A 51,535-nucleotide genomic window follows, 5' to 3' on the forward strand; every position below is an offset into this window, starting at 1 on the left:
CCTTGTGCCGGGCCCTGGGAAGGGATGATGCTGCTGCTGCTGCTGCTGCTGCCGACGCGTGATGTCATGAGGGTAATTAGCAGCCTTTGATGTGCCGGGACGCGGCCCCGAAATTGGCTCCGCGCTGGCGTTGGCTCGTCACGGGGCAGAGCTGAGCCAGCCCGGCTCGTGTCAGGCATTAATGAGCGTTTCTGAGGGGTTTATGAGGTCCTGGCAGCGAGGTGTTGTTTAACGTCCTGCTCCTGCTCCGTGTGCGGGTAAACACCGGGACGGGCCAGCTCAGCGCCTCCGGAGTGTCTTCATTAATCAGGAGTGTCTTCATTAATCAGGAGTGTCTTCATTAATCACCAGAGTGTCTTCGTTTATCACAGAAATGTCTTCATGTGTCAGCAGAGCAAAGCTGAGTTTCGGGGTGAGAACACGCTCTGATAAAAGTTTCTTTTTTTTTTCCCCCTTTTTCTCCAGCTCAGAGCGTCCCTTTAAAAATAATAAGCCCGGCTGGACGCTGTGGTTTTGTGTGATTAGTAAATACACCTCGTGTTTTTGTGTTGGAAAGGGGAGCAGAGTTATCAGGGAATAATTTGATGATTTTGATGTTGGAGGGGTTCGGGTGGGAAGGACCCTCAAGAACATCTCGTTCCACCCAAGGTGGGAGCTGGAATTGTCTCTGCAAAGTCCTGGCAGGAGGTTTGGAGCCCCCGAGGAATCCCTGGATGTGGGTCTGGGTGACCTGGGCACAGCTTGGAGCTCTTTTCCACCCTCAGGGATCCGGGAGGTTCTGATTTTGGTGTTTCATTTCCCTCAGGGATGGATTGGATCCCTCGTTTTTTGAACACTTCACCCACATCGGCGTCCTCAGGGCTCTCCCTCCTCCTGGGCTCGACTCCCACTCGATCCTTTTGTACTTATCTTTACAAAACCGGTGGGGTTTTTTGTGTTTCAGAGGAGCTGGAATGGGATCCTCCAGCCTTTTCTGAGCTGGCAAATCCAGCTGACACCGCTGTGTCCGACAAAACCCGGGCGCTGAGTTTTGGCCACGTGTCACCTTGTTGACTCATCACTTTTTATTTCCCTGTTAACAACGACACGGTGACAACATCAGGGCGCTAATGAGCCCCTGCGAGGCGTTGGGAAACACTTGAAGAAAGCCTTGACATGATTCTTGTCATGGGGTTAATGCTGGCGCTCGCAGAAATCCTCCCTGCAGCCACAGGAACCCCGAGCAGAGGGGAAACAAATCCCGGCGCTTGTTCCTCCCACGCCGCAGCGAAGATCCGGGCTTTTAATTATCAATAAATCTCCGAGATAAGACTCAACATTTCATCTTCAGCTGGTTAAAACCAGTAATTAGGCAATAATTCCGATGTTTTTCGACTTTGGGGGTGGACTGCTGGCCGGTTTAAGCTGAGGTGATGGCGGATGTTGCAATCCCTGTGGTTATCTTCCATTATTGTCCCACCCTTGGAAGTGTCCAAGGCCAGGATGGACAGGGACAGCACAAGGTGGAACTGGACCCTTGGAAGTCCCTTCCAACCCAAGGGAGAAGGCTTTGAGGCGAGGTTTAACAAAACGGAGCAGAAGTGGGAGAAATTTTTGGTTTTTTGAAGCGAACGGGAACCAGAACGGAGCGGCTGCTGGTGGTGGGAGTGTCCCTCCAGCTCACCCCGGTGCCATCCTCGGCATCTGCCCCTGACTCCACTCCTGGCCACCCCAGAACCTCCTCCTCCTCAGGTTTGGCAGGATGATAACCCCAACCTGCAGGAATTCATCAGCAGACAGAATTCCAGAGGCGTCTCCCACTCGCTGCTCCCAACGTGAGCTCCTGGTTGGAGAAGTGACTCCCTTGGAAAAAAAATGCCTGACGGGGCCTTGCCTGGGTCACACCCCGTTTATGGCCCTTCGTGCCCTTCCCCGAACCCAGTCATGATTTGGGGTTTTGAAAATATGTGGGATTTGTTTGTTTGTTTGTTTGTTTAAATGTCTTGCCTTCCTTTCTGTTTTATTGTTAAAATGTGTACTGGAATTATCTGGGTGCTCACTGTGGGGTTGGAAGAGGTGTCCCGACTTTTTTGGGTCTATAACTATAAAATTCAGATTTTTGCAGTGTGGCAGAGCATTGACCAGGCTTTTTTTATCAGTCTAAAGACCACAGAACGCAGATTGTTCACCTTTAATAAAATATTTCATTCAAGAACTCCGGTTTATCCCTCACTTTTCCAGCTCTTCCTGGGCTGAGTCGAGGATATTTTTTTCCCAGAAAAAAATGTCTGGTTCACCCCCCTGCCAAGGAGAAGCTCCAGCCCAAACCCCATAAACAATTTTGCCTTTGAGATGCAGAGACAAAGAATCCCCTCCCCGTAAAGCTGAAATTGCAGAGTGGGGAAGGCAGTAAAAGGACAGGTCATGCGGGAGGCACAAGGGACAAACCAGCAATTAGCAGGGGTGATTTATCTGAAACAATTGACACCCGTTAACAGAGCTGGATCTGGAAAAAGAATCGCGGTTAGTAATTGATTAGGAAGTTCTGGGCGTGGGTGATTCACCCGCTGGGCATTTTTGGGGCCGGGTATAAAAGCGGCTCGGCCTCACATCTTGCACGTTGTTTCTCTTGTCTCGCTCCCCTGGTGCTGTAGGTAAGTGAATTCCTGAATAACTCCTGAATAATTCCTGAATAACTCCTGTATAATTCCTGGATAACTCCCGAACTCCTCGATTCCTCCTCTAACCAAGTCTCCGAGGGCGTTTTTGGGATCACTCTGACATTTCTCCCGCTGGAAACCGCTGGATGTGGCTCCGCTCTGGTTCAGAGGGTGGGGATTGATGCTGGGTTGGACTCTGCGATCCTGGGGTTTTTTCCAACCTCAACGGCTCTGGGATTGTCTAAATGAATCCATTTGTGACTGTCCAGCCACCGGGAAATGCAGATATGGGTGAGATCTCAGCAATATCCCATGAAAACTCTTCCCACTCGTGCTCAGCACACAATTCAGGGATCTATTTCCCGTGCTGAGCCACGACAATTCTCCCTGTCCCTTGAGCCTCTTCGCAGCCTTTTCCTCTCACCTTTAACCGTGAAACCGACGCGAATTTGGGTTTATTTTGTTTTAGTTTAGTTTTATTTCGTTTTATTTTCTTTTCCTGCTCTTCCCTCGCCCCGCAGAGCCCCTCCAGGAGCCACCATGGTCCAGTCCCTGAGCCCCTGCACCGACGGCAGCGCCTCGCCCTGCGGCGTGGCCGTGCCCCAGCCCGTGGCCGACTCCTGCAACGAGCCCTGCGTCCGCCAGTGCCCGGACTCCACCGTGGTCATTTATCCTCCCCCGGTGGTGGTGACCATCCCCGGGCCCATCCTCAGCACCTTCCCCCAGCAGAGCGTGGTGGGCTCCGCCGGGGTCCCCGCAGTCGGAGCCGGGGTCGGAGGCAGCGCTGGAGCCGGGGCTGGAGCCGGTGTTGGAGGCACTTTCGGAGGCAGTTTCGGCGCTGCCAGAACCCCTGGAGCTTCCCAAGTTTGTGGTGGGGCCAGGTGGGCGCGGGGTTACCCCGTGGGGAGCTGCAGACCCTGCTGCTAAAGCGGCTCCGCGCCTGAGCTCCGGCGTTTAGGGCCACAATAAAAACATCTCTGGATGTTTGAATGCCACAGAAATCCATTTCCGTCCTTCTGTGATTTCCTTTTCTCTAAAGCTTTCCTCTCTTTCCTGAGCACTCTGCTCTCAGAGCTGCTCCTGATTCCCTGGGAGCTCGTCGGGATCTTTGTGGGTTTAGATTTAGATTTTTAGGGAAGAGATTCGGAGAGGATTCTTTCCTGTGAGGCCCTGGCACAGGGCGCCCAGAGAAGCTGTGGCTGCCCCTGGATCAAGTTTCCAAAGCCAGGTTGGATGGGTTTGGAGCACTCTGGAACGTGGAAGTCGTCCCTGCCCATGGCAGGGGTGGAACTGGATCATCCTCAAAACCCCACCCAAACCGTCCTGTGCTCCTGTGACTGTGGCAGCGCCGAGGATCTGCTCCGAGATCCACCCCAGATCCATTTTTAAGCTCCTTCCACGGCTCCTGATGGACAAAAGTGGTTCTGCAGCGCCCCGGCCCCTGCTCTGCTGCCCTGCTGAGTGACCAGGGCTGGGCGTCACCACAGGAGGAGCAACCCCAGACGTTCCCTGAGTCACCCCGGGCCCAACCACGGCCGCCCGTGGGCAATTTGTCACCCCCGTGCCGTGTCTCACCTGTTCCTTCCTCATTAAACCAGACCTTGCAGCAGGTTATTGGCGTGTCTCCGTGTGCTCCCCGTCCTTGTCCTGCTGCGCCAGCCTGGTCCTGTGGCCAGGAGGGCGAAATTCCCGAATTTTCTGGCCGAGCTCTGTGGGTGCATCACCTCTGTATGTTCCTTCCCCCACAGTTCCAGTCCCCGTGGAGATTTTTGCTCAGCATTGGGTTTCCTGGGTTTCCTCATGTCCTCAGGGATGGCACGGGGTTGGAAAAGCTCTCCAGGATGTCCAGGCTGTACCCGATCCCCGCCTGGAAACTCAGGACAACATCCACAAATTCCTTGGACACCTCCAGGGGTGGGAATCTAAACCTCCCCGAGCCCCTTCCAAGGATTTTTCCCTTTCCAGGAGGAATTTTTTCCCCAGATTTCCCAGCCTGAGCCTCCCCTGGCCCAGCTTGAGGCCGTTCCCTCTTGTCCTGGCCCCATTCCCTGGGATCAGATCCCAAATCCCCCCTGGAGGATCCCAAAATCCCCCTGGATTCCCCTTTTCTCCAGGCTGAGCCCCCCCAGCTCCCTCAGGATTCTCCAGTCCCTTTCCCAGCCCTGTTTCTATCCCTGACCACCTCATGGAATTGGGGATTTCTTTGGGAATAAACTGATAATAAACCTTTTCCCAAGCTCTCCTGGCTGTGTTTGAAATGTCCTGTGGCGTGTTGGGAACGGGGAGACGTGGGAATGTCGGGATTATTCCAGGCTAGCCACTCTTTTGGGGGAATTATTATCCTGGTGTGGAAGGAAAACAAAGTCGCCCAGGCGCTGTAATTAACGTGTAATTAACGTTGGCCAGCTCTGGAGCGGGTGATTAAACCAGATTCTCCTCGACCACACAATCCTCATGAAAGAGAAATCCCCCGAACCTCAAACCCCTTTATTGCTGGGATTGTTTGGGAACGAGCTGCAGTTTGTTGAGGCCTCTCAAGATGCTCTTTCGTGGCCTGAGTCGGGCCCTGCATTTACCACAAACCGGAAAACTCGCTGAAGTGATGGAATTCTGCCAGTGGGTTTCGATAGGATATTTCTGATGTGGTTTTTTTATCCATTTTAATATTAAAGCCCCGAGTGTGAAATGTCCTTTCAGAGGAACTAAAGATCTCGGGCGTCTCACTAAGAAGATTTAAGAGAGAAACATTTGCTGATATGCCTTAGGTTCATTATTGAGCCTGATTATTTGGCTTAATGACAATTATAATTAACAATACCCACCTAAATACGGTGAATTTTGAAATTCTTGTTTCTCTTGTTTTTTCCAACGCGGCTTTTTTCTTCCCCCTCACCCTGTATCATGTCCCACCTTCCCTTCTCCTAAAATGCTGCACTCTTTAACAAATAATTTGGAAATTAAATCCAGTCTGGGTGATAATTTGGGTGATAATTCTCATTTTGGGATGGGTTTGGTCTTTAGGGAGGATCCTGAGCCCGGCAGGGAATCTCTGGTGCTGGAGGCACCATCAGCCCCATGGTTGGCTCCCTGCGGGAACATTTAAATGGGTAATTTAAATGAATGGATAATTTAAATGAATGGATAATTTAAAAGTGAAGCCATCCTGGCAGCCCCAGAGCTGGAATGGAATTACAGGGGTTGCTTTTCAGTTATTTAAATTCAGGTTATTTAAATTGATTTAACAGGCTGGCTGGCTGTCGCCTGTTACGATGATATCGCAGAGAATTCCTCCCACAATCCAAATTTCCTGAGCTGTGGGGCAGGGAAGAATTCCTGGCTTTGGGATCTGCGTGGGGCCTCCAAGGAAGGTGTGGAGGAGCCAAAGGTCAGGAACTGGAGCGACAGGAAAGGGGGAAATGGGTTCAGGTTGCAGGAGGGGAAATTCAGGTTGGATTTCGGGGAGGAATTCTTCCATGGCACAGGATATTCCATGGATTCTCCATCCCTGGAAGCGTCCCAGGCCGGGCTGGAGGCACCTGGAAGGTGTTTGGGGCCTGGAATGGGGCCATCTTTCGGGTCTCTTCACCCATCCAGAAGAGGTGTAGGAAAAACTCAAAATATTCCTGAGATATCAGGACAGACCCATGGAAAAAAAAAAAAGAGATTTGATGCTTGGGAAGCCCTGGGAGGGATCTGGGCTGCAATTCCACCGTGATCTGGCTCTTCCTGGATTCTCCTGAGGAGCTGGGATGAACAGGTGAGGTATCCCAGTCCTGTTTGGTGACTCCTGGGAGCATCCCGGGTGAGGAATTTGGCACTCCGGCGTTTCCAGAAGGTTCACCTGCAGCAGGGGAGGAGATCCTGGAAGTGCCCCTGGATCCCCGGGCGCAGCTTTGGGGTTTTTTTTCTCTCTCAGGTGTCTTTAACCTCAAGTGTCACCAACCTCCCGCCCTGGACACCACCAGACCCTGCCTCCAACCCCTGGATTTTGTGATTTATGGCCCGAGGACACAAAAAACTCCAAATAATTCAGAAGGCAAATAATTCAGGTTGTAGCCCTGGTTTCCTGCCTGAGAGGTTTCGGTTTTTCTGAAATTCTTTTCCCGGGGAATTTTCTGTGGACGAGAGGAGTGTTTTTGTAAATTGTAACTTTGTTTTTCATTCCTTTTCCCTAGGAGGGATTTTCTTCTTGACGTCCCTCTGCTCTGACCGATGCGGTTGAAGAGGTTTTGTCTTTGTTCCACCAATCCCATTGGTCTGTGTAAAATAGGGAGACACATCCCAAAGATAAAAGAGTCATTTTCAGCCTCCTGAAGTCAAAGTCTTCGTGTCATTGTAGTGTACAGCAGCATCACATATTTCATAGGAAAAGAAAGTGCTTTATTGTCTAATTTTTACTGCCTTTTATAAGGTGTTCCCATACAGACTGAACAGGATTGGTGAAGAGGAACGACGCCTCTATAATATCATTGATTAAACTACAAAAACACCAGCTGGACGAAGATTGTTTTGGGAAAGGAGAGTTGTTCGCCAAGATCGTTTCAAGGAAAAAAAAAAAAAAAGCTTTCCTGAGAAATTTTTTTCCTTGGGAAAACGTCAGCAGCTGCTCAGCAAGCAGGCTGAAAAATCCCTCAGGCCCACCCGCACCCCAAGCACAAACCCCAGCTTTGCAAAAAATCCTCCTCCTGGAGAAATATCTGGGTAAAACCCAAGGTCAGGGGTGAGCTCAGGTCTTTCCTTCTGGGAGGGGAAGTGAGTCAGGGCGGGAGGAGTTGAGATGGAGACGTGGTGACAGTCCCTGATATCCCGAGTCTGGGCTGCCCTGGCCTTGCAGGGCTCCCCGGGGGTCTCTTTGGGGTGCAGGGTGAGCCCAGACGAAAGGAAACGTCTGAGCGGAGTCATTCTAATGGAAATGAGACACGGGCGAGGAACAATCTGGCCGGGATACAAAAGGGCAAGCGAAGAGTTCTTGATGGTGGGTGACGTTTTTCCCCTGGTGGAAATGGGGGAGTTTTCCGGCCCAAATGTGTTTCCTCGTCGTGTTCGCTGTCAGGTGAGGCAAACCCCAAATTTCTCGGGGTAGAAATCCCAAAATTCTCGGGGAAGAAATCCCCCAAACCCCCAAAATCCTTGGGAGAGAAATCCCCAAAAAATCCCAAAATTCTTGGGAGAGAAACCCCCCCAAAAATCCCAAAATTCTTGGGAGAGAAACCCCCCCAAAAAATCCCAAAATTCTTGGGAGAGAAACCCCCAAAAATCCCAAAATTATTGGGAGAGAAATCCCCAAAAATCCCAAAGAAAAGGAGATTTAACCCCAGGTTTCCAAATTTACCCACACAGCCCAGGAGCCCGGGGAGCCCCTCGATGTTCCCATAGCCCTGGTTCCGTGCCTGAGATGTTTTTGGTTTCCTGAAATCCTTTTTCCAGGGGATTTTCTGTAAGAAAATACATGTTTTTGTAAACCGTACCTTTGTTTTCATTCCTTTTCCCTAGGAGGGACTTTCGTCTTGATGTCGCTCTGGTCTGACCAATGTGATTGAAGAGGTTTTGCCTTCATTTCACCAATTGAATTGGTCTGTATAAAATAATATAAAAGGGAGACACGTCCCAAAAATAAAGAATTTTCAGCCTTCCGAGGGTCGGAGTCTTTATGTCGTTGTGGTCCCAAAAAATGTCCCCACTGGGGTTGGCATGGGTGACCCCACGATGTCCCCACAGGGCTGGAAGAAATTCCTGATGTTCCTAAAGGATGTGGGCACATCCTGGCCCTGCTCCTGGTGAAAATTGGACCTGGAGCAGAAATTGGGGCTCCCCAGGTTGTCCCAAAATCTGTCATTGCCCGTCACAAAACCCCTTGCAAGAATTCATCCCTTGTTGACTCGTGGAGCCCGGAACACACGCCCAGAAACGAAATTTATGGGCAGAGCAAAGGCTCCGACTCGGCCCCTCCTGCGCATCGGTTTCAGCCTCTTAATTAAGTTATTTATTTTTGTAATCTCCTCAATCCCAAAACAACCTTGCTGCTGCTTTTTTTTTTTTTTCCCCCTCCCTCCGTCAACTTCTGGAAAGTGCTGACTAAATGTATGAGGGCTTTGCCAGCTGGGAGCTAAGATTTCCCCACCCCCAGAAATCAGAGAAATGTAATAAATGAAAGAAAAAATCTAATAAATATGACCCAGAACTGAAAATTACTTTATTACTACAAAATCGTGGTAGCAAAATTGCAGTTTTCAGCACTCTAAAGCCCAATATTAACAAAACACAGGAAAGAAGAGCAAAAAAGCTTTGAGTGGAGTAATTCCTTGAGAATTTTGTGTTTGCTGCTGGCTCAGAAACGACAAGAAATTCCTTACAGAATGTCTGTACCTGCACACAGACACAGGTTATATGTTACATAAATATATATATGGGCACAGCAGTACCTATTAAAGAAGTAAATAAATAAATAAGTGTACATATTTAATATATATTCATGTTTGTATCCATACATGCATTTGCATTTATATTTATATTTGGATACATTTCTAGTTACAGTTACAGTTATATTTTATTTTTATTTATATTATATTTGTATCTATACTTATGCTTATATTTATATATATTATAAAAATAATTATATTTATATTATAAAGAAATATTTGTATTATAAAGAAATATTTATATACATATGTATGTGTATGTGTATAGGTATGTAAATATTAATATTAATGCTAATGTAAATATTAATATTTATATAGATATATTTATATTTATATAGAAATCTTTATATTTCTATTGTATTATAAATAAATACTTGAAGAAACATACGCACAGGAGAGTAGAGTCAGCACTAACCTCCGTTTCACCAAGAGAAGTCGAGACAATGACTTTTGGAACTCGGGGGTCCATTTTTCCCCTCCAAAGTGTCTCACCCGACTCTCTTCCTCCAACTTACGTCGCTGGACCCAACAATTCCCATTTTCATATTTTCCACGTCCGGCGTCGCCGCGCCGACGTCAAACCCTCCAGAATTTCTTTAATCTTAAAGCAAGGACACGCAAAATTCCAGGGGGGGGGAAAAAATTGCCCGGAACTCCTTGAGGTCAGACGGGGAGACATTGGAGGACACATTTATTTCTTGGGGGAAATGTTTCTTTCTTTGGGGAAGTATTCCGATTATTAAGGGTGGTCCCTTGGCTTGGCTTTGGCGCCTCGGGACAAATTGAGGAGGTTTGGCTTTGAGGGTTGAGGAGCCTCCACTCTGTGACCTTCCCAATGTCCTGGCGGGGGAATCTCCCACCAGATTTATGTCCCAAATTCCCTAAAAACAACCCAAAGATGTTTTCCATCCACCTTGCGAGCTTCCCCAAATATTCCTTCCAGTTTAAAGTGAATTTTTGGGATATTTTTTGGTTTCCATGGAGCTCAGGAACCTCGAGGAGCGACCGTGTTATTAAATCCAGAGATGTCTTTTCGGTGGCAAACTATTAATATTTAAATCCGGCAGCACTTTGCAAATTGAAAACATTAAATGGGTGTTTATGAAGTGCCGTGGCATTCGAAATTCGGAGGAAGCCTCAACATCCTGTTTGCTCATTATTGCGCTCCTTTTATATTCAAATTAAGGCCAGAAATTAGGTGAAGGTCACCCAAGGAGTTCTGCCCTGAGCTCTTTCCTCGCTATAACACGTGGTGATTCCCTGTGGGGAAAAAAAAAAAAAAAAAGAAATACCAGCAGGGTTTTTTTAGTGTTAATTTAATTTATTTAATGCTCTTTCAGTGCTGATCATTTCTTTATCTCCTGATCAAGTTGAGACTTGAATTCTCCACTTCGCTCTGCTGAACCCTCCAGTGAGCGACACTGCAAAAAAACGCAGTTGGGTTTTTGGTTGAAAACGTTTTTCCTGCTCCTGCAGCAGCGTGGCTTTGATTCAGGGGCACTTTGAATTTGTTTTTATATTTATTTCTTTCTTTATTTATTTTTATAGTTCTGGTCCGTTTTTCCTGAGGTTGATGAGATTTTATATTTTAGTTATATATATATATTTATATATATATATGGATATATAATTTTTTAATTATTATTTATGGTTCTTGTCCTTTTTTCCTGATGTCCACGAGGTTTTTTAATGCAAAATCCCTACATTTACACTTCCTTCAAAACCCCGTGGTGCATCTTCCCACTGAACACAAATACTTCCAAACACATCTGAAAAACCTTCCTTCTTTTTTTAACCGAAAACTCCTCTCTCCCCAATGACCTTGAGAAACTCGAAGCGGCTTTCCTACGACACAAAAAAAAATAAACCTCGGATTTGACAACGGAGGCAATAAAATGGTATCAGGAATGTTGCTGGCCCAGAAAACGTTAAAGATGAAAGAAACCTGTAATACACGGGACGTACGGGAAGGCTGGGAACACGCTAATAATCCCAAACAATGAGGAAAATTAACGTTAATTGTAAGATATGACTTGCGCAGGCAAATTTGTTTTTTTTCCAACCAATGGGACTCCGGACCTTTTGAACCCACGGAGCGTCTCAGATAAGCCGGGAGGGCAAAGCTGGAGTATAAAAAGGGCTCGGAGCTCCAGGTTCTTCATCAGCTCTCCTGCCTCCTCCTCATCCTCATCCTCCTCACGGTGAACTCGGTAAGCTTTTCCTTCCTCTCCTCCCCCTGGATTGAGAATTCTTTTGGAATTTCTGTCGGGGTCGTGGCTCCTCTGAACTTGTCAGGTTTATCTCTTTTTTTTTTTTTTTTTTTTTTTTTTTTGTTTTTTTCACCTGGGTTCAAGTTTTGAAAGCTGCAGGTGGAACTTTCCTGGTCCTCTTGGTACCTGGAGTTCCCTGACAAGGGATTTTTGGGACAGCAGAGGTAGGAAAGGGTTTCCCCCACCGTGGCTTTTGGTGCGGTTTTTCCTTAAGTCTCCAATTTTAAAGTGGGATTTTAGGTCTGTTTGGTTCGTTCGTGGTTTCTTCTGGGGGCTCTCAGCATTTCCAGGTGCAAATTAAACCGGGTGGGAAGCACCGGAACAAACCTTGGAGCGATGGACCCAAAACCTGAAGGGTGTCACCGCAGGAAAATTTTTGGGAAGCTTTTCCTGATGGAGTCGGGAATGCAGAGCCTGTAGGACATCCCTACATGGAGATGCCACGAATGCACGACATCTCCATGTAGAGACATCCTACAGGAAATTCGGGGTTGCTAACTCCTAGCCAGCAGAAAAAGCCCCGAAGCAGCAGCAAGGTTTTGATCTGGTTTTGATCTGTGGCCGCTGATTCCTTCCGCAGGGGCTCCACCAATCCAAGGAATACAGAAATTTATATTATACATACGTAGTATTTGTATTTAAAAGTATGATTAATTAAATATATGTAAAAATAGATTTTAACTATTATATTATATTATATTATATTATATTATATTATATTATATTATATTATAAAATATATTATGTAATATTAAAATATATAATATAAGATATATAATATAATTCTATTATAGAATATAATACTATATATAGAATATATCATATATAAAATATATTATAAAAATAACAATATATTTTATATATATAGAAAAAATATATAATTTATATAAATGCAGAAATACTTCAACACGACTAGATCAGATCTACATGAATACAGACTACAGAATAACTTAAAGGCAAATACAGAATACAAAATAATCTAAAGGCAGCGGGTGAACTGGCAGATTTATTATCCGAATGGGGCGTGGCGAGGAGCTGAGGTCCTAATTCCCCCTCTGCCCTCGGCCTTGTGAGGAACATTTCGCCGCTACACCTCGAAGTCCTCACCACTCATCCTTCCCTCCCCCTCGCAGGTTTTTTAACCTCCACCTCATCCGAGATGACTTTCATCCAGAGCCTGTGCGACGACGACTGCTACTCCCCCTGCGGCTACGGGAGCCTCTACGGCTACCGGGGCTCCGACTGCGGCAGCCCCTGCGGCTACCGGGGCTACGGGAGCCTCTACGGTGGCCTCTACGGTTCCCGGGGCCTCTCCGGCTACGGTTACGGCAGCTTGTACGGCTACCGGGGCCTCTGGGGCTCCGGGGACTGCTACGGCTCCGGGGGGTACTACGGCGGTTATAGGGGATTGTACGGGGATTGTTACGGGTACCCCGCGTTCTCCTACGGCCGCTACGGGTACGGCTCCCGCTACGGCCAGAGGTTGGGCTACGGCGGTTGTTACAGCTGTTGAAGATGGAGGGAGAGACCCCAAAACCCATCAGCTGCCCTGGTTGATGGGGAGTCTGGGAGTGGAGACACGGGGCAGGCGGAGTTTTGGGGACACGAGGCAGCCCCAGGGTGCTCCGAGGGCTCTGAGGTGCTGCTGAAGGGTTGGCGGTGTTCAGCCTCCACCCCGGATCTCCTCTCCGCCCAGGTCTTCTCCTCAAGGCTCCAACAAACCCAACCCCGGGCTCCTGGCTGTACAAAACCTTCCTTCTTCCCCCCTCTCTGACTGGATGATGTGGGTGTAGTGTGACTTTGGGAGTGTGGTCTTTGCCTTCTGTAATTCCCTTCAAAGTTGTCTCTTTTGGTTCCTATTAAAGATTTTCCTTTTTTTCTGCATCAATTCAGCGTTTCTGGGTTTGGTTGTTGTCGCCAGATGGACTCGAAAACGAAGGACACTAACTGAGCTAGCAAAAAGAAAAAGGTTTATTTTGAGATTCTAGCTGACACAGTCTTTGAAATTTGATCAAGGAGTGGAAGACAAGGTTAACACTTCTCTGACCTCACTAGTCAACCTAAAAATCCATCAACTTGTTCTCCTCTCTAAATAAGAATGCAGATTTACAAAAACCACCAATCTCTGTTTGTGTTACAAGCGTAAAAACTCCAGCACAAAAATGTAAAAAACATCAAAAGGCTGAAAAATCAGAGCAACAAGTTGCCATTTGAGTTTCTCAGACAGGCTGGAATTCTTTGGTGTCCAAAAGCCTGGGGAAGCCTCAGTGTCCCGTTTGCTCTTTTTTCCACTAAATTAAAATTAAAATGAACTCCAGAAATTAGGTGGAGCTCACACAAATAAGAATTCTTTTTGCAGCAAAAGGATTGGGAGACAAAAGGATGGAATTTCCTCCTGCTCAGGTCTTGGAAGAGGCTGCCCAGGGAGAATGAGGACATTTCAATTGTTTTTTTGTTTTTTTTTTTTTGTCTTTAGGACTATTTGCCTTTTCCCCCCCATCTTCTGGCTTTTAGTCCCTGGATTTAGTGGGTTATTGCAACTGCACTTGGAAGTGGATTTTATTCACCTGAAATGGATTTTCTTCTGTTCTGTGTGGAAGATCAAGGGGGTGGTTTGAGTTTTCCAGGCCCACACAAGCAAAGCCCCCATTTCCTGCTTGACACCTTTCCCATTGATTTCAATGCAATTTTTTTTTTTTTTTTTAATGTTTTATTGGCTGGGCATGAAATGTGTCTGATAAATTGGAGAGTGACAGAAAATCGAGACTCTGGAACAAGAGCAGTTGAATTCAGTTTCCAGGAACTGGACAATATTCTGCTCAGCGGAACAGAATATATCTATATCCTCTATAAATTATAATATATCTATTATAATATATCTATTTTCTATATCCTCTGTAAGGGTCTGGGACTAAATGCTTCCTATTTTGAAACATCATTATCAAGATTATTCCAGCCCTGTTGTGATGAAGTTTTAGCTCTACCCCAGCCCAAACCATTAAATTTAAATTTAAATCCGACAACAGCTTCAATTAAGAAAAGGAAAAGGGAGAAGTTTCGGTGTTTCTTGAACTTCTGAGGGGTGGAAGGGCAGAAAAGGGTAAATTCACAGGGAGCAGCTGCTCAGAATGTGGAAGGGAAGGAAGAGTTTGAATCACAGAATTCCAGGTTGGAAACCACCCCCCCCCCCCCCAGGTCATCAATCCCCACCTGTGCCCAGTCCCCACCTGGAAACTCAGAACAACATCCAGGAATTCCTTGGACACCTCCAGAGATGGGGATCCAACCCTCCCCGAGCCCCTTCTGAGGTCTTTTCCCTTTTCCAGGAGGTTTTTCCCCCCCTGAGCCTCCCCCGGCCCAGCTCAGGGCCATTCCCTCTTGTCCTGGCCCTGTTCCCTGGGATCAGATTCCAAGTCCCACCTGGAGGATCCCAAAATCCCCCCTGGATCCCCCTTTTCTCCAGCCTGAACCCCCCAACTCCCTCAGGATTCTTTTCCAGTCCCTTTCCCATCCCTGGAACATTCTCCAGCCCCTCAATATCCCTTTTCCCATGAGCTGCACACGGATTCGAGGACAAAAAAAACCCTTCCCTCCAGAATCCCAGAGCTCCCGGAATATCCAACAAACCAAGGACAGAGAAAACAAAACAACCGGATCTCCAGAGTTAGTTTGTTTTTTTTTTCAAATGCAGACAGTGTTTAATAAGAATAAGAAGAATAATAAGAAGAGCTGGCACAGACACAGAAAGATTATAGTTTTGGGGATGCTGGGAGCAGCTCCGGGAGGGTGAGTCACGGCACTCCAGAACATTCCTTTTCCTTGTTCATCCTCCGGGCCCTCGTAAAAAAAAATCCAGATCAAAGGGCCAGACAGCCCTTAACGCTCCCTCAGCCAGGGAGGGCTCGTTGGAAATGCAGATGAGACACCAAATCTCATTTCACGGAGCTCCTCCGGCCCCATTGCAGCAACCTTCGAGAAGTTTCACACGCATTGTTGCAGATCCGTCCCTCCCGTGGCTGAGGGAGGGTTCAAATCTGGGATATCCGGAGAGCTGAGACAGGCAGGAAGAAGGAGATGGAGAGAAGGACGCAAAAAAATGGAAATTTCAAGAGGTTTAGGAGCACGGCAAAGCCCCCTCCGTCCACGGGAACTTCACCCTGGGGGAAGAAGCTTCGCTTGCCCAGCAACCTTCTAGAAGTTTCACACGAATTGCAAATCCGTCCCTCGGGTCCCTGAGGGAGCTCTGGGATGGTTCAAATCCACGATATCAGGAGAGCTGAGACAGGCAGGAAGGAGGAGACGGAGAGAAGAGGGAGAAAAAAGAGAAATTCCAAGAGGTTTCGGAGCCCGTGGGGGGGCTCCGCCAACGTCGACAGCGGGCTCGGCCATTCGTCTTCCGTGGGGATTCCGTGGGGATGGATTCTCCCGGGCGGGATCAGCAGCAGGAGTAGCAGCAGGGGTAGGAGCAGCAGGAGGAGTAGGAGCAGCACGAGGGGTAGCAGTACCGCGTGGTGCAGCTCCTGGAGGTGAGGCAGGCGCCGTAGGAGCGGCGGCAGCAGCTCAGCGTGCGGGACACGACGGGGCTGCAGCTGTAGGTGCGGGTGCTGTAGCACGGGGAGGAGCAGCACAGGGTGTAGCAGCACGGGGAGTAGCAGCACGGGGAGTAGCAGCACGGGGAGTAGCAGCAGGACATCTCGGGGGGCTTGCGGGGGGTGGAGGTGAACCTGGAATAGGGCTGAGGGGGAGGTGGGGAAAGGGGGAGGGAAAAAAAAAAAAAAAAAAAGGAGTTTGTGGGAGCAGTGGAGTGGTGTGGGGTTGGGTGGAAATGTTGGGTGAATTCCCCTCAGGTTTGAAGGGGGTTTTAATGTCGGAGATTCCCTGATTCTGAGAATCCCAGGACCCCAGGATCTCAGAATTGCAGAACCCCAGAATCCCAGGATGCCCAAACACCAGAATGCCTGAACCCCAGAATCCCAGAACCCCAGGATCCCCAAACACCAGAATGCCTGAACCCCAGAACCCCAGAACCCCAGGGTTCCAGAACCCCACGATTCAAAAACTCCAGAATCCCAAAACCCTAGAATCCCAGGATTCCAGAACCGCAGGACCCCAAAATTCCAGAATCCTAGAACCCCAAAACCCCAGAATCCCCAAACCCTAGAATCCCAGGATTCCAGAACCGCAGGACCCCAAAATTCCAGAATTCTAGAATCCCCAAACCCTAGAATCCCAGGATTCCAAAGCCCCAGAACCCCAGAATCCCAGGATTCCAGAACTCCAGGATCCCAAGACCACTAAGGTTGGAAATGACCTCCAACACCTGCCCCCAACTGTCACCCAGCCCGGAGCACTGAGTGCCACGTCCAGTCCTTCCTTTGCGGCTCCAAACCTCCCTTCCAAACCCCAAAAACCCCTTCCCAAGAAAATAAAAACCCAACAAAAACCTTCCCAAAGAAGGAATTTGTGGGTGTTTGGTGTCCCAGCACGGGGCGGGGACGTCCCAAAGTCTGACTGGGATCCCTCAGAGCATTCTCTGGAGTTCTTAGAAGTGCTCAGGCACAACTCAAGGAGTTCATTAAAATCTCCAGCCTCCCCGTCTGGTTTATAATATTTTAAACACGAATGATTTCCTCCTCCCGGGTAACACCGGCTTTTTTTTAGTGCCAGTTCCAGCGAGGACGGCTAGAGGTTTAAACCCTGCAGCTCAGAGGGACAAAAAACCCCAAAACAATTCCTGGGGTTTTTCCAGATTCCCCCGTTGCAACAGCCTGCCACAAAAAAAAAAAAAAAAAAAAAAAAAAAAAAAAAAAAACAACAACAAAAAAAAAAAAAAAAAAAAAAAAAAAAAAACAAACCATTTCCTCCTTGGGCAACCGCTCTGAAAATTCCAGGTGTCACCACACGGAACAAAAAAAAAAAACAAATAAAGAAACCCAGGAATTGTAACTCAGAACTTCTTTTCCAAAGACGTCCATGAGTTGAGGTCCCTCAGATTAAAAAGCATCCAGGAGAAAACACCTGTGAGCAAAGGATTCCCCTCCCAAATGCAAAGATTTTTCCATGAAAATGGGATCTGGACTCACCGAGGTCAGCGGGAAGAGCGAGGCGAGAGGAGCCGTGTGAGGAGCGCCGGGGCCTGGAGCATTTTTATATTCCCCTCGTGGAACTCGGAGCGGTTCCCCCTTGCCCTGAGCTTCCCCTTCGTCAGCCACGGCAGGAATTCGGGGGGAAGTACATCAGCAGCCCCAATTGCTGTAATCGTTCTCACAATTTTGGAATTCCTGGGGTTGGCGTGATGACTACAGCCCGGCAGATTCCTTTTCATCTCCCGGGACTTTTCCAGGACAAAAGAGGATTTCTGGGAATGGCGGGGGCTGGAGGCTACGCACAACAGCTCCAGCCACAATTCCTGGACAGCTGGGAGAACCTGGATTGGTTCTTTTTTTGCCTCCTGGCCGGCCCCCAGGGGAGGTGGACGCTGCACATTTCGGGGGTGACGTAAAACACACCCGGGGAGCGGAGCAGGATCACCCCGAGCGCTGCGGGATTTCCGTCACAATTAATGACGGGCGTTCCATCGATTCCTCCGGGTCCTTCCCCTCGCCTATAATTTTGTCCCAGGAGAGGCAGAAGGATCAATTAATGCAGCATCTGAGAAATGTGGTTAATTCTTGTGGTCTGGGGGTTGTTTTTTTTTTAATTTTTGCCCTTTTTTTTTTTTTTTTTTTTTTTCCGGATGAAATTATCGGGGAAAAAACTCGTTTGAGGCGGCGTCTTGTGATATCCCTGACGTGGCTGACGTTTGTGGGGTTTATAAATGGGATTCGTGGGCACGAGCTCATCCCAGAACCCATCCCTGTGCCGGGCAGGGGGGTGAGGGAAGGGATTCTTCCCCTCTCTGAGATCCCACCGGGAATGCTGAGCCCAGCCCTGGCGTCCCCAACGGAAAAAGGGACCTGGAATTGTTGGAGCAAGTCCAGAGGAATTGGATAAAGGGGCTGGAGCTCATCCCCTGTGGATCCAGGTTGGGAATTTTGGGAATGTTGAGCCTGTGGAGAGGCCCAGAGCCCCTCCCAGGACCTGCAGGGGCTGCAGGGAAGCTGGAAAAGGATTTTCCATCAGGAACTGTGGGGACAGGACACAGGGAATGAGGTCAGAGGGGGGATTTGGGTGGGGTTTTGGGCAGGAATTGTTCCCTGGGAGGCAATCCAAGGAATTCCATGGATTCCCCATCCCTGGAAGTGTCCCAGGCCAAGTTGGATCCACCTGGGATGGTGGGAATGTCCCTGCCCATGGAACTGGGGTGGGATTTTTTTTCAGGATTTCAGGTTCCTTTTCCATCCCAAACCATCCCAGGACTCCCTGGGCTGGTTTATTTGGGATATTTGGGATAAATCCTTCCCTGGCTCAGGTTTTTCCATGGATTTCCCATCCCTGGAAGTGTCCAGGGCCAGGCTGGAGCCACCTGGGATGGTGGGAATGTCCCTGCCCGCGGCAAGGGTGGAATCAGGAGATCTTTAAGGTCCTTCCAACCCAACCCAATCCATAAAAACCGGCCAAGGATCTTCTCTTTTTGTCTTAAAAAAAACCCAAAAAACAAAAACCAAAGCAACTTTTGGGATCCTCCTCAGCTTTAGCAATGAAACCCAGGTCTCCTAAATTCATACACAGGAGTTCAAATTACGGAAATAATTTCCTAATAATTCCATAGTTTTTAAAAATAACTCTACAATAATTCTATAATTTTCTATAATAATTTCATAATAATTCCATAATTTCATAATTTTGCAGCCCCTCGGTCGGGCTGGAGAACCCCAAGAGGGCTGGACATTCCCCTGGGGAGGGATTTTTCCCCAGGCAGGGAAGCAGGAATCTCTCCCCGAGCTGCTGCGGTGGCATTTTCCAGCCCCGGATTTCTGTCACTTAAATAAAGAAAAAAAATTCATTTAAATAAAGAAAAAAAATTTCATTTAAATAAAAAAAAATCATTTAAATAAAGAGAAAAACCCTCCTTTGGCCCCGGGGGCTCAGGAACCTTCCAGCAAAGATTTGGGAGGGTTTAAATAACCCAGACATCCCCAAATGAACTTCTAATTAGTGTTTGGGAGGGCGCTGATACCACAAATCCCCGGCGAGGCTCAGCATTTCCTCGGTGCCTGTCATTATCCTCATTTAATATGCAAATGAGGCTTAGCTCACGGCGGAGGGGAAGGTCACACGGGGAGGTATTTGCTGAATTTTGAAAAAAAAAAAAAAAGAAAAAAGCTTCTCGGTTTTGTGCTGGGAAGGCTGAAAAATCGGCATTAATGAGGGAATAGTTTCGTAATTTTAACTCCCACGAATTCTTTTAATCAGCTCTGAAATCTGGGTTTCGTCACCGAAGCTGAGGAGGAGCCAAAAAGGTTTTTTTTTTTTTTAGAGACAAAATAATTGTGGGTTGTTTTTTCTGCTGTTGTCAGGTAGAGCTGAGAACAGATTAATGATCCCCGATGGAGAGGAAACCAATTGTTTTAATTGAAGCGGCGACACGGGGCAAATAAATTTAATTTCGTTGCTGTTTACATCGGTCAGTTCAGTTCTGAGTGATCAAAAAGGGACCGGGGGGCGCTGAAAGGCCGGATATTGTCCTGGGAAATTCGGGGAATGCAGAATATTTTCCAAAATCCCTTCAACCATCCAAATCAATGCAAAATTTTGGGGGTCCCGAACCCTGGAAATCCTAAACGGAGCTGAAGAAATGGGGAGTCACTTCTGTGCCCGAAAACACAGGGAGCAACTCAAGAAACGAGTTCGATCATTAGGTGGAAAAATCTAATTTATAGGACCTCTCGTTAATTAGAGAAAGATGGAGTGAAAATTCCTCGGGAATAATAAATTGAGGCATTTAATGAAGGGCTGTGATCCATGGGAGGGATTAAAACCCGTCCACACCCAGGAAATTTCAGCGCCTTTTATTTTATTATTTTATTTTATTTTATTTTATTTTATTTTATTTTATTTTATTTTATTTTATTTTATTTTATTTTTACGTTCCCTGGGGTGGCCACTGGTCACTGGTGTCCCCTGGGGTGGCCATGCTTCCTCGCTTCCCGGTGTTCAGTGTGTCCCCTCAGACTGCCAAAAACTGCAGATCTGAGAACCTGGTGCCTCATTTTAATTTAGAAAATTTTTTTTAATTTTGTGAGTGTGTGTGTGTGTGTGAAGGAAATAACCCAGCAAAGTCAAACACAATATTTTAAAAAAAGAACGTTAAAACACAACCGAAGGCAGCGCTGTGATGCAAGACCTTTTAATGAGAGCAAGAAGAAGTTACAGCTTGGAGTAGCACTGGAGTAACCAGGGGTTCACACCGAGGAGTAGCTACACCTCGCAGCGGAGTAAAGCCGGAGTTGGAAGAGGAGAGGAGCCGCCAGCACGGCCAGACCAGGCTCCTGCTCCTCCTGCTCCAGAACACACAAAAATCTCATCCCCAAAGACTGAGAAAGAACAGCAAAAAACAAACAAACAAACAAACAAAAAAAAGCGAATTAATCAGAGTCACAGCGAAAACATCCCGGAGCCAAATCCAGCCGGGAGCCTCCAGCGAGGATTTGGGGGGCGTTTTCCCGGTTTTTTGGGGTGTTTTTCCTGCCCGGGGCCGAGCTCAGCACTGGTAGCAGGGGTAGCAGCTGCCGTAGGAGTATCTCTGGAAGTAGCGGGAGGAGGAGGAGGAGTAGGGCGAGCAGTAGCGGGGGCTGAAGGAGGGGCAGCAGTCGCGGTAGCCCCAGAGCCGCCCGGAGTAGCCCAGCGAGCCGCAGGGGCTGCCGCAGTCGTAGCCGCGGGAGCTGAACACGGTCCCGTAGGCGCACGGGGAGTAGCAGGAATCCTCACACTGCCGCTGGTAGCAGAAAGTCATCGCGGGGGCTGCGGGGGAGGCGAGGCTGCCCGCCGGGATTGGCGAGAGAAAAGAAAATAATAATAATAATTTTAAAAAAGAAAAGCCCGTGAGGTGTTTGTAGGGACGGCGAGTAAACCCCGAGGAAACCCCGCGGGGAAGGGAGGGAGGGCCAAGACCGCTGCCCAATGCCCTCAGCCATCTCTCCATCCCCGATTTAAAGCCAGATCCTCCCCCTGATCCTCCGTCCTGAGCTTTCCTGAGCTGGAAAATGGGGTTGTGAACCTCGACCCTGAGTCAAGGCAGGGCCGGGAAATCCTCACAGCTCGAAGGCTTGAAGGGGAAAAGGGGATCCGTGCAGGGCTGAGGCTGTTTCAAATATGGAAAAGCCGGGGAGGAAAGGTTGGTTTTTGCACGGGGATAACTCCTAAGGCACCACCTCGGCTCCCTTTGGCTGCAGCGTTTGAATTCGCTGCTTTTGGGGAAACCCTCGTGGGTTTTTTGCGGGTTTTTTGTGTTTTTTTTTTTTTTTTTTTTGGAAAACCCCCGTGTGAGGATGGAAAAGAGGGAGAGGAGAGAACCGAACTGAACCCAACTCTCCATCCCAAGCCGCCCTCATTCCCTGACGTCCCACCTAAACCTCCCCGACACACCGAATTAATAATAAACCCCCAAAATATCCTCAAATAAAGTATTTCTCGTAGCGCAATCCAGGTAAAGCCGAATTTCTACATTTAGCAACCCGTTTTTAACAAAACCCCCGAATTGCACAGGCACGAAATCGCCCCTAAAACAAAATTTTAAAGTTTAACTCCCACCCCTTACCCCGCCAGGGCCAAACCCGGCAGTAAAACCCCTGTTAAGCCCGACTTACCGCGCTGAGCAAGAACCGAGGCTGGAGGAGCGAGTGCAGAGTCGCGGATTTCGCCGCCTTTTTATACATTTATCAGCCCCGGCCCCGTGGTGCTTTTTTTGGTAAACTCCTTTTTCATTTCTGAGCTCACCCCGCTCACGTCATCCCCGGCAGCTGATGGGGTTGTTTTCCCGGCTTTGGGATCCTTACTCAGCTCCCGGCTGCCAAAAAGGTGAGTTCTCCCCTTTCATGTCCAGACTTCCTGGGTCAATTAACATCTGGGGAATTAGGGGTGGCGAAATCCGAGCGGCAGCAGGAGAAGGAAGGAAGGATATTGAGAGCAGAATTAATGGATGCTGGCAGTCCCAATTTGGGATGAATGGGCAAATGTCAAGGTGCGAAGCCTGCGATGACTCCGGGTTCGTCTGAGGGAGGACGAATCTCAATTATCTTTCAAAATTAAAAATCCCCATTGTTTATTTCAAATCACGTTTTTAGGCCAGAATATTCATATTCTTTATATATATATATATGTACACACACACATATACATACATTTTTTTTAAATTTTTAATTTATTAGTAATTTTTTAAAAATTGTCATTAAGTAATTCGACCAAACTCGGACAAGCTCCTAAGCTGTAGAAAGAACTGGGGATCCTTTCCCGTGCAAGACTGGAAATACATTTGAATAAAACCAGATATCAGTGATTTAAATGAACCTCAGAGCGGGTAGAAATCCCCAACAAATCCGAATTCTTTCAAGCAGAAATGGCGATATTTGAAATCTCCCGGTTGATTTTATGACATTTGAAATCTCCGGGCGTCTTTTACGAAACCCACTCACACAAACTCGATTTCCTGCAGGGCCAGCCCCAGCCAGGCAAATTTCGTTGGCTCCAACAAGTCCCGCTGGGTGTTTTGTTTCCACTTCGATCAGAAAATTATTTCGCTCAGGGGTTCTTGACGAAGAGAATAGTAATAATAGTAATAATAATAATAATAATAATAATAATAGCAGCAACAACAAAACAGGGATTTATTCCTGTAAAAACTGCAGTTTTCCCAAGAAACCCCCCGAATCCTGACTATAATTTAATATAAATTGTTTTTTCGTGTTGCTGAGGTGTTTAATTTGTCCTAATGAAGGTGAATAATGCTGAGGCCTCCCCGGTGACCTTCACCTCCCAAACCCTGTTTTGCTGTTTACTCCCATCCCAAGGGAGGATAATGACAGGCACTTCTTGGGCCTTTCTCTACACATTTGGAATATCAAAGCCTTCATTAAGGCTTTATTAAATATTTTCGGGCACAAAGAGATTTATTATTTCAATATTAACGCCGAGGTTGCGCCACCCCTCTCTTATGTAATGTCCAAAAACGTGCATTGGGGTGTCCTGTTTCCTGCCTTCAGTGAAGTTATGAATTAGAACTTCGGAATTGGGTCTCCGGGAAACTTTTATTATTATTATTATTACTATTGTTATTATTCCGCTCTAAAAATACATCCTGGGCATGCCATTTCTGGTGTTCAGCCAATTTTCTGGCTGCATCAATGACATCCCCTTGTTCCAAATCAAAGAGCTGCTCCTTGCCCCTTTCGGAAGTCGCAGAAAATGCTGGGATGTTCCACGTGTCATTAAGAATTACGAAATTCACCAAAAAAAAAAAAAAAAAAGCAAAAAAGCAGAGATTGTGCGACTATTCCAGGGGGAGAAAATAAAAATAAAAATAAAAATAAAAATAAAAATAAAAATAAAAATAAAAATAAAAATAAAAATAAAAATAAAAATAAAAATAAAAATAAAAATAAAAATAAAAATCACAGCGAAGCACGTTCAGGGCCAAAGCCGCCGCGTTGGGAATTCCGCAGGACTTTGCTGATCCCAAAGCGCGAATTCAGCGCGATGATTAGAGAGGTTTTAATTGCCCCTGAGTGGTTTTGGGGATGAAAGGGACCCGGCGGGCGGAGCCGGACACATCATCAGGAACCCGGGGAAGCATCGGGATATCGATGAGGGGATGGAAAAGGGGCTGGAAATTGGGGTTGAGCCGGACACGTGCGCGGGGCGGGACCGGGAGCTCCATAAAAACCCCAAACCCCCGAGGAGCGACCATTCCCTTCTCCTGCCTTCTCCTCCCTGCACGCCAGGGTAAGTGGGGACAGATCGGGGAGATTCCCGTGAGTGATGAGGGGATGGATTTGAGGCTGTTCCTCCTCTCTTTTTTTTCCTCCTATTTTTTCCTCTTTCTTCTCTTTTTTCCCCTCTTTTTTCTTTTATTTTTTTTTTCATTTTTCCTCCGTTTTTACTCTTTTTTATCTTTCCTTTTTTCTTTTTTCTCTCTTTTCTTTTATTCTCTTTTCTTTTTTCTTCTTCTTCGCCCTCATTTTTTTCCTTTTTTTTTTCCTTTTTTTTTTGTCCATATTTTCCTTTTTTATTTTTTTTCCCCTACTAATCCACAAACGCTGCAGCCAAAGGGAGCCGAGGTGGTGCCTTAGGAGTTATCCCCGTGCAAAAACCAACCTTTCCTCCCCGGCTTTTCCATATTTGAAACAGCCTCAGCCCTGCACGGATCCCCTTTTCCCCTTCAAGCCTTCGAGCTGTGAGGATTTCCCGGCCCTGCCTTGACTCAGGGTCGAGGTTCACAACCCCATTTTCCAGCTCAGGAAAGCTCAGGACGGAGGATCAGGGGGAGGATCTGGCTTTAAATCGGGGATGGAGAGATGGCTGAGGGCATTGGGCAGCGGTCTTGGCCCTCCCTCCCTTCCCCGCGGGGTTTCCTCGGGGTTTACTCGCCGTCCCTACAAACACCTCACGGGCTTTTCTTTTTTTTAAATTATTATTATTATTTTCTTTTCTCTCGCCAATCCCGGCGGGCAGCCTCGCTTCCCCCGCAGCCCCCGCGATGACTTTCTGCTACCAGCGGCAGTGTGAGGATTCCTGCTACTCCCCGTGCGCCTACGGGACCGTGTTCAGCTCCCGCGGCTACGACTGCGGCAGCCCCTGCGGCTCGCTGGGCTACTCCGGGCGGCTCTGGGGCTACCGCGACTGCTGCCCCTCCTTCAGCCCCCGCTACTGCTCGCCCTACTCCTCCTCCTCCCGCTACTTCCAGAGATACTCCTACGGCAGCTGCTACCCCTGCTACCAGTGCTGAGCTCGGCCCCGGGCAGGAAAAACACCCCAAAAAACCGGGAAAACGCCTCCCAAATCCTCGCTGGAGGCTCCCGGCTGGATTTGGCTCCGGGATGTTTTCGCTGTGACTCTGATTAATTCGCTTTTTTTTTTGTTTGTTTGTTTGTTTTTTGCTGTTCTTTCTCAGTCTTTGGGGATGAGATTTTTGTGTGTTCTGGAGCAGGAGGAGCAGGAGCCTGGTCTGGCCGTGCTGGCGGCTCCTCTCCTCTTCCAACTCCGGCTTTACTCCACTGCGAGGTGTAGTTACTCCTCGGTGTGAACCCCTGGTTACTCCTGTGCTACTCCAAGCTGTAACTTCTTCTTGCTCTCATTAAAAGGTCTTGCATCACAGCGCTGCCTTTGGTTGTGTTTTAACGTTCTTTTTAATATTATTACACAAGGATTTCACCGGGAATTAATCCCAAAATCCCAGAATTTTGGGTGGGAAGGGACCTCTGGAGACCTCCCAAGGCACGATCCCGCCAAGGGAACAGAACTGGATTGACCTCAGCGCAAAATGAGCAAAAAAATTAATCAAAAACCTTTCCCAGTAAAACCGGGAGTTGTATTTCCAAAAAACTTCAGTCTGGAGCTTTCCTAAGCCTTTTTATGAATTTTTTTATGAATTTATTCATTCAGAAGCACGGCTCAAGTTGCTGTTCAGCCTGTATCCTGGTCTCTACATTTAACTGCAACTGGTCGCAATTTAAATCTTTTCTCTAACTAACTCAAATCAATAAAATCTGGGGAGTTGTAGACAAATTCCCAATCGAAAAGTGGAAAGCTTCAAGGGCCTCAGGATGCACAAGTAAAACCACACATGAGAATAAAATAAATTCTGCTGTCTCAGCCCTACAGACTGGTTTATCTATTTTAATTATTAAAATTAATGGAATTGTAACACGTATTTTGTTCACTCCGAGGAGTCTAAAGATAAAACTGGAAATAAACCCAGGTTTGGAGGATGAGGAGACAAAGCAGTTCACTGGAATTTTCGCCGGAATGGGAATTTCTGCCTCTCGTGGCTGCTCGTGCAGAGCCACATTTGAATGAAAAGCCTGAAAGGTGTAAAATGAATTCTGACTACAGCACCCTTGAAGTGACTCTTTTTCAATAAAGAAGCAGCTGAGAAGAGGATGAAGCTTTAAATAGACTAATAACAGCCTATAAATATATAAAAATAGTTACAGGCGTCTGAGAGGAGCTTTGAACTGCTGAAATTATTGACTGGGGAAAAAAAAATGAAGACATTGTAACTTTTTGTTAAAGGAGCACAAAGGAATAAATGAATTAATTGATATTTTTCCCTCCAAGCCTGTCCCTTGGAATAGGGATAAGGACTTATTTCCATCCTCAGACACTCAGAAGTCGGAGCTGCTGAATCTCCCGCAGGTCCTGTTCACTCCTGGGCCACTGGATGATAAATGTTGGGTCTGGAGTTTCACCTTGGGCAGAATTTCTTCCCTGCAAGGGGCTGCCCAGGGAGGTTTGGAGTCTCCACCCCTGGAATTGTCCAGGGAAAAATGGGAAATGGCACTCAGAGCTCAGGGTTGGGTGACACCGTGGGGATGGGACAAAAATTGGAGGAGGATCTTGGAGGTCTTTGCAACTTGAATTACCCTGGGATTCCGTGAACAGAATCACTGAACAGAAGGTTCTGCCCAGCCCAACACCCATAAAAAAGGAGAAAAACCCATAAAAACGAACCGAAATCCAAGGGATGGTTCATGCAATGCAGATTCTTTATTGGGGATGGAAAAGGCCACGGGCAGCGTCAGCGAGAGACAAACCAGCGCAGCAACAACGCGCTGGCGACACAGAAATCCTAAAGCAGCAGCAAGGCCCAGCCCAGGGCTCCAGCCCAGACATTCCCCCTGCCCAGGCCGGGCTGGGGGGCTCGGGGCTGCCCAGGGCAGGGCACAGCCTCAGCCGAGGCTCAGCACGGCTGCCCGGGACGACGGCACAGAGGGGGCAGCTCTGGAGGCAGCGCTGGCAGCGGCCCCAAAGGCACCGCGGGCTCCGCAGGGTCACCCCGAGCAGGTGACGACGAGCCCGCGGCTCCCGGGGCTGCCGGGCCAGCCCTGAGCAGGGGCTGCAGCTTCAGCCCGGCTCGGGGGGCACAAGGCAGCCTCAGGGGCTGGGGCTGCACAGGCAGCGCCCAGCTCCAGAGGGGGATCTGGGCTTTAGCAGGGCCCACAGAAACCCCCCAGGGACCTGGAACCGCGGCCGCAGCTGCCCCCAGAACCCCCAAAGCCCCCGTAGCCCCCAAAGCCCCCATAACCCCCGGAGCCCCCACGGCCTCCAAAGGAGCCCCCGGAGCCGCTGGAGACGTAGGGAGCTCCTGCCGAGCCCACGGAGCTCTGCTGGGAGGACGAGCTGAGGATGGGCCCGGGGAAGGTGACCACCGTGGCCGGCGGCTGGATGACCACCGTGGAGTCGGGGCACTGATGCACGCAGGCCTGGTTGCAGGTGTCAGCCAGGGGGGCCGGGGTGGCCACGCTGCCACCGCAGCTGGGGACACACAGGCTGGAGCAGGACATCCTTGGACAAGGCAGGGAAAGCTGCAAGACAAGGCACAGCCACGGCTCAGGCCAAGCGCTCGGCCCAAATCCCTCCCTGGGCTCTGTCCCGCACGGACCCCGTGTGCCGGGACGGGCTCTGGAAGATCTCAGGCATTCCCAGCAAATCCCTGGCACGGCTGAAATGGTTCCCGCAATCCCTCGCTGCCCTCACCATGCCCGGGTCTCGCCTGCCCATGGCAATGGGGAAAAACTCCCACATCCAAATCGCCCAGAGGACTTGAGTCCGGGGAATAACCCCAACCAGCCCAGCCCTGCCCGGGGAGAGCTGGGGGAGCACGGGGACAAAGATTCCTGGGGAAATCCACAGCCAGAGACTCCCTGGGAAAGCAGCAGGTGAGGAAGGCAGGAGGGAGGGAAGGCTCGCACTCACCACAACGATCAATGAGCAGAGTCGAGTGGAAGGAGCTGGATGCTGCCCTGTGGATCCCCGGGACCTTTTATACACCCCACAGTGCCCCGGGCAGCGGCCAGGGGGTGGGGGCAACCCCCCGGTAATTAGCCATTGGAGCTGACAAGTTCCATGACACAGCTAATGACGGGGGACAGCTCTTGGTCATTCCCTCACTGGAGATTTTGGTGTGGAAACGTGCCCGGCGCCCACGGGAGGCGATGGCAGGGACGGCCCTGGCTCATCATTACATGACAGACACGGCGCTGCTGCAGCTCAGCTCACAGCCCCAAGAAACCCGGATCTGGCCCTAATCCCTCACTCTGCTCACAGAGAACCCCGAGCATCCTTTGGGATCCGGCTGTGCCCAGCTGGGGCTGTCCTGGGGCCGCGGCCAGGGCTGTCCTGGCTCTGGGGGGCTCGGCCAACACCCCCCGGGCAATCCAGGCCCTCCAGGAGGGCTTGGCCACCTCCCAGCCGAGCAGGGACCCAGCCCCGCTGCTGCCCTGCTGCTCCTCCCGTGCTGTCCCCTCTGTCACAGCTGTCCCAGCCCCTGGCCCACCGCTCTCCCCTTTCCCACCGGGTTTGGGGCTCATCCACCCCTGGGATCTGCCCCCTCGGCTCTTGGTGTGGCCGTCAGGGCAAACTGGGACATGGAAATCCCAAAGTTCTCCAGAACCTCAGATGGGGGCGATTCGCAGACGTGTCGGGGCACCCCAAAACCTTGGCATGAACATCTTTTGCTGGCACTGGGAGTCGGGAGACACGCCGAGAGTGGCTTCTCCTTGTGCCCAAAGCTGCCTCTGTTTACCAGCCCGTAAAACGGCAGCTAATGACAGGGGTGATGGCTGGGGCAGCGTTTCAAAGAGCTGCTGCAAGATGCCTGGGATTGTTCAGGGTAAGCAAAGTCAGGGATTAGGGCCAGATCAGCCTTTATTGGGGCTCTGAGTGCAGCTCCGGCAGCGCCGTGTCTGTCACGTAATGATGGCCCACGGCTCTCCCTGCCAGCGCCTCTCTCCTGTCCACTCATCTCCACACCAATGGCCACAATGGGGGGATGACAGAATTTTCCTGCGTCCCTTCGCTTCATGACGCTTTGCCAGCGTGCTGAATTGCCCGTCACTGGGGGGTCTGTCCCATGCCCCGGACCATGCCCCAGGCTCTCGGGGCTGTATAAAAGGGCCCAGCTCCCTGCAGAACTCCATCCACACTCCTGCACTTGACTCCTCTCATCACCCGGGTAAGCGCAGCTCTCCAAGGCCTCTTGGGGAATCTCCCTCTGCCTCTCTCTCTCTCACCACTCAACTCCCTCCTCACACCTTTGCCTCTTCTTCCCCGCCGCGTTTTTTTCCAGAAGCCTTTCCCAGTCTCAAGGATGTCTTGCTGTGTCCCTTCCTGCGGCAGCGTGGCCACCCCGTGCCCTCTGGCTGACACCTGCAACCAGGGCTGCGTGCGGCAGTGCCCCGACTCCACGGTGGTCATCCAGCCGCCGGCCACGGTGGTCACCTTCCCCGGGCCCATCCTCAGCTCGTCCTCCCAGCAGAGCTCCGTGGGCTCGGCAGGAGCTCCCTACGTCTCCGGCGGCTTCGGCGGCTCGGCTGGAGGCCGTGGCGGCTCCGGCGGTTACGGAGGTTTCGGAGGTTACGGAGGCTTCGGCGGCAGCTGCGGCGGCGGCTACTCCAGAGGCTGCGGACCCTGCTAAGGTCCGACCCGGCGGAGCTCCGGCCACGGCCCCGGCACATCCCCGCTCGCCGTGCCCTGAAGGAAGGACATCGCCGCCCGCTCTGCCGCCTTCCTGCCCCGCCCGGAGCCCCGAGGGAGCCGCTGCCCGCTCCCGGCACGGCCCCGGCTCGGCTCCTGCTGCCGCGGCTCTGCCCAGGGCCGGCACCCGCGGGGAGCCCCCGCTCTCCCGCCCGCCGCCTCCCGTCCCCCCCGCACGCCAATAAAAGCTGCCTCGCATTGCAATGTTCACCCGCCTCTCGTTTGCTCTTTGCTCCGCACCCGCTGCCCCGAGCCCCGGGCTGGGGCTTTCCCGGGACGGTGCCGGGCCAGCCCCGCGGGCACAGGGCGCAGGAGAAGCTGCCGGGACTCGTCGTGCCCGTGCCGGGCCAGCCCGCGCCGGCAGCGGAGCCCCCCGAGCCGGGCCCTGCTCCGCTGCTCGGCCCGGGGCTCTCCCTCTGTCCGTGCCCGGCTCCTGCCCGCTCCGGGCTGCTGCTCTGCGGCCTCCCCGGAGCGCCGGGACTCATTTCCAGCTCCCTTCCCATCCCGGACATTCATTCCCCAGTCTCTGCCCGGAGCCCCGGGCCCTTTTCCATCTCCCTTCCCATCCCGGACATTCATTCCCCTGTGTTTTCCCGGGGCCCGGCTCACACTGAATTCCATCCCCTAAACTGAAATATTGTTTACTATATGCCGAATTTTGGATACATTGGAGCTACTGCGATGATATGAATAGAGTATGAAATAGTATTGTCTAAAACTTGATCTAGATGAACTTAAAAAAACAAACACGAAATCCCAGACCCGGGGAGGTTTTGCTGACAGTTTGATCAGGGGAAGAAATTTCCATAGATATCCACAGACAAGGGAAGGGACCTCAGGGGGCTGGGAACTCCAGGCTCCTGCTCCAAGAGCTTTGTGCTCCATGGCCCTGAACCCTGTGCTCACTCCATGGCCTGGAGAGGAGCCTGGGCAGTATCTGCTGGGCTCTGTCCCCTCCCTTCCCAGCTGCCACCACCTCAGGCTGGACAGCCCGGACAGCCTGGGACAGGCAGTGCCATCCCTGCATCTCCCTGCACCTTTCCCTGCACCAACCGCAGCCCAAGAGGTGACGCCAGCTTTGCTGCTTTGGCTGAGCATTTGGAAGAGTTTCTGCAAGACCCTCGTGGCACTTTCCCCTCCACAGCCTGGGCTTGGGGAATGTCCTGCGTCTCCTGCAGCTGGGAGAACACGGGCAGCTGCCGGGGATGTGCTCCCCAGAGGCAGCGGGCTGTGACAGCCTCGGCTGGAACACTCGCAGCTAAGCGTCCCCAGGCTCCAAGGGCACTGCCAGGCCCCTTCCAACAGCCCAGCACACAGCCAGGAGGTCAGGGGCAGCGGGAGGAAGAAGGGAGGAGGGTGAAGGAAAACCAGGAGTCGACATTGCGATGCAAGACAGCTTTTATTGCAGGGGGAGGGCAGGAGGGGCTTGGCAGAGGAGCAGGGCCATGGCCAAGGGCTTCCCGTGGGCCGGCCCTGGGCAGAGCCGGGTCAGCAGGAGCAGCAGCCCCGGCCGAGTCTCTGGGCTCGGGGCACAAGGAGCCCCGTGGGGCTGCTCAGGCGGGGCAGGGACAGGGCAGAGGTGCTTCCCAAGCTGGCACGAGGCTCCCAAGGTGCGGAGCCCGGCGGTGCCGAAGGCGTTTCCTTGCACGGAGCGTCGGGTCGGGGTGTGCCGGGAATTCTCCTGGAGCTCTCCTTGGGCTGAGGCCGTGCTCACCATGGGGCTTAGCAGGGCCCGCAGTTGCCGTTGACGTACCGGTGGCCGCTGCTCCAGCCCCCGTAGCCCCCATAGCCCCCGTAGCCCCCGTAGCCCCCATAACCTCCACAACCCCAACCCCCGTAGCCTCCACGGCTTCCATAGCCCCAGCCGCCGTAGCTCCCATAGCCACCATAACCACCATAGCCTCCGTAGCCACCATAGCCCCCATAACCCCCGTAGCCTCCACGGCTTCCAAAGGCGCCACCGGAGCCGGATCCGACGTAGGGAGCTCCTGCCGAGCCCACGGCGCTCTGCTGGGGGAAGGAGCTGAGGATGGGCCCGGGGAAGGTGACCACTGAGGCCGGGGGCTGGATGACCACCGTGGAGTCGGGGCACTGCCGCACGCAGGGCTCGTTGCAGGTGTCAGCCAGAGGGGCCGGGGTGGCCACCCCGCAGCTGGGGACACACAGGCTGGAGCAGGACATCCTTGGACGAGGCAGAGAGTTCTGGAAAACACCCCCAGGAAGAGGCGAAGCTGTGAGGAAAGAATCGCTTCTGGAAGAAGCAAAGGTGTGAAGAAGGAGCTTCTTCTGGAAGGAGCAAAGGTGTGAGGAAGGAGCTGTTTCTGGTGGAAGTAAAGGTGTGAAGAAGGAGCTTCTTCTGGTAGAAGCAAAGTTGTGAGGAAGGAATCCCTCCTGGAAGAAGCACAGGTGTGAGGAAGGAACTGCTTCTGGAAGAAGCAAAGGTGTGAAGAAGGAGCTGCTTCAGGTGGAAGTAAAGGTGTGAAGAAGGAGCTTCTTCTGGTAGAAGCAAAGTTGTGAGGAAGGAATCCCTCCTGGAAGAAGCAAAGGTGTGAGGAAGGAATTGCTTCTGGAAGAAGCAAAGGTGTGAAGAAGGAGTTGAAAGGAAGGAGAGAGAAAGAGATCCCCAAGAGGCTTTGGAGAGCTGCACTTACCCCGGTTGATGAGAGGAGTGAAGTGGAGGAGTGCGGATGGAGATCTGGAAGGAGCTGGGCTCTTTTATACACCCCAGAGCGCCTGGGGCTGCAGGAAAAGGGGGTGGTGGCAAAACCAAAAAAACACCTGAGTAATTAGGAATTCACGCTGACAAGCTTCATCAGAGTGATAATGTTGCAAGATAATTCCATGGCATCCCCTCATTGGGGACACAGGTGTGAAAACGTGTCCTGGATGTGAGGGAAGTGATGGGAGGATCAGCCGTGGCCAATCATTACATGACAGACACGGGGTTGGAGCTGCACTCAGAGCCCCAATAAAGGCTGATCTGGCCCTAATCCCTGACTTTGCTTACCCTGAACAATCCCAGGCATCTTGCAGCAGCTCTTTGAAACGCTGCCCCAGCCATCACCCCTGTCATTAGCTGCCGTTTTACGGGCTGGTAAACAGAGGCAGCTTTGGGCACAAGGAGAAGCCACTCTCGGCGTGTCTCCCAAATCCCACCAACTCCCAGTGCCAGCAAAAGACTCTCAGCAATGTCCATCCTCTTCCAGGGCATTTCTAAGTCAGCATTTCTTATCCCAAGGTTTGCTTACAAATGAACATTATGCGAGCCTTCTGCCAGGCTCCAAAAATTCTCTACAAATCCATTTCCCGCACGTGCCGAGGTTTTGGGGTGCCCTGACACGTCTGTGAATTGACCCCCCTGTAAGGTTCTGATGGACTTTGGGATTTCCATGTCCCAGTTTGCCCTGATGGCCACGCCAAGAGCCGAGGGGGCAGATCCCAGGGGTTGATGAGCCCCAAACCTGGTGGGAAAGGGGAGAGCGGTGGGCCAGGGGCTGGGACAGCTGTGACAGAGGGGACAGCATGGGAGGAGCAGCAGGGCAGCAGCGGGGCCGGGTCCCTGCTCGGCTGGGAGGTGGCCGAGCCCTCCTGGAGGGCCTGGATTGCCCGGGGGGTGTTGGCTGAGCCCCCCAGAGCCAGGCCAGCCCCGGCCGCGGCCCCAGGACAGCCCCAGCTGGGCACTGCTGGCTCACGGGCACAGGGGTTGGGCTCAGGGTGGCCCAGCTTGGCACAGCCGGATCCCAAAGGATGTTTGGGATTCCCTGTGAGCAGAGTGAGGGATTAGGGGCAGATTGGGGTTTATTGGGGCTGTGAGCTGGGCTGCAGCAGCGCCGTGTCTGTCATGTAATGATGGGCCAGGGCCGTCCCCTCCCATCAGTCCAGGGCACGTTTCCACACCAATATCTCCCTGATGTTTTAGGTGCATAATTGTATTGCAACATTATCTCTTTGATGAAGCTTGTCAGCTTGAATTCCTAATTACGTGTTTTTTTTGCCACCGCTCCCTTTCCTGACGCCCCAGGCCCTTCAGGAGATGTATAAAAGGTCCCAGGGTTTCACAGAGCTCCATCCGTCTTCCACCGCTTGACTCGCCTTATCAACTTGGTAAGTACAAGCCTTCTCTTCCCTCCTTCATCCTCGGCTTTCTCAAGGAATCTTTGGGACTTTCTCGAGGAACCTTTGGCTGTGTGCTCCTGCTTTCCCAGAGCAGAGTTAGGCTGGTTGGGGTTATATCCGTGGGCTGAGGGCTTTTGGAAGGTTGAGGATTGTCTGTCCGCTTCGGATGTCAAAGTATTCTGAACTTCTTTGGGCAAGGAAGACTTGGTGAAGGCAGCAAGGGATCTGAGCAGGGATTTCAGTGAGATGGGGCTGTGTTCAGAATGCCTGAGATGATCCAGAGCCTGTCCTGGGACACAGTGGGACAGAGGCAGGAAGGATTTGGGATGAGCCCTTGGCCTGAGCCGTGGCTGTGCCTTGTCTTGCAGCCTTTCCCTGCCTCGTCCAAGGATGTCCTGCTCCAGCCTGTGTGTCCCCAGCTGCGGGGTGGCCACCCCGGCCCCTCTGGCTGACACCTGCAACGAGCCCTGCGTGCGGCAGTGCCCCGACTCCACGGTGGTCATCCAGCCCCCGGCCTCAGTGGTCACCTTCCCCGGGCCCATCCTCAGCTCCTTCCCCCAGCAGAGCGCCGTGGGCTCGGCAGGAGCTCCCTACGTCGGATCCGGCTCCGGTGGCGCCTTTGGAAGCCGTGGAGGCTACGGGGGTTATGGGGGCTATGGTGGCTACGGGGGTTATGGAGGTTATGGAGGCTGGGGCTATGGAAGCCGTGGTGGTTACGGCGGCTGGGGCTACGGAAGCCGTGGAGGCTACGGGGGTTGGGGTTGTGGAGGTTACGGGGGCTATGGTGGCTTTGGGGGCTACGGGGGCTATGGGGGCCTTGGGGGCTGCGGCTACGGAGGCTGGAGCAGCGGCCACCGGTACGTCAACGGCAACTGCGGGCCCTGCTAAGCCCCACGGCGAGCGCGGCCTCAGCCCAAGGAGAGCTCCAGGAGAATCCCCGGCACACCCCGACCCAACGCTCCGTGCAAGGAAACGCCTTCGGCACCGCCGGGCTCCGCACCTTGGGAGCCTCGTGCCAGCTTGGGAAGCACCTCTGCCCTGTCCCTGCCCCGCCTGAGCAGCCCCACGGGGCTCCTTGTGCCCCGAGCCCAGAGACTCGGCCGGGGCTGCTGCTCCTGCTGACCCGGCTCTGCCCAGGGCCGGCCCACGGGAAGCCCTTGGCCATGGCCCTGCTCCTCTGCCAAGCCCCTCCTGCCCTCCCCCTGCAATAAAAGCTGTCTTGCATCGCAATGTCGACTCCTGGTTTTCCTTCACCCTCCTCCCTTCTTCCTCCCGCTGCCCCTGACCTCCTGGGTGTGTGCTGGGCTGTTGGAAGGGGCCTGGCAGTGCCCTTGGAGCCTGGGGACGCTTGGCTGCGAGTGTTCCAGCCGAGGCTGTCACAGCCCGCTGCCTCTGGGGAGCACATCCCCGGCAGCTGCCCGTGTTCTCCCAGCTGCAGGAGACGCAGGACATTCCCCAAGCCCAGGCTGTGGAGGGGAAAGTGCCGCGAGGGCCTTGCAGAAACTCTTCCAAATGCTCAGCCAAAGCAGCAAAGCTGGCGTCACCTCTTGGGCTGCGGTTGGTGCAGGGAAAGGTGCAGGGAGAAGCAGGGATGGCACTGCCTGTCCCAGGCTGTCCGGGCTGTCCAGCCTGAGGTGGTGGCAGCTGGGAAGGGAGGGGACAGAGCCCAGCAGATACTGCCCAGGCTCCTCTCCAGGCCATGGAGTGAGCACAGGGTTCAGGGCCATGGAGCACAAAGCTCTTGGAGCGGGAGCCTGGAGTTCCCAGCCCCCTGAGATCCCTTCCCTTGTCTGTGGATATCTATGGAAATTTCTTCCCCTGATCAAACTGTCAGCAAAACCTCCCCGGGTCTGGGATTTCGTGTTTGTTTTTTAAGTTCATCTAGATCAAGTTTTAGACAATACTATTTCATACTCTATTCATATCATCGCAGTAGCTCCAATGTATCCAAAATTCGGCATATAATAAACAATATTTCAGTTTAGGGGATGGAATTCAGTGTGAGCCGGGCCCCGGGAAAACACAGGGGAATGAATGTCCGGGATGGGAAGGGAGATGGAAAAGGGCCCGGGGTTCCGGGCAGAGACTGGGGAAGGAATGTCCGGGATGGGAAGGGAGCTGGAAATGAGTCCCGGCGCTCCGGGGAGGCCGCAGAGCAGCAGCCCGGAGCGGGCAGGAGCCGGGCACGGACAGAGGGAGAGCCCCGGGCCGAGCAGCGGAGCAGGGCCCGGCTCGGGGGGCTCCGCTGCCGGCGCGGGCTGGCCCGGCACGGGCACGACGAGTCCCGGCAGCTTCTCCTGCGCCCTGTGCCCGCGGGGCTGGCCCGGCACCGTCCCGGGAAAGCCCCAGCCCGGGACTCGGGGCAGCGGGTGCGGAGCAAAGAGCAAACGAGAGGCGGGTGAACATTGCAATGCGAGGCAGCTTTTATTGGCGTGCGGGGGGGACGGGAGGCGGCGGGCGGGAGAGCGGGGGCTCCCCGCGGGTGCCGGCCCTGGGCAGAGCCGCGGCAGCAGGAGCCGAGCCGGGGCCGTGCCGGGAGCGGGCAGCGGCTCCCTTGGGGCTCCGGGCGGGGCAGGAAGGCGGCAGAGCGGGCGGCGATGTCCTTCCTTCAGGGCACGGCGAGCGGGGATGTGCCGGGGCCGTGGCCGGAGCTCCGCCGGGTCGGACCTTAGCAGGGTCCGCAGCCTCTGGAGTAGCCGCCGCCGCAGCTGCCGCCGAAGCCTCCGTAACCTCCGAAACCTCCGTAACCGCCGGAGCCGCCACGGCCTCCAGCCGAGCCGCCGAAGCCGCCGGAGACGTAGGGAGCTCCTGCCGAGCCCACGGAGCTCTGCTGGGAGGACGAGCTGAGGATGGGCCCGGGGAAGGTGACCACCGTGGCCGGCGGCTGGATGACCACCGTGGAGTCGGGGCACTGCCGCACGCAGCCCTGGTTGCAGGTGTCAGCCAGAGGGCACGGGGTGGCCACGCTGCCGCAGGAAGGGACACAGCAAGACATCCTTGAGACTGGGAAAGGCTTCTGGAAAAAAACGCGGCGGGGAAGAAGAGGCAAAGGTGTGAAGAGGGAGATGTGTGCTGAGAGAGAGAGAGGCAGAGGGAGATTCCCCAAGAGGCCTTGGAGAGCTGCGCTTACCCGGGTGATGAGAGGAGTCAAGTGCAGGAGTGTGGATGGAGTTCTGCAGGGAGCTGGGCCCTTTTATACAGCCCCGAGAGCCTGGGGCATGGTCCGGGGCATGGGACAGACCCCCCAGTGACGGGCAATTCAGCACGCTGGCAAAGCGTCATGAAGCGAAGGGACGCAGGAAAATTCTGTCATCCCCCCATTGTGGCCATTGGTGTGGAGATGAGTGGACAGGAGAGAGGCGCTGGCAGGGAGAGCCGTGGGCCATCATTACGTGACAGACACGGCGCTGCCGGAGCTGCACTCAGAGCCCCAATAAAGGCTGATCTGGCCCTAATCCCTGACTTTGCTTACCCTGAACAATCCCAGGCATCTTGCAGCAGCTCTTTGAAACGCTGCCCCAGCCATCACCCCTGTCATTAGCTGCCGTTTTACGGGCTGGTAAACAGAGGCAGCTTTGGGCACAAGGAGAAGCCACTCTCGGCGTGTCTCCCGACTCCCAGTGCCAGCAAAAGATGTTCATGCCAAGGTTTTGGGGTGCCCTGACACGTCTGCGAATTGCCCCCATCTGAGGTTCTGGAGAACTTTGGGATTTCCATGTCCCAGTTTGCCCTGAGGGCCACGCCAAGAGCCGAGGGGGCAGATCCCAGGGGTGGATGAGCCCCAAACCCGGTGGGAAAGGGGAGAGTGGTGGGCCAGGGGCTGGGACAGCTGTGACAGAGGGGACAGCACGGGAGGAGCAGCAGGGCAGCAGCGGGGCCGGGTCCCTGCTCGGCTGGGAGGTGGCCGAGCCCTCCTGGAGGGCCTGGATTGCCCGGGGGGTGTTGGCTGAGCCCCCCAGAGCCAGGCCGGCCCCGGCCGCGGCCCCAGGACAGCCCCAGCTGGGCACAGCCGGATCCCAAAGGATGCTCGGGGTTCTCTGTGAGCAGAGTGAGGGATTAGGGCCAGATCCGGGTTTCTTGGGGCTGTGAGCTGAGCTGCAGCAGCGCCGTGTCTGTCATGTAATGATGAGCCAGGGCCGTCCCTGCCATCGCCTCCCGTGGGCGCCGGGCACGTTTCCACACCAAAATCTCCAGTGAGGGAATGACCAAGAGCTGTCCCCCGTCATTAGCTGTGTCATTGAACTTGTCAGCTCCAATGGCTAATTACCGGGGGGTTGCCCCCACCCCCTGGCCGCTGCCCGGGGCACTGTGGGGTGTATAAAAGGTCCCGGGGATCCACAGGGCAGCATCCAGCTCCTTCCACTCGACTCTGCTCATTGATCGTTGTGGTGAGTGCGAGCCTTCCCTCCCTCCTGCCTTCCTCACCTGCTGCTTTCCCAGGGAGTCTCTGGCTGTGGATTTCCCCAGGAATCTTTGTCCCCGTGCTCCCCCAGCTCTCCCCGGGCCGGGCTGGGCTGGTTGGGGTTATTCCCCGGACTCAAGTCCTCTGGGCGATTTGGATGTGGGAGTTTTTCCCCATTGCCATGGGCAGGCGAGACCCGGGCATGGTGAGGGCAGCGAGGGATTGCGGGAACCATTTCAGCCGTGCCAGGGATTTGCTGGGAATGCCTGAGATCTTCCAGAGCCCATCCCGGCACACGGGGTCCGTGCGGGACAGAGCCCAGGGAGGGATTTGGGCCGAGCGCTTGGCCTGAGCCGTGGCTGTGCCTTGTCTTGCAGCTTTCCCTGCCTTGTCCAAGGATGTCCTGCTCCAGCCTGTGTGTCCCCAGCTGCGGTGGCAGCGTGGCCACCCCGGCCCCCCTGGCTGACACCTGCAACCAGGCCTGCGTGCATCAGTGCCCCGACTCCACGGTGGTCATCCAGCCGCCGGCCACGGTGGTCACCTTCCCCGGGCCCATCCTCAGCTCGTCCTCCCAGCAGAGCTCCGTGGGCTCGGCAGGAGCTCCCTACGTCTCCAGCGGCTCCGGGGGCTCCTTTGGAGGCCGTGGGGGCTCCGGGGGTTATGGGGGCTTTGGGGGCTACGGGGGCTTTGGGGGTTCTGGGGGCAGCTGCGGCCGCGGTTCCAGGTCCCTGGGGGGTTTCTGTGGGCCCTGCTAAAGCCCAGATCCCCCTCTGGAGCTGGGCGCTGCCTGTGCAGCCCCAGCCCCTGAGGCTGCCTTGTGCCCCCCGAGCCGGGCTGAAGCTGCAGCCCCTGCTCAGGGCTGGCCCGGCAGCCCCGGGAGCCGCGGGCTCGTCGTCACCTGCTCGGGGTGACCCTGCGGAGCCCGCGGTGCCTTTGGGGCCGCTGCCAGCGCTGCCTCCAGAGCTGCCCCCTCTGTGCCGTCGTCCCGGGCAGCCGTGCTGAGCCTCGGCTGAGGCTGTGCCCTGCCCTGGGCAGCCCCGAGCCCCCCAGCCCGGCCTGGGCAGGGGGAATGTCTGGGCTGGAGCCCTGGGCTGGGCCTTGCTGCTGCTTTAGGATTTCTGTGTCGCCAGCGCGTTGTTGCTGCGCTGGTTTGTCTCTCGCTGACGCTGCCCGTGGCCTTTTCCATCCCCAATAAAGAATCTGCATTGCATGAACCATTTCTGTCGTGATGGATTTCTTTATCCTGGACAGAAATCAGTCTCTTAACTGAGTAATGATGTGAAATGTCCCATTGTGGAACCACAGGATGGTTTGGGTTGTAAAGGACCTTAAATTTCATCCTGTTCCATCCTCTGCCATGGACAGGGACACCTTCCACCGCCCCACGTTGCTCCAAGCCCCGTCCAGCCTGGCCTTGGACACTTCCAGGGATGGGGCAGCCATGGAATATCCCCTGCCAGGGACTCCCCACGCTCACAGGGAAGAATTTATCCCCAAAATCCCACCTAAACCCCCTCCCTGTCACTTTGAACCCATTCCCCCTTGTCCTGTCCCTCCATCCCTTGGGAATTGTCTCTCCCTGTGTTCCTCGTGGCCCCTTCAGGTCCTGCCAGGCCACACTGAGATCACCCCAAAGCTTCTCCAGCCTTTCCTCCCAGCAGAGCTGCTCCATCCCTGGGATCCCATCCTGGAGCCTCCTCTGGGCTCTCTCCAGTGGCTCCAGGTGCTCCCTGAGCTGGGAATTCCAGAGCTGGGGCAGCGCTGCATATGGGGTCTCACCTGAGCGGGGCAGAATCCCCCCTCCCCTGCTGCCCGCGCTGGGGGCTCGGCTCAGGACACCCCCAAATCCTTCTCGTGGGGCTGCTCCAGCTGCTCCTGGATCCATCCTGGGCATCTCCCTGATCCGTTTGACCACGTTCACCCTCCTGAGGTGAGAATCCTTTCCCTACACCCACTCGTGGCCGCTCCGAATTTCTGCCAGAGAAGTTTTTTTTGAGCTGGGGCAGGCGAGATCCGGGGCGTGGGCTGCACCTTCCTGCGCCCACACATCCACATTTCGCTTTGGGCTGGGGAAAAAAAGGGATGGGAATTTGGGAATTTGCTCTGCCCTGAGATGGACGTGGGAAAACAAGGGCTGAGCCTCGCCTGAGCCCTCTCGGGACTCCTTCAGGAGGGTCCTGGGGAGTGTCGAATGTTCAGCACATGTTAAATGTGGAAAAAAAAATGTTCCTGGGGTTTTGTGACGTTTGAACTCTAAGAAGAAACGTGGGATCCCTATAAATGAGGGTAAACAACGGTGTAGGTTTAATAAAAAATGGAACATCAGGGAAGTTTTTATCATAGAATGAGGGCATTTATTGTGATGGAATTATAAAATATCCTGAGCTGGAGGGGACCCACAGGAACCATCTAAATCCAATCCCTGGCCCTGCAGAGACATCCCAAAATATCCCTGAGGGTGATATCCCGTCCAAACTTCCCTTTGTTTTGTTTTGTTTTGTTTCTTTGTGGTTTTTTTTTGTTGGTTTTTTGGGGGTTTTTTTGGGGATTTTTTTTCCTTTCTTTTTTAACCTCGTTAAGGAAAACAGAAAACATCTTCCAGTACAGAAAAATTTATTCGGATAGAGAAAGCTTTCCTCCAGCCGTGGAACAAAACTGCACAGGACACAAAGAGTGTCGTCCCAGGGGGTCAGCGAGGCTCTGGCAAACCAGCAGCATCCGAGCGATGCCGCCCGTGAAAAATGGGAATTTCATTTCCCTTTTCGGCAGCGTCACCCTGTGCAATTCCGAGCGTTTCAAAGTCACCTCTCTAAGCTCAGAGCCAGAAAAAAAAAAAAAAATTCCGGGATAAGCCAAAAGCACGGCGGAAAGCGGATGAGCGCTCTGGAAAAAGCTGTGGGAGAACAGCTCTAAATTAAGGGAAAATAAGGAGGAATTGGAAAAATGAGCCTGCCCGTCCCGGGGGCTGAGCTCCCGGAGCTCTAAATTTTGGAAAAACGAGGAGAAATTAATTACAAACACGAGTCTGCTCCTCCTCGGGGGGGAGGCTGATCTCCCGGGAAGAGCCGGAGCAGCCCCGCAGCCTCACCCCAAATCAAAATCGGAATTTAATCTGGATTTTCCCTTGCTGTTCGTCATCTTCCCCCCCCCGCTCTACCAGCGCTTCCCGGAGCGGTAGGAATTGCAGGGATGAGTCCATTGGGATGAATAGGTGTAGGAATATTTGGGGGCGCAGCGAGGCTCGGGACGGGCCAGCACCGGAGCTGCCACTTTGTCGCCTTCCAGCCTGGAGGTGACATCGGCGGGCAGAGGGGCCGGGGGCTCAGCCAGGGTCACCTCCGAGGGTTCCGAGGATCCCACGACGGTTTGCTGGGGGTAGGTGGTGAGGATGGGCCCCGGGAAGGTGACCACCACGGGCGGGGGGTAGATGATGACCCGAGAGTCGCCGCAGGCCACCACGCAGGGCTCGTTGGTGCTGCTGGCCACAGGTTGGGGACATTTGGGCTCGCAGGGGGTGGCGCAGGAGAGCTGGGTGGAAGCCATGGTTGGAGCGGAGGGGAGAGGCTGGAAGGCATTTGAGGGGTTAAAATAAAAAAGTCACACCAAACACCCCCCACAAAAAAAACCCCAAAAAACCAAAAAAAAACAACAACAAAAAGAAAACCCCAACCCCTCCTAAAAAAAAGACAACAAAAAACAACAACCCCCCCCAAAAAACCCCACCAAAAAACCAAACCAACCAACCAAATCACCCCCTCCCAAAAAAAAACCACCAAAAAACCCCCAAAACCCAACCCAAACAAACAAACAAAACACACCCACAAAAAAAAACCTCAAACCAAAACAACCCCCCCCCAAAAATCCAAAAAACCCCAAACAAAACACTCCCCAAAAACCACACACAGAAATAAAACAAAAAGACCCCAAACAACAACAACAACAACGCGACTCGAGCGCTGGTTTATTGACATTTCGCTCCGAGATCTCGTTAGAAATAACTCGGGAAAAACCAGGAAACTTCACTTTCCATGAGATAATTTCGAATAAGAGTTGCTCGCTTGTTTGTTGACATTTGGCTCATAACAGGTAATTAAAATAAAAAGCAGAATTGCTCTCTAGGCTATTTGACATTTTCTTTTACAGATCCCGGGCGGGATAATCGACATAAATTCAGATAATTGATCTCTCCTTTAATGACATTTGGCTCTAGGGGATCCTCTGGGATAATTTAGGAGCAAGTTTTGTCGCCCGGCTCCTGTTTGTTCTGAATTCTCGCCTGAAACTTTTCCCTTTTTTTTCCTCCTCCTCCCCCGGGAGCCAGACTCCTCCTTTTTACCTTCCCCCAAAAATCCACCCCCAAATCCCAGCCCTGCCCTTTGGAAGAATTCCCGAGGGCGAGCTGGAACTCGTTCCCACAGCGCGTCTCTGTTCCTCCCACAAGGGAAATAAAAAACAAAAAAATCCGGATTTTCCACATTTTTCAGCGTGGAATAATCAGCTTAGCACCCTGCTTAATTTTTTTTTAAACATTTTATTTTTGGTATTTTCCTTGTAGGTTCCTGTTGTTTAGAAGCAGGAAAATATTCTTTTAAAACACAAGGGAAAAAAAAAAGCCGCAAAAATCAACAAAAGAAATAAACAAAACCCCAAAACACAAAACAAACAAAGAAACAACAAAAAAAAAACAAACAAAAACCCCAAACCCCAAAAAACTCCCAAAACCGCAAAAAAGCTGAGAATAGGTGGGAGCGTTAAGGGCTCGTTTAATAAGAGAAACGCATAATTAAAATATTTATATAATATAATACATGTGTTGAAATGTTTCTACAGCGATCTAGTCAACCCAAATAAGAAAAATGACATTTTCACCTAGGGGGAAATTTATTCATAAATGTTTATTTCTTCAGGTTAAATCCTCACATAAAAGCCCGGTGGAGCGTCAGAATATTCTTTTTTTAAGCTCGTAAATCAAATTTATCCTTCTGATAATTAAAAAAAAATTAAAAACAACCCATGCAGGGTATTTCCCTCCAAATTTCCTCGAGTTAAAACGCAGCACTGACCTACAGGAATGCCGAATTTAATCTCTGCAGCAGAGTTTTAAATCAGTTTTAAGAGTGAGAAATGAAAGTTCTTGGCGCAGTTAAGTTAATCATCCATAATCATCGCTCGCTGCAGCTCGACGCGGCTCCAGTTAAATGAAGGATTTCATTTTAATCCGAACCGAGCTCACTTTCCAAGCGGGATTTTCCACAGTTTTTCCACCCTAAACCCTTCCCTGATCGTGCCGCAAAATCGAACACGAAGTTAAATCCATTAAATCCCTTCCCCAAATAATTTTTTTTCCTTTTTTTTTTTCAGAATTAAGAGGTTGAAATTCCTTCCTTCCCCCATAAATTCAAACCCCCTGGAAAAAAAAATCGCTTTGATTTTTGCACCTTTTTTTTTTTTTTTTCCTGCAGGGAAGAACCACCAGCAGAAAAAAAAAAAAAAAAAAAAAAAAAAAAAAAAAAGCTACCCCGCTCCTAAATCCTAAAACGTTTATAAATTATAAATGTAAAAATATATAAATATATAATCAAGAATATAGATATCCTCAATAAAGAATATTTAGGCAGGGTTCAGCCCCGATTTTTAAGGAGAAATCCAAATAAAAAAGAGAGATGTTTTTGGAGGAGAAAACTTACTCAGAGAGGCGGAGAGAAGTCAGGAGAGGCAGTGAGGAAAAACCCGGCGTGCTGAGGGTTTTTATATCCTCCCCTGGTTTTTAAATCCTCCCCTGGACGCCCGGGGGCGGCTGAGACACCCTTTGTGTAATTTTTTTTAATTACTCGGTGCCGGGATCGCTGCTGGAGTCGCGGGAATTTTTTTTTTATATATATATATATATATTTTTTTTTCCTGGCTGTTGATGATTATCTAAAGCAGCGTTGGGCAATAATAACAGCTCCCCCCCAAAAAAATGCAGATCGGGGAAACCCGCCAGGTCTTTTCATCTCCGAATTTCCTGCTTTTCCCCTTCCTGGTTTCATTAAGAGGTGAAAAAAAAAATTAATGAGAATTAATGAGGTTTTTTTAGCTTATCGTGGCTAAAAACTGGAGTGCACAGGGGGATCTTGGAGTGCCAAAACGCACCGAGAATTAATTAATTTTTTTGGCTTATCGTGGCTAAAAAATGAAGTGAGTCGGGATTCAAGATGATTTTCCTGACGGAAGCAAAACCCGACACTGGGAATTGTGTCCGCGCCTCGCTGAAATTTAAATTGAAATTTAAATCAGGGATTCTTTTCCCTAATCTTGGCGGGATTTACCCGTGCGCTCCTAAATCAGGGTGCGAACCGACAGAGCGAAGCTCGGGGTTATCTCTGGAATAAAAAAACGAAGCCGTCCGTGAATTATGCCAATTGTGGAGTTTGGACGAAGCACTTTCCATAATTTATTCTTTGTGAGGTCACGGCAGCGCGGATCCTCCGGGCTGTAATTACCGTGATTACCATGAGATGATTTCCCCTGCATGACAAAACTCGCAGGATTTGAAATCCCCTTTGAAAATCTCTTTTTATATATATATTTATATCATTTTTTTTGATGTCTCCGGAATATTCCCGATAAGCTCCAAAAGCCCTGCGGGGTTTCTGGAGGCGCCTCATAAAATCAGAATAAATTTCCTGGGATGTCACAATCCCCCGGGGTGGGTTTAAGCTCGTTGCAGGCTCAAAGGTTCCCTCCGGAGGGAAAAAGGAAAAAAAAAGGAGCGCACAGCACCCGGATTTTGGGCTCTGGAAGAGCTGGAGCCCTGTGGGTCCTGTTCAGCTTTTTAGGATCCAAACATGGCACAGGCATCATTTTATTTTATTTTATTTTATTTTATTTTATTTTATTTTATTTTATTTTATTTTATTTTATTTTATTTTATTTTATTTTATTTTATTTTTTGTTTTTACTTTGTATTTTATTTTATATTATTATTTCCCCCCCCCCAGGATTTAATCCTAACGTGGTTGGACGGACGTTGTCTATGAGGAGGAGCCCCAAAAACTCGTCAATTTTCTTCTCCTCCCTGAATTTTCCACGTCTCCCTTATGGCCATTTGGAAATTCTTGTCCCTGTGGGGGTGGCACAGCCTTTTTTTTTTTTGCCAGGGAATTTTGGGAAAATCCACTCTCGAAACTTTTTTTTTCCTTTTTTCTTTTTCTTTTTTTCTTTTTCTTTTTTCTTTTTTTTTTTTTTTTTTCAGAATTAGAAGACTGAAATCCCTTCTTCTCCCATAAATTCAAAACCCCCTTTGGAAAATCTCCTGCTTTGATTTTTTTACACCTTTTTACTCGGCAAAGAAAGCAGGAAAATCGCTCCTAAATCCCCGAGAGCCAGAACACTTAGGCAAAGTTCAACCCCGATTTTAAGGAGAAATCCTCCAAAATAAAGAAAATATCCGAGGCCGGGCTGGAAGGAGCCGCGAGCGCGGCAGGGGCGGACCTGGCTGAGCTTTAAGGTGAATTTTAAAGTGAATTTTCGGGCCCCCGAACCATCCCGTGAGTAACAAAGGGAATTAAAAAAAAAAAACAACGAGCGCAGACTGCACAAACCCCACAACACAAAACCTTAATATCGCTTAATAAACCTTCAATCCAAAATTGCATCCCTGCGCAGGGCTGGGGCAGCTTTTAATGAGGAATAATTTGATTTTTTTTTTTTTTTTTTTTTTGGTGGGGGAACCGGTTCGGGGAGCCCCGAGGCGCGGCTGAGTCAGGAGGAAAAATCAAAGCGGAGGATTTTTGGGGTGGGAGCTGATGCCGGAGTTTTTTCAGCGCTCCGTGTCCTCGCTTCAAAGGGTTTGCGCCCGCTGACAAACGCGGCGTCAGCAGAATCCCGCCCATCAGCGGGTAATTAACGCAATTAACGCAACCCCGCCGCGCTTCTGCGCCATCAGGGGTTGCGATTTCGCACGGGGGAAAGTCGGATAATCCCAAAATCGAAATCCCCCAAATCCCCAAAATCCCCCAAATCCCCGGCGGTGACCCCCCCCAGTGAGGGCAGGGAGTGACCCGGGTTGATCTCGGCGGGGATAGCTGCGGAATATTATTATTATTATTATTATTATTATTATTATTATTACTATTATTATTATTATTATTAACATTAACATTAACATTAACATTAACATTAACATTAACATTAACATTAACATTAACATTAACATTAGCATTATTCCCAAGAGCACCAGGGTGGGCATAAAACCCCAAATTCGCCCAGGGAAAGCAGTCCTGTTCTATTATTAATTAATATTAATATTAATATTAATATTAATATTAATATAATAAATGTTATTAATATTATAAACATTATAAATTTTATATGTTTGTATATATAAATGTTATATATTAGTATATATACATAAATGTTATATGTTTGTATATACAAAATATTATATATTAGTATATATATACACAAAAATGTTATATATTAGTGTGTATATATAAAATGCTATATATTAGTGTATATATAAAAATGTTATATATTTGTATATATATATATATATGTGTGTATATATATATATATATATATATATATATATATATATATATATAAAAAAGTTATATATTAGTATACATACTAATATATAATTACAAGAAAATTAAAATACCTGCTCGGCCAGTGCACCAAAGCAAATTCAATCATATAAATAATACAAAATCTGCTCGGCTGCATTTGTTTGTTTTTTTTTTTTTTAATTAATCCTGTGTTTTTGGTGTTCGGGTGGAGCCCGGGGCCAGGCAGAGGCGCGGATCCGAGTTCCTCGGGTGAATTTGCGTCTCCCTCTGCTGGCATTGCACAACGTGCCTCAGTTTCCCACGAAGATTTTCCTTCTCCCGCCCCCCCAAACTTTTTGTTTTTCAGCACAAATTTTTTTTTTCCCTGTTTTAATTCCATCCCAGGAAAAGCCCCGAGTCAGGAAAAGGCACCGGGAGGGGCTCCAGGGGAAGCTGAAAAAGGATTTTCCCTCAGGAACTGCAGGGCCGGGACACAGGGAATGAGGTCACAGGGGGGATTTGGGTGGGGTTTTGGGGCAGGAATTGTTCCCTGGGAGGCAATCCAAGGAATTCCATGGATTCCCCATCCCTGGAAGTGCCCCAGGCCAGGCTGGATCCACCTGGGATGGTGGGAATGTCCCTGCCCATGGAACTGGGGTGGGATTTTTTTGGGATATGAGGTTCCTTTTCCATCCCAAACCATTCCAGGACTCCCTGGGCTGGTTTATTTGGGATTTTAGGGATAAATCCTTCCCTGGTTCAGGTTTTTCCTTGGATTTTCCCATCCCTGGAAGTGTCCCAGGCCAGGCTGGACCCACCTGGAATGTCCCTGCCCATGGAATGAGAAGGTTTCGGAGTTCCAGTCCAGTCCAAACCATTCCAAAATCCCTTTCCCACGATTCCAGGAATTTCAATATATTTATAAATGCGGATGCTGGAGGTGCTGCTCATTTCCCTGGAGTCAGGCAGGGGTGAATCCCAGGCCGGTCTGGGTTGGAAACAATCCCAGGGATGATCCCTGACAATTCCCGGGATAACCTGACCCGGGGGAAGGGGCTGGAGGAGCTGTTGGCACCGTCAGGGCAGGAATGGATGGGGAAAAAGAAAAGGCTGAGCTGTCAGGGCCCTGAGTTGTGATGTGGGGCCTGAAAATGCCCAAAAGTTCCCTGGAATTATTCCCAAAGTTCCCTGGAATTATTCCCTAAGTTCCCTTGGAATTATTCCCAAAGTTCCCTGGAATTGTTCCCACTCACCTTTGGAATTATTCCCCCCTGGGCTTTGGAATTATTACTCCCAAAGCAATTTGGAATTATTCCCACTCGAGTTTTGGAATTATTCCCACTGGACTTTGGAATCATTCCCACCCTGCAGGGTGGATTCACCCGGCGAATCCCTCCCCACCCCTCCAGGGGAAATCCCACTTTTTTGTTTGTTTGTTTTTTTGGGAAGGGTTTTCGGGCAGGGAAAGCCGGAGTTGTTTAATGGGAGCGGGAATGTAAAAAAACCACAGGAATGTAAATAAAGGACGCGGGAGGAGGAACCGGGAATTTTTAGGAACCTCAGGGTGTGGCTCGATGTCACCTCGGTCCTCCCGGGGTGGCTCCAGGGTGACAAATCCCGGCCTCTGCTGCCACCAACCTGCCCCGGGGGGACGAATTTCATGGAATTCCGCGGCTGGACTATTAACCAAGAGTCATTAATGGAATTTTTTTTGTGCTCAATTGAGTGATGTTATCGCTTGATGTTTGAATATTTGGGGTTTGATAAGGCGTGGTTTGATTCATCACGGTTTTTTTTTCTTTTGTTGTTCCGGTGTTTAAGTGTAGGAAAAGAAAAAAAAAAAAAAACAACAAAAAATACCCACAAAAAACCCCAACCAAAGAACCAACCAAAAAAATAAACCCCACAAAAACAAAACAAAACCCCAAACAAAAAAACCCCCAAAACACCCCCAAAAAACCCCAAAAAACCGGGGTAAAAAATGAGGATTTGGAATTTTTTAATTCTCAATAGCTCTAAATGCTCCTTGCCAGGAAGTTCCTTGAGAGGGCAAAGCCAAAAGCTCGCTGTGAAGGGAACAACAACAACAAAAAAAAAAAGCAGGAAATTTGGGGAATGAGGGAAAAATCAGGATGGGATGGATTGGAAGGGTCAGTGCTGGTCCCACACTGGGGGAAAAAAAGGAGAGGGAAAATCAGGAGTGTCAGGACGGGATCGGGAATTCTTCTCCCCCGGGAAAAAGGGGGATGAACGTTCCCAGGATTTTATCTTTGCTGGGGAGGAAAGCGCTGATTCCGAAATTAATATATTTTATGCTGTGAACTCCACACCAGGCGCACTTTTCCTATGGAAATCCGGGTTAAACAACCGGGGAAAATCCTGAAAATCTTTCCTTAAAGACACTCGGAGAGCCCCCCTCTCAGGGAATAGTTTTTGCCCTTCTCATCGCCTCGGAATTTCTGCCAATTCCATCATCCAAGCACCGGGGACGTGCTCCACTGAAAATTCCCAACAGCTCCTGGCCGAAATAAAAACCGAAAAACAACTCCAAAAAAGTAAAATAGCTGTAAATCAATTAAAAAAAAAAAAAGTAAAAATAAAAATATCCTGGAAGATTCTACTCCCCATCCTCGTGTTTCTAAAGTGCAGCTGTTGCCCAACATCTGGATGTCCAAACCCAAGTGTCGCAAGGCTTGTGTACAAAGATAATTAATGTTTGTGGAGGCAATTAATGTTTGTTCCCCAAGCCTCTGTCATTACTGTGGGAAGGATCATCCGGGGGCCGAGCTGCGGAAAAAGCAGATTTGCAGATTTCGTTTTGCGGATTGAACAAGATTTTCAGTGGATCGGTGTGGGCAGAAAACGCCGGAGGGAGGGTGAGGGAGGAGGATGGGAACGCGATTCCCTGGAAATTCCGGTGCGGGGACACGTGAGCTCGTTAATTCTCAGCTTAATCACTCATTACTTACCAAATATTGGCCAATGTATACATAATACAGAGTATTTCTATGTATATCTATATGTAGATTTTATGTATATGTATATATTTATGTGTATATTTAATTATCTATTTTATATTATGTATTTTATATTACATATTTTATGTTATATATTTTATGTTATATATTTTATATTCACATTTATGTTTGTATTTATTTCTTTCACACGTTGCAGATTGTCCTCGCCCAGCTTGTCCCAGCCTCGTGCCCCGGGGAGGTGACAGTGCCCAGCTCCTGCCTGGACACGCTTGGCCCAGGATTTTTTGTCCTATTTTTGGGGAACAGCCTCGTGAGTCGGCTGGAAAATTCATTCCAGGCCTTCAATTAATTAAAAAAAAAAAAACAAAAAAACAAAACAAAAATGAAATCCGCGTTTTTCCGCTGGGCCCAGCACTTGGAGGCAGCAGCATCTCACCCTGAAATCCAGGCGGGATGAACTCTGGGAAAAGGCAAAATCTCATCGATTTTGAGAGTTAAAACTCAAAAAAAAATCATCAATTTTGAGTTTTGGTTAATGCTGATTAACCAAATCCTGATTGACCCAAGTGGGGGGCATTGAGGCTCAGGGAAATTCCCCAAAGTCACTTCTGGGACCCACCAAAGCTCCAAAGAAACCGTGGAGGAAGAAGTTTTCCATCAGAACTGGGCTGACAGGACGGGGGAGTGGGTTCAGACTGAAAATGGGGAAATTTGGGTCGGATTTGGGCAGGAATTGTTCCCTGTGAGGGCCTGACCCAACTGATTCCATGGATTCCCTGTTCCCGGGAGTGTCCGAGGCCCGGCTGGAGCCACCTGGGAATGTCCCTGCCCACTGCACTGGATGATTTTTTTGGGGTCCCTTCCGCCCCGAACCATCCTAAAAAAGCAAAACCCAAAAAGTGCATCTGCATGACAGCATTTAATGGGAACGAGAAACTCGATTTACAAGTGCAAAACTGGCTGGAAAGGATAAAAATCAAAGAATTCCAGGAGGGTCCACAACAAATCCCCACTCCCACGATTTTCGTAGATTTCAGCAGAAGGATTTTGCGAAGAGATTTGCTCTTACAATTGCTGGGAATATTTTGATTTGGGTTTTTTTTTTCCCCCCTGATTTGCAATAAACGAGATAAAGACAGGAAAGGAAGCTGGGAGAGCGTTACACGGTGGGCGCTAAGCAGGAATAAAGCACAGCAAGGAGCTACAAATATTCATAATTCTCAGAAATGCCAAGTAGAGCTGATTCATTTGTTTCTTTTTAAATGCTGGTGGTCCAGCAAAACTCACAAATGAAGAGGAGTTTGGGTAAAATTTCATTTTGGAACCCAAGATTTTTCATTTATATCGTTTGGATGGATTTTATAAATTTTTTTTTTTTTTTATTTTGAGAGAAATTGATAATAAAACGTCCGCGTTGGCATAAAAACGAATTTATTGACACACAGCTTTTAGCAAAACCAAACCAAAAAAAAAAAAAAGAAAAAAAAAAGGAGATATATATATATATTTTAAAATCTGGTTTCTTGGAAAATTCTGGGCTTTGGTTCGTC

At 50.6% G+C, this 51,535-nt stretch overlaps 9 protein-coding genes across 13 annotated transcripts; 5 read left to right on the forward strand and 4 right to left on the reverse strand.

The window, feature by feature from the left end:
* Nucleotides 1-3,179: 3,179 nt before the first annotated feature.
* On the forward strand, nt 3,180-3,566 carry LOC136303021 (claw keratin-like). The gene has a single exon (XM_066206606.1). The coding sequence runs from the start codon at nt 3,180-3,182 to the stop codon at nt 3,564-3,566; it is 387 nt and encodes a 128-aa protein (XP_066062703.1).
* An 8,921-nt stretch (nt 3,567-12,487) lies between these two features.
* Nucleotides 12,488-12,841, forward strand: LOC136302932 (keratin-associated protein 6-5-like). The gene has a single exon (XM_066206511.1). It carries the CDS (start codon nt 12,488-12,490, stop codon nt 12,839-12,841), a length of 354 nt encoding a protein of 117 aa, XP_066062608.1.
* Nucleotides 12,842-27,410: 14,569 nt separating this feature from the next.
* On the reverse strand, nt 27,411-27,767 carry LOC136302934 (claw keratin-like). Its single transcript, XM_066206512.1, has one exon. It carries the CDS (start codon nt 27,765-27,767, stop codon nt 27,411-27,413), a length of 357 nt encoding a protein of 118 aa, XP_066062609.1.
* A 1,805-nt stretch (nt 27,768-29,572) lies between these two features.
* On the forward strand, nt 29,573-29,899 carry LOC136303030 (claw keratin-like). The gene has a single exon (XM_066206617.1). It carries the CDS (start codon nt 29,573-29,575, stop codon nt 29,897-29,899), a length of 327 nt encoding a protein of 108 aa, XP_066062714.1.
* A 1,781-nt stretch (nt 29,900-31,680) lies between these two features.
* On the reverse strand, nt 31,681-32,139 carry LOC136303001 (claw keratin-like). Of its 3 annotated transcripts, none has more exons than XM_066206590.1 (2): nt 31,833-32,139; nt 31,681-31,775 (listed from the first exon to the last, which is right to left on the reverse strand). In XM_066206590.1, exons 1-2 carry the CDS (start codon nt 32,137-32,139, stop codon nt 31,681-31,683), a joined length of 402 nt encoding a protein of 133 aa, XP_066062687.1. The 3 variants fall into 3 exon arrangements, with proteins under 3 accessions (XP_066062687.1, XP_066062686.1, XP_066062685.1); XM_066206589.1 differs by having other exon boundaries at nt 31,824-32,139; XM_066206588.1 differs by having other exon boundaries at nt 31,681-32,139.
* Nucleotides 32,140-34,464: 2,325 nt separating this feature from the next.
* Nucleotides 34,465-34,962, forward strand: LOC136302996 (claw keratin-like). Of its 3 annotated transcripts, none has more exons than XM_066206583.1 (2): nt 34,465-34,762; nt 34,844-34,962. In XM_066206583.1, the coding sequence occupies exons 1-2, from the start codon at nt 34,465-34,467 to the stop codon at nt 34,960-34,962; spliced, it is 417 nt and encodes a 138-aa protein (XP_066062680.1). The 3 variants fall into 3 exon arrangements, with proteins under 3 accessions (XP_066062680.1, XP_066062681.1, XP_066062679.1); XM_066206584.1 differs by having other exon boundaries at nt 34,465-34,753; XM_066206582.1 differs by having other exon boundaries at nt 34,465-34,962.
* A 1,780-nt stretch (nt 34,963-36,742) lies between these two features.
* LOC136303031 (claw keratin-like) lies at nt 36,743-37,069 on the reverse strand. Its single transcript, XM_066206618.1, has one exon. It carries the CDS (start codon nt 37,067-37,069, stop codon nt 36,743-36,745), a length of 327 nt encoding a protein of 108 aa, XP_066062715.1.
* Nucleotides 37,070-38,874: 1,805 nt separating this feature from the next.
* LOC136302935 (claw keratin-like) lies at nt 38,875-39,231 on the forward strand. The gene has a single exon (XM_066206513.1). The coding sequence runs from the start codon at nt 38,875-38,877 to the stop codon at nt 39,229-39,231; it is 357 nt and encodes a 118-aa protein (XP_066062610.1).
* A 1,841-nt stretch (nt 39,232-41,072) lies between these two features.
* On the reverse strand, nt 41,073-44,206 carry LOC136303020 (feather keratin 4-like). Its single transcript, XM_066206605.1, has 2 exons — nt 44,164-44,206; nt 41,073-42,040 (listed from the first exon to the last, which is right to left on the reverse strand). The coding sequence occupies exon 2, from the start codon at nt 42,017-42,019 to the stop codon at nt 41,630-41,632; it is 390 nt and encodes a 129-aa protein (XP_066062702.1). The 5' UTR covers nt 42,020-42,040; nt 44,164-44,206; the 3' UTR covers nt 41,073-41,629.
* Between the last annotated feature and the right edge of the window lie 7,329 nt (nt 44,207-51,535).

The sequence above is a fragment of the Chamaea fasciata genome, unplaced genomic scaffold (genome assembly GCF_029207755.1).
Source record: "Chamaea fasciata isolate MVZ Bird 193981 ecotype frontalis unplaced genomic scaffold, bChaFas1.0.hap1 SCAF_31, whole genome shotgun sequence".
In the NCBI taxonomy this organism is placed as follows: domain Eukaryota; kingdom Metazoa; phylum Chordata; class Aves; order Passeriformes; family Sylviidae; genus Chamaea; species Chamaea fasciata.

What these genes read in the sequence shown, in the direction of transcription:
- LOC136303021 (XM_066206606.1), top strand. Translation starts at nt 3,180, where the DNA reads ATGGTCCAGTCCCTGAGCCCCTGCACCGACGGCAGCGCCTCGCCCTGC.
- LOC136303020 (XM_066206605.1), bottom strand. Translation starts at nt 42,019, where the DNA reads ATGGCTTCCACCCAGCTCTCCTGCGCCACCCCCTGCGAGCCCAAATGT.
- LOC136303030 (XM_066206617.1), top strand. Translation starts at nt 29,573, where the DNA reads ATGTCTTGCTGTGTCCCTTCCTGCGGCAGCGTGGCCACCCCGTGCCCT.
- LOC136302934 (XM_066206512.1), bottom strand. Translation starts at nt 27,767, where the DNA reads ATGTCCTGCTCCAGCCTGTGTGTCCCCAGCTGCGGTGGCAGCGTGGCC.
- LOC136302932 (XM_066206511.1), top strand. Translation starts at nt 12,488, where the DNA reads ATGACTTTCATCCAGAGCCTGTGCGACGACGACTGCTACTCCCCCTGC.
- LOC136303001 (XM_066206588.1), bottom strand. Translation starts at nt 32,139, where the DNA reads ATGTCCTGCTCCAGCCTGTGTGTCCCCAGCTGCGGGGTGGCCACCCCG.
- LOC136302996 (XM_066206582.1), top strand. Translation starts at nt 34,465, where the DNA reads ATGTCCTGCTCCAGCCTGTGTGTCCCCAGCTGCGGGGTGGCCACCCCG.
- LOC136303031 (XM_066206618.1), bottom strand. Translation starts at nt 37,069, where the DNA reads ATGTCTTGCTGTGTCCCTTCCTGCGGCAGCGTGGCCACCCCGTGCCCT.
- LOC136302935 (XM_066206513.1), top strand. Translation starts at nt 38,875, where the DNA reads ATGTCCTGCTCCAGCCTGTGTGTCCCCAGCTGCGGTGGCAGCGTGGCC.